Genomic DNA, 71,431 nt, shown 5'->3' on the forward strand with positions numbered 1-71,431 from the left:
AATCTTGGCTATGCAACTCGATTTGATATGATACATGCTATAAGTTGCAAGGAAGTATGAATCTAAAGATTGAGTATGTACTTATATTTTGATCTTGAATATATCATCATTCTTATTTTGAGAAAAATGTTTTATTAAAATTGCTTGATTTTGGAATATTGTTTCTATAAAATTTCCTCATATTTGGTGAAATTGTTTCCATATTATTTCTTTGAGGAAAAATGACTTTTGAGCATAATTTTGAAACTTAAAGGTTCGATAATGTGATGGAAATGTGAGCATACTTGATGACTTACACTCACATTTATTCAAGTAGCCTAAAACAAGGAAAATTGAGTTAAAAAAAATTATTCTTGATTTCCTTGTGCCTAACATAAGTCGACTATTTGAACAATCTTGATTTACATTCTAGAACTTGTTTGAATAGTTCAAAATGGTTGATAATGAGCTTGAAAGTTTTAACTACTTTAATTGGTACTTTTAAAGCAAAATGAGCTTATATGAGAAAAATGTTGCCATCCGTTAAGTTTAGAATGATTTATGAATTGAATGAGTTTGTTTCATAATGAAAACACTTATGACTTGTTCTTAGTGGATGTGCATGCTTGCTTGCAAGCTTGAATGGTCATAAGGGCATTTTTGAAGCATGATTGTGAGATATTTGCAAATGACCATTCACATGCATAAACATGATTCATTATGCTTCTTACACATTTCATAAATCATTTAAAGCATAATTGAACAAAATTGAGTGATATTGAGCTCATGATTTTTCACAAAACATGTCTAATCTTGAATGTTTCAAGTTGAAAAGTTTGCAGAGAAAGAATAAATCTTTATCAACTGATTTTCTTGCAAAATCTTTTTATCCTCCTCGATTGAAAATGATTTATTAATTCTCTATTTTTAATTATATAGCATGGTTGAGCAAACGTGATTTGATATATTTATATAAATTGCACAAATTCAATGTTGCTTGGTATTTCTCTTATGATTTGTGAAGTTGATTGAAAGGGATTTCTTAAGCATGATCTTTAGTGTGATAATTTAACATTGATGGCATTTTTCAAGCAAAAGAACAATTTTATTTGCAATGTTTGACATCCTTGAGATTACAATGATTTCAATGATATATTACTTGAACAAGTATACCTTGTGTTGAAAATGTCATAATATCTTGTTCTTGTTGCAAGTGAATGCTTGAATAACCTCAAGGGCATTTTTGTCCATATGCCGAAAAATTGTTAAAAATGTTAAATTTGATGCTTATTATGCTTAAACATTGTTTAAATGCTTGTTGTATATGTTATAAGTCATAGTCAAGCATCATGATGTCAATTGAATATGTTTGAGCATATTAGAGACACGATTCTTCCAATGAGCATTTCAACTTTTTAGCACTTGTGAACAATGAGCGATGAAAGCCAAAATTTGAGTTCACATGCTTTTCTTGAAGAATCTTTGATCATACGTGTCCAAAATGATGTTCCAAACATGGTTGAAATGAAATTCTAAATTGTTCTCACACAAATCCATGTTTTGAGATCATTATACCTTGGAACATTGCATGTTTTGCACCTTTTTCTGGCTTTTCAATATGCAAGAATCAAGCATAATTGACTTCTTAGCATAGCTAGTCGACTATTATAGAACAAAATGCAAACAATGTTGCTGGAATGATAAAAAGTGAACCCAAGAGATATGTAGTCGACTCTTGAGTGCTCTAAAGCCAAAATGGATAGGTTTTGAGTTCCCAAATGTCTTCTTACTTTACTTCTTGTCCATTGCAATATTTTCTTCCTTGAATTTTCTTTTCAAAAATGATTCTTGACTCTTAAAAACATGTATTATGAATACTTTTATGATCATTTGGTGCAAGTACATGTTCTTGAAATTGCAAAACTTGCTGAAAAATGGGAAATCCTTTTTGATGAGATAAATCTATCCATTCCCAAGCATGACACTTATATTGATTCCATAAATTCTCATGTATTTACAATGACAAAATAGAAATATGAGAAATTGTTCATCAATACTTGAATTTGTTAATCCGATTGGATTTTCATGTGCATATATAGAAAATATCTTCCCATGAAAATTGAAATGTTCAAATGCTAATCTAGGAACAATTCTAGAAATATATTTTACGTTTGTGCTCAAATGATTGTTTCAAAATTAATTTCTTGATTATGCATACTTATTCGATTAGGATGAACTCGTTGAACTTAATGAAAATATTCTTGGTTCATCTACTATATTGGTTAAGACACACGCTGTATGATTTTTCTTTATGCATGACCTTAAAGTTTGAAGTCTAAAACTTGACTTGAGCTATGCATTTGAACATGAATGTAATTGTCAAGTTTCATCATGGCATATATTGTGAGTTGACATAGTTGAAATTTATTTTGAATATGCATTTAAATGTTAACTATGTCTTCATTGAGCCTTAACGTTTACATGATCTAAAGATTTTGTGTGCATCCAACTTTAGCTTATAGGTCACCATAAACAACTTGACATGTCAAAGAAAATATGGCCTCTAGCTTTAGTTAGAAATGAATGCCTAATGTGCTTTGATTAAATATTTCTTTCTTGAATCTTGATAATTTGTATTCATTAATGATTGAATGTTCACTTTGAATATATTCATGAGTTGAGTGCTTTACTTTCAATATTCTATAACAATTGATATCACTCATGAATCATGAATTATTGAGAAATTGCATGTACCTTGAACTTCAATGGTTGCATATTTTTTTAATGGGTATATGTCTCTATTGAACTCATGCTTGCATTTAGATAAACAAAATTGGAGTCATGATTAAGGAAGATAGCCATGTTATTTTTTGTAATCATGTTAGAGCTTACTTGATCACAATATTCTTTGACATGATTGCAATAAATGCAAAATGCTTTGGTCATGCTTCATTAATAATGATATGCCTTTTGTGAAAGTTCTCCTTGAATTGACAATTTCATATATAATTTGGAGAATGACTTTGATGAATGGCCGCTTGAAAATAATTTGGAAGAATACTCATAAAAAATGCTTAATGATGATATTTTTTAATTTCTCCTTGAGTTGCTATTTTCATATATGAATTAGGGAATTTCCTGGAAATGCTTGAGTGATACTTCTTGGCTGATTGATATTGAGAATAAATAATGAATGTTTGATGATGATTGATAATACTTGATGATAATTGAGATGATACTTGAAGACTAATGATACCTCAGAAATTCCTAGGAACTACTTTGCAAATACTTCTTAAAAATATGAGTGTTTGATGCATATGTTGAACATCTATTCAAATGCTCATACTTTTTTAGTTCCATGAATACTTGAGTATTAGGAAAATAAATTGAATATCCATTTGAATGCTCATTTATTCTAGGCTCATGATTTCTCCCTAATGTTTGATCTATTAAGGATCTCTAACAATTTGTGTTAAGTTTATGATTTCTTAAGGGAGAGTCAATCATTGTCATTGATATCATAAGGAATTAAGATCTTCAACAACAAGGTTTGGTGAGAATTCAACATTTGGTGTTCTTCGTTACCGGTAACATCTTTCTAAACACCATAATAGATATTATGCCTTATATTGCTTCTCACTTAAACTTGAATGTTGAAATGCATAATTGGTATCAAGCCTTAAGTTTTCTCAATTAGTATCTAGCTTTAAAATCAGCATCAAGCTTTATAATTTTCTCTTCTCACTTGAGCTTTAAATTGATCATATCTTTCTTAAATGTTTTGAGCCTTGAAGTTGATATGCTTGGAATGTTTAATGATAAAGGAAGTCTTTACTAGTGCTTTACCAATTGATATAATGAGCTTTAAAATGATTCCATCTCCCATAATTGATATTGTGCTTTTACGAAGGGGGAGCTTTTACTTATATTTATCAATTGGTATGTTGAGCTTTAACACTTGGTATTGGAGTTGAAATATGGCTTATGTGCTTATTGAACATCTTTATGCTTATCTTTCTTGAACTTCATAAATGTCATGTCCGCATTTGGCTTATAGATATATATACATGTGGCTTTCTTATTGATGATTCTCTTGATGAATTAATACTTGAGTGTGCTTAATGGGTATATTTCTTAATGACTTAGTTGAGGAAATTAAGTGCATATATATGAAGACTTAGAGACTTTATGGCTACATATTCATGGTCTTAATGCTAATATTCTTGATGGATTTTGCTAACCATTATTTCTTAAGCTTAAGTGTTTAATGCTCACTTTTCTTAACCTTTTTGATAAAACAAAAAAGGGGAGAAGGTTTATGAGCAAATTTAAGTTTATGCATATGTTGAGGGGGTGATTTTAAAATCATTTCAAATGCAAATTATGCTCATAGTTTTGTCATATCAAAAAGGGGGAGATTGTTAGCTTTAAAATTATTATGGTTTTGATTATGACAAATGATCAAATTTGCTTGAACATTATTTGAGTAATCCTTGACAATTTCTTGAAATGATTTAACTCCCATAAAAAACTTGTCAGTTAAAATCCTACTATGCAAGTATACGTATCGAATAGACAGTATATTAGCAAGCAGGGTATCGATCCCAAAGGGAATTGATCTAAAACTTTACTAAGTACTAAAATTAAAACAATTCAATCTTATCCAAACAATCAAAATTTATTAATTAACTAAAACTAATTAACTAAAATTAAAACCAACAATAAAATCAAAATAATAACTTGAAAAAAATATCAAATCAACAAACCTAAGATTACAATATCCCTCACACTTCATCTAAATCTTACCTCTCTTCCTTAACCTATTTCAATGGGTTGAATTGCTAACCTAGAGTCCTCAATTATTTATAAGGGTCTCCCGAATCATTTTATAAAAATATCTATTTTAACTAAAACACTATATCCCTATGTGAATTGAAATTAAAACAGACTCATTAAGTTCAGGCTCTAATCTGGCTACATATGGCCTATAGGTATATCCCTATCCTATACGCAAATCAATTAATATGATCATATGCTATCCTAATTTTAGTCTACACTAAACGCCCTTTCCCAAATTTGTTCAGGTTTCTAGATCAATTTAATTGGTGGTCAGGCAATTAAAAGCATTAAGAACAAATTGGAATAAACAATTCAAATCCCATTGAAAATAAGTAAGATAGAGATTAAAAACTTAGACTACATGTGAGTTCAATTGCAATCCTAGAAAAAGAAATTTAGCTACTCATAATCGCAAAATAAAATAACATTATATAAAATTCAACCATTGAAAGTATCAAAAACAATAAAAGCTAAGGAATAAAACAAAACAATATTTACCGTCTTGATCTCCAAGTTTCAGCCTCAACTTTTAGTTTCTTGAATCTCCCAAAGGTTGTCTACCTAATGTTGTCAAACATATCCTATTTATACTAATAGACTAAACCTAAAGTTCCTTAAGCTGACCTAGGGTTTAATTGGGCTTAAGAGTGTAATAAAAGGCCCAAAAATCAATTATCAGTCTTTACAAATTTTCATTTCCGGCACAGTACATCTAGCCATTTTCCAATGCTATGTTCTCTATCTTCGATGCAGAACTGGGCAAAGTGTTCTTCATAAAAGTTGTAGCTCTGTCTCTTAGCTTTCCAATGATTTAAGAATCACATCATTTGAAGTTCTGTAACTCGAGATACGGCCAAAATACTAAAATATACGCAAGCAGATTCTGGATCTTTCAACACTTTACTTTCCAAAATTAAGCCCAATCACTTTTAATCCTACAAAAAAAAATATAAAAACTAATAAATGATAACCAAATTAAAAAGAATAATATAAAATTAAAATAACTAACTTAAAAGTAGCCTAATTATAAAAACAACTAAAAATAAGTAAATTATAATTGAAAATTGAAGACTTAGCTAATATTTAATAACAAAATTGGAATAAAATAATTCTATAAAATAGAACTATCACTCCCATACATTTGTTTTTATATAGACACAAGCTTGACTCTTGAAGTTATTGAACAATATCTATAAGCTTGTATGAATTAGGTGTTTGAGTGCTTATGATTCTCATTTATTAAAGTCTAATTTGAAGATTAAAGGAAAGTCTAGATGCACTCATTAAGGGGGAGTTTTGAATATCTTATTTAATGATGAAAAAGAAAAAAGAAAGAAGGAAGACTAAGATAAATAGAGTTTAATAGGTCTTCATTTTAATTTATGTGTGTGATGAAATATTTTGGTTTTGTTGAATATTATGTAAAGAAAACTAGATGCATTAACTAAGGGGGAGCAACTTATTACGCACAAAGATTTGAAGCATTCCTATTGAACATAGACATCGCATTCTTAATCTAGGAGTGTTTTGTCATCATCAAAAATAAGAGATAGAGAATGTTGACTCTATATGTTTTTTATGATAACAAAATATTCTCATTCATTGGTATCTAACTATATTGTTTAAGTGTGCAAGAGAAAGCTTAAATTCATTAAAATATTTGGTGTTTGAAAGCAAGTCAAGATGCTTGTTTAGTTGCAAGATGGGTTAATTGGTTAAACAAGTAAAGAGGAAAGAGCTTTAATAAAGATAGATTAGTCTTAACTGATTAACACAAATCCTTAATCAATTAAAGCAATTCTGGGTGCTACACTAAAGACAGACAGAAAGGTCTTAACTAGTTAATACAGGATTCAATCAATTAAGCAGGTGCTGGATACAAACAGAAGCCTCTTAGTTGGTTAATCAAGGGAGTTAGTTAGCTAAAATCCAAAAGTGAAGATCCAAAATGAAGGCAGCCAAATTTGTGAAAAACAATTCAAGAAGTCTTAGATGACTAACATATCTCATGGCTAATTAAGGGAAATGGAATATCAGTGTTACCAAGCTAAGAAAAGAATTAATCAAACAAAAAAAAGTCGGTGAAGCTGGTTACTCTAGAAATAGTAAGCTCTTAATCGATCAAAGTCTTTTTTAACCAATTAATAGAATAAAGCAGATTACAAGACAGAGAATACTTACTTGACTAAAAAGCATGGTTAGTCAACTAAGAGCACACTGTTAGAAAATTTGAATTTAAGCACAAAAGGACAAAATAATTGTGAAACCTAGACTTTCATAGATGCGTAACTTGAGGTGGAACTTATGTTTAAAGGTTTAATTTGAGCTAATGATGCTAGTTTTACATTACTTATAATTATTTTATATCGTTATAGGAGTAGGATTCAAAAATAATTTCAGTTGGTGAAGAAAGGTGTATAATGGGTTGTGGCTTTATTTGCATATGTTTTGGTTTTTTAAGAATATCTTCCACTAAAGAAATCCAAATGACATGATTTTTATACCATTAGAAAGATAAGAGGCAGGGCTACAACTTTTATGTTTACCACTTTGGCCAGTTTTGATGGGAAGGTGGTCAAAATCTTTTCTAAAGTGGAAGTACTGCACTAAGAGAACAAATTCAAACAGAACATTTGAGCACCGCGACGCTGGAAATTGAGAGCTGCAGCCCTCATCGTAATTTCCACAAATAACAAGTTTAGGGGATTTTTGAAGCTAGGACTTTTGGCGGCTACTTAAGGGAACCTTTTCAGATGATTTTGGACCTTTTCCAGTGTCAAAAGAGTAAAAGATTGCACAAGAAAATGAGGAAGACAAGTGGCCTTGTTAAGGGCATTATTGTAATTGCATGAAGATTTAGATAAGCTTTAACTATAAAAATCTCATTCTTCCAGCAACTTCTTCTTCTCTTTCCTCCCATCTCACGTTTCTCTCCTCTTCCATGAAAGCTTCTCTCAAACTTGCATCACTCTCCCAAACTAACCTCAATTTTTGTGCTCTACACACCCTGTTGTAGGGCTTTTCATACTCTTGTTGTAGGGCTTTTCATACTCTTTTACTCCCTCACCTTAAACAACCCTTAAAATTCTTTCTTTAATACTTTCTCTCACCAGCTGAACTTTGTAGAGAGATAAAGAGAGGTTTCATGATAGCTTGAGGACTATTGGGAAGAAATTTGATTACAATCCACCAAGGTGAGTGATAAATTAGGACTGGTTTTAAGTTATTGATAAAGGCTAATAATTAGAGTTATGAATTGTGTATTGCTAAAGTTGTTTAGATATTTCTAGTGTTACTAAAGTAGAGAACTGAATAGCCAATCAAATGGTAATGGAAGATAGATAGGAAGGGCTAGTGAAGCTTGATTTGGGAAAATGGCGTTTGGAGTGATATTAATGTAAATTGGATTGGCTGTGATGTTTTTATGCGTGATAGGTTCCAACGAGGCCCTCAACCCCATTTGAACCATTAGTCAAAGTTAGAGCCCACCGAAACATCAATAAAGACTGGTGAGTGAACTTGCATTTCAAAATGTTTGGGGGAAATGTTTGCGTGTTTCAATGAATCATTTGGGAATTTTATCGATTTTTACTTTAAAATTGCTTGGGAACAAGCCCTTGATAAAATGTTTAATGTTGTGAAATGTGAAATGTGTAAAAAGATGAATCCATATGTTTTTGTATGATGCTGATATATATAAGTATACTATGTCATAAATGGTACCATTGTGTGACAAATGCAACCGGTGCATGTGCGAGGTAAGTGTACACTTGCCGGTGATGACGGTGGTAAGGGAGATGGATGGTGATACGGTCCGGCTATGTGTACGATGTGGTGGGATGCACATGAGCTGGGTGAGATGGAATGATTGCTTGAAATTTCCTCTCTTTCAAATTTCATGCTAAATATAGTTCCTTCATCATTAAATGATTTAATAATCAGGGGTTTAATGGAGGGATTTTAATAAGAACTTGAACTAAGTTGCATTATTTTCAAATAAGTGCATCATGATTATCAACTTTCCTTATTGTTGCTTGTTCCCTTCTTATGTTCACTCACTGAGTTTGTACTCACTGTTTTCAACTTCATGTTTTCAAATTAGGAGGCAGTTGGAACCTAGGCCAAGGTGTCCACGTAGTTTCGTCTCTTTAGTTGGTATATTGGCATTTAGTAGCCGTCCCCTCACCTTAGTCATTCCGCTAAAAGCCCAGAGTCATTTTGTTTGTAAATATGTACATGTGATGCAAAGAACTAAAATGAAAGCCTTAGAGCATATATGTATATTCTGATTGGTAAGCCACCATGAGTGGCAATGGTTAACATTTTTTGGGTTAATGTGAAATGCAGTTTTGATTGCTATAGCATATTAATTAAGTTTTTATAGATTAGAAGTATGAAAGGTGACTTTAAGAATAGTTGATGGAATGATGAGCAAGATTATATAAGTAGGCTTGCTTGGGCTTGGTGGGCTATGCCCATTAGGTCCATGCGCCGGTCATGGCTCTGAAATCGGGTCGTGACAATAACGGCCAGAAACGGCTAGTTTTTGTCTCCAACGACCATAATTGATATTGCAAGTATTTAAAGCCTCTCCAACAGTCAAAAACAAGATAGAGAAGTTATCCAAAGTGAATTTGAGCTTAGAAGACCAAAAACTTTCTCTTTACACTTATATTTCACTTCGATCCTTTGAAAGAGTGTTTGAGCTTAACTTTGTACATCTTAGATCAGCTAAGTGATCAATTGTACTTTATCTTTGCTCTATTTTCTATTTACTTAGAGTGTGAGAGACACTCTAAGGGGTTGATCAAGCTTGGGTTAGCTTGGTTGTTGTGGTAGGTTCTAACTAAGCCTTAGAAAAGTTAGTTTTGGGTTTTGGTTGATCCTTGGAAAAACCATTGTTAAAGGCTCTGGTTAAGCCTTTGAAAAGCCATTTTGGGTTTTGGTTGATCTAGTGAAAAACCATTGTTAAAGGTTGTGGCTGAGATTGTGAAAAGCCATTGTAAAAGCTTGGTGGAAGCTTGGGAATTCCACTGATTTTAGGGAATTGGTTTGAAAATCCTTGTTTATCAAGGTAATGGATGTAGGTCAAGGGGACTGAATCACTATAAATCATTGTGTTTTGTCTACCTTCTTTTTCTTTCTTTTTATTCTTAGCCCTTAAATCATTCCTCCAACAAGCTTTAAACTTCCATTTTCAAATTCCTTTAATTAACTTTTTACTTGGAAGGAATTTTAGTGTCATTTCGAAAGTGCTATTCAACCCCCTTCTAGCACGTTCTTTGGGACCAACACTCGTATGCCCATTTCCACAATAATCACAAGAAACAAATGGACTCTAAACTGAATGAACACCAAAAGAATCAAATTCTTAGTAAAGGTAGCTATTTGTGCTATTAATGCAGTAATAGCGTCTACCTCGTGAACTCCATCTATCCTTTTATGCTTTGATCTCTCAGATGGCTACTAATAGTTGTTCGTTGCCATTTCTTCCAATAAGTCATATGTTTCATCAATGGATTTTCCCATAAAAGCTTCACCAGCAACATGTTAATCCCCGTAGTTTCCATTTACTTGGGTAAAATAGACAATTAACTTGGTAAGCTTAAGAAATACAAAGACTAGCCAAAGAACTTTAATTTCATCCTTGAGAATTCACAACAAAGGATTATGGAGGTTGTGGAATAGAATTAGAATGGAAGTAGGCCGTAAAAGGAATAATTTTTGCAAATCTAGACCTAAGAAGTCAACCCCAATGCATAGAGAGTCGACCTTGTGAAGTAAAAATAGGGGAAGTGCACAAATTCTAGTCCAAAATCGACTATAGACCTTTTATAGTTGACCTTAGACTAACCAGTCAACCTAAAACAAGCTTAAAAGCTGTAAAACCTGAAACTCATCCATTTTTCTCACATCTCTTTGTTCTTCCACCCATTTTCTCTTAAATTTCACATCCTTCAAGACTTTCAAACTCCATCATCAAATCTTGGATTCTAAGTGTTAAAGGTAAGGATTTTCACTCCCAAAACTTGGTTTTGATGATTTTTGTTTTCTCTCTTTAAAAGCTAGAAATGTTTTTAGGTTTTCAAGATTTGGCTAAATTCCTCCACTAAAAGCACACCAAGAAGCAAAAATAGGTAAAATAAGTTGTTTAATTATTTGGTATGAGGTTTGGATGGAAGATTTATGGAAATGATTAGGAATAAGTAAAGATTAGAGTTAAAAATCAGTATTCAAAGTATTCCAAAATTATTATGGGTTTTTAAGAATATTGATAATTAAACCTTATTTTTAGTGCTATTGGAGTAAATTGAGTTTATTGAAGGAGTCGAGCATTTGAAGAAAGGTGCCGAAAGGAAAAGGCATGCTTCAAGAGGTGGGTAGATATGGTATTTTTATGTATTTTAATTTAATTAAGCATGTCTATGCTACAACCTCGCATTAAAACGTATTTTGATTAACCTTCTGACATGAACAATGGTTTCAAGTTTGTTCTATGAAATCTAGGTGTACCACGTAAATATGTAACTATGTATTTAGTTTTAAGTGTGGGGAGCAAGCCTTTCAATTGTTAGATGCCTCAAAAAATGATATTTGTCTATGGAAAATTGCTTGATTAATGATTTAAAAATTTTGAATAAAAAATGATTAGTTTTGCATAAACCCTAGCATCGAATCAGTTTGTCTTTGGGATTGATGATTTTCATTTAGTCTTCACTTCGAACTTCTATTGTGTAGATGATTGGATTCATCCTGTGTTTGGAAATGGACTTTGAACACTTTGACTTCATTTGGTTTTTAACCCTTTGATTTTGGATGGTGAATGGATTCACTTTTTCGTTTAGAAATGAATATTTGGATATCTGGAAACATAACACAAAATGTTTTAATGGAACCTACTTTAGTTATGAACTTGTAACTAATAACAGTAGCCACTAGCCATTGTGCACAATGCTTAATTTTGATTGGGTAGCTAACAGAGTCTTATCTGGTTTGATTTGGTTTTGTTTGGTAGTTGATACGATCCTACCTCCTTTAATATACGATTAATGACTATTATGTATCCAACCACTTTGGTGCTATGACACGCTTTGATTTGATTGTCCATGCTATCTAGCGCTCCACAATCTATTTGTAACTATATTTTACTCTATGGCATTAGGATTCGATATTTGTTTCGACTTTGGACTTTGGAATTGATATTGTTGATTTTGGTTTTGGTAGTTGTTTAGACTTTGGTCCTTAAATTTGGCAATTGTTTCGACCATGGTGCTTGAGTTGCTATTTTTTTTATTCTAGCATTTGGATTTGGTATTTGTCTTGACCTTGATCTTTGGATTGGGTAATTGCCCGACTTTGATGTTAAGACTTGATTTACTCAATGTAATACATATTATGTTATTTTTGAAATTCATTCATTTTCTTCAAGGATTTTCTAGAGATAACAACATTATTTCATTTTCTTTGAAACTAATCCTTTGTTTTCCTCAATATCTTTTACAAAAGATTTAAAGTCTGATACTTATAAATTGTTTTCTTGGAAATACTTAAATGTTTCACAAACCACTATTCTTATTTCGAAGGCTTAAGAATGGCTTTTCAACAAAACCTTATAAAATCCTTTTAAAAAAGTTTGTATCCGTCGAGACAATGGTATTGAAGTTTTTGATACATGATTATACTTGGCACATAACTCGCACCTTGGGATATTTGATTTTGCCTAGGGATTGAATTCCTAAACTCTTTGAACATTTAGTATGGTTGAAAGTTAAACTTTGCTATTGCTTGAAATGCATTACTTGCATTTATTTTAAAAGTATCTAGGACAAACACTCTTCTGTTTAGCTTGTTCCCCTTATCCATATTTGCTCACGAAGTTATTTATAACTCACACATGTAAAATGCATTTGTTTTGCAAATCAGTAGTTGCTTGAGCTTGTTGTCCTTTGGAAGTAGCTATTTCTATAGTTAGCAATGTTAGGTATTCGATAAGGCATCCAGTAGGCATCAACCTTTTCTTTTCTAAGTCGCACTCCGCTGGTCTTATTTGGTTTGGTCATTTATGTTTGACTATCATTGATATTATTTTGCTATGTCTTGTATTAAATGGCATGTATTTTCAAATTGCCACAAGACGGCCTTACTTTGTAATTGCCACAAGATGACTTATATATGTTACTTTAACATATGTTGCTTCCACATTATAAGCTCATGAGTGGGCAAACTAATATGACATATTCCTATATGATATAATATGTTCATGCATGTTTGATATATGGTTCCATGGTGATGAGTCCCATGAGGTAATTCTGCTTATTTGATTTAGTTGTTCATTTTAGGTTTACATGGGTTAAGAGGATCACTCCCATCGATGCTGTTGTGCCGATCATGGTCCCCGAACTTGGGTCTTGACATAGTGGCATCAATAGTAATTCAAACTTGACCACTCAACCCATTGTAAAATGTTTAAACTTGGAGCCACTTCGGAAGACCATGATGAAGGCAACTTCTTAGTAAGTCCTTATATCTCTCCCAAGCCTCGTACAATGACTCAGAATCAAACTATGTGAATGATGTAATATCATTTCTCATTTTCGTTATCTTGGCTAAGGGGAAGAATTTGGCTAAGAATTTCTGAGCAAGGTCATCCCAGTTGTAATGGAGCCTATAGGAAGTGAGTTTAACCATATCTTCGCCTTGTCCCATAATGCGAAAAAGGAAAAGTCTTAGTCTGATGGCATCATCAGTCATCCATTATGCTTGAAAGAATCACATATCTCTAAGAAATTAGAAATTTGGGCGTTTAGATCGTTATTCAATAAACCCCTAAATTAGACTAAAGTTTGAATCATTTAGATGATGGCCAACTTTATCTCAAAATTGTTGGCTTGAATAGCCAACCTTCTAATGGTTAATTGAAGCTCTTGTACTAACGGAACAACATAATCTCTTAACGATCAATTTTCTTCCATTACTCGTTCTTGGACTTGTTACGTTCTTTGTTGTTCAGCCACTGTATCAATATGAGTAGAATTTTCCAGATTTTCCCTACGACGTGTTCTAAATGTCGTCTTAATCTCTGGATCATAACAAATAACTTTATATAATAAAGTTATCACGTTACCTTAATTATTAAATATGAACACAACTACAATAAGGACACAAGCTTGGAAAACATTCTTTAGTATCTATCACAGCCTAAAATCAGGGCCATGACCGGCGTATGGGCCCAATGGGCATAGCCCACTAAGCCCAAGCAAGCCTCTTTATATAATTAAGTTCATCATTTCATCAATCATGCATCACTATTTCTAAACCACAATTCTCAACTATACGCATTTTGGTAATATAACATAGTTACCAAATATTTATATTTGTATTAGCCAAAGTATTGTCATTCATTGCCATCTCATAATGAAGTATTGTCATTCATTGCCATCTCATAATGGCATCATCAATCAAACTATACATATATCGTTTGCAAAATAATCTTAGCACTTAACATCTAATGTACATGTGCACATGCAAAAGACTCTTGACGACAAGCGAAGTGACCTTGGGTGAGGGTACGACTACTGAATGCCAAAATACCTACCAAAGGGTGAATGCACGTGAATGCCTCGATCTAGGTTCTAACTACCTCTGAGTCTGAAAACATGAAGTTTAAAAGAGTGAGTATAAACCCAGTGAGTGAACACAAGAAAGGAACAAGCATTAATATGGGAAGTTTTAGAAAACATGATGCACTTATGTTGAAAACACTGTAATTTAGCTCAATTTCTGGTTAAAAACCCTTAATTCAACTCTGGATCACTTAGTGCCTTAGTATTAAAAAATCCATGATCAATAAAAAAGTTAAAGAGCGAAAGTATAATAAAGTTCAAGCAAGGCAAGCATAACAGAACAAATCTCGCTGCAGCGGAAAGGCATTCTCGCTACAGCGAACTTTAGGGTAAAATTTTGAACCAACAACCTGAGAGTTTCTCGATGCAACGATAATGCATTTTCGCTACAGCGAAAATCCGAGTAGCATTTTTACCCAACCACCCGAGAGTTTCTCGCTATAGTGAGAATGCATTTTCGCTGCAATGAAAACCCGAGCCATGAAATTCCCCAGCACTTGAGAGTTTCTCGCTGCAGCGAGAATGAATTTTGCTGCAACGAGAAACAAGGCAATTAAGTTAAAAGAATTTTTGTCACAATAAAAATCCAGTTTTGCTACAATGCAATTCAATTTGGAAGCATTTAACAATTTCAACATTCAATATTCAATGCAAATACATATTAATTCCAAACCTCTCTATATAGCAAATATATATATATATATATATATATATATACACATATATAAACACATATTCCACCACCGCCTCAACCAGTTCATGTGCACTCCCAAACGCCACATAACCGAAGTCATCGTGTGCACCCCCACATCGTGCACAGCTAATGCCATCGTGTACTCCCCCACATCGCGCACAGCTAATGCCATTGTGTGCTCCCCGACATCGCCCACAAGTAATATCATCATTCACACTCTCGAACCCCATCATCACCGGCATGTGCACTTCCACACCGCACATGCGCAGTTATAATTATCACACAATAGTAACTATCCATACACAACATACATATATATATCCACATAATAGAGGAGCACAAGGATTCATCATATTACACATTCACAACATACAACGTTTCATCAAGGGCTTGTTCCCATGCAATTTTAAAGAAAAACCAATAAAATATTTCAAGTGGTTCAATCAAGCACATAATCATTTATTCCAAAACATTTTTTATGCAAGTTCACTCACATGTCTTTGTTAATGCTTGTGGATCGACTAATGCTCCGTGTAGAGGTGTGAGGCCTTGTTGGAACCTATCACACACAATAACATTACAATCAACTCAATTCACATAACTATAAATTCTAAAGGCTATCTCCTAAATCATGTTCTACTAGTTATTCCTAACTAGCTTTCAATTACCATTAAGTGGCTATTTATTTTCACCATTCTAGTCACACTAAAGATGAATAAACAACCTCAACTACAAAACACTCACAAATCTAGCCACTAGCCATTCTCAGCAACTCAAAAATCAACTCAATTTCATTACTCACCTTGGTAGATTTGTAATTGAATTCCTTTTCAAAATTTCTCAAGCTATTATAGAAAGTCTCTATTTCTCTCTCTAAAACACCTAGCTAGTGAAAGAAAGTGTTAAGGTAAGACTTTTGAGGGTTTTAAGGTGGAAAAGTAAAAGAGCACAAAGGACTTTGTGAAAAGGTGCATAAAAGCATGAAAATTGGGGTTTAACTTGAGAAAGTCATGGAGGTTTTTAAAGAGGCTTCCATGGAAGATAAAGAACGTGAAATGGAGAAAAGAGATGGGAAGAAGAAGAATAAGCTGCTGGAAGTTTGAAGAAGCTATTGGAAATTTTTTATATTTATCTTATAGTTAACTAAAGTTCCTTTTATATACAAAAATGCCATTCAATAGTTGACTTGACTTTGCCTTCTTCTTCCACTTGGCTCAAACTTTTTACTCTTTTGACACTAAGAAAAGGTCCATAATAGATTAGAGGTACTCGGGTTCATGAAAACTTAAAATTTTAGACCCAAAACCCAAAATAACCATTTTACCCTTACCGTGAAAATTATTATTATTTTTATTTTCTTCACTTATTTCATTATTGTATGCATCACTCATTTATTCCTTAGGCTTACTTAGGCCTTAATAATATCAGAAAACCCACTTCTAGGAGCTCACCAAGGAAAATGATAAAATTACTCCTAGTCCGTGTTATCGCATCTACTTCTAGTTACATATCTATAGAGGTCAAGGTTTCACAGTATCTTTATGGTAAAGATGGATGAAGGAAGAACTAAAGATGCTTCCTTGACAAACTTAAAGAAGAAAAAACTTATAGAAGTTTCTACTTTAACCAAGTTTATGATTGAGCTATGAGTTGCTATTATTGTACCAACATCATAAGTATTTAATACTACATGTGGAATGTCATGACCCGGCACTCCCTTCGAGCCCGTGACAACCGCTGCGAAGTCTCGATAGACATTCATTACCCAAAATGTCAACCGAAACCTTGCAAGGCTCTTGCATCAGTTTTCCACTTCCCCTGTGAGCAATAGTTACTAAATATCGAGTTTTAAGAGAATATAAACTATTTTAGATAAAAAAAACAATCAAAATAAAATTTACGCCACATAGGGGTATTTTGGTCATTTTTACCCAAAAATTTCCAAACATGATAAAAATACAACATATGGTAGAAAGATATCCATTTCCAATCAAAAGTAAATTTTTGTAATCTAAATCATCCATTTGGAGTGAAAAGTTGGCTAATTAGACTAAATAAAAATATTCGATAATATATTCTATTTTCTTATAAAACAATATTTATAGAACTATGCATAAATAATTTTTATAGCGTAAGAACAAAATAAATTCAAACACATAGTGATACAGTAAACCAAGTATTCAAAATTATCCTACAGTGGCATATGGACCCCGAGATAACCAAAAGTGTGCAAGAATGTAGACCTATGATTTCCAAGGAAGCAAGTCCCAAAGAGATTCTTGATGAAATCAACTGCCTACAGACTATCTTGAACCTGAAATGGTTAAAAAGAAAGGGTGAGTTTCATAAACTCAGTGAGTAAACAAAGTCCGTCATTCACGTCTAAAGCCGAGTAAATGGAGACAGTTAACTTTTCATCATAGCATAATCCACAACATTTTGTACTTGTTTCAAATCATATAAAACAACACATTTGATTATAATACACATCACGACTTATGATTTTCTTAAAAACTTGGCTCGTGCCAAAAATCATACTCGGTGATACCTTGGCCGAGGCATTCAACCGAGTCCGCCAAGGTTATTAAGTTAACAACTACTCATAAAAACATAGTTTAGCCATCCCTTGGCATTGGCAGAGTTCATCCTCAAGTGGTGGTTCGGCGTGAAGTGAACTCTATCGTACCTTAGGAGATATCCTTTGCGCCTCTCATACTAAGATAAATATAACTGGGTTTACCGTGCCCCTCTAATAGGCTGGTCCATGAAAACCCACCTACTACAGTGGCTAATTAAATAACCTACCAATCAATAAAATTTTGACAGCATAATGTGGCTAACATAATACTACCCAGCCTGTCAAAGGAAAACAAACAATTTATATATTTCACAACCCAAAAACCCAGCCACATATGTCATCACGTATCAGTTCACAAATCATCAATTCCAAACATAGGTACGTAAACTTAAATATATAGGCAACATCAAAGGTTGGTCTCCACATACTCACATTTTCAAAAAACATTATTGAATTGTAAAATAAGTCATAAACCTTATTCCTTAAATCGATTATTAGTCATAAAACATAAAATTCATTTAGGTTCAATATTCTTAAAATCATAAAAACGATTGTAAAAATACTCTAGATAGATAAGATGAATAGTGGTTACTCACTTTGACGGGAATTTACAACACTCATAGTCTTGATCCTCGGGTGCAATACCTTTGCCCTTATTCGAGGGCTCACCACCTATACATAATGTGCAACAAGAAATTTAATATACTTATGCTAAATTGTCACAAAACTATTCTATGTTCTATATGAATGCATGCAATGAAATGGGAGGTGTTCGGCCTATCGCACACTATACACTATTTAATAGGTTTAAACGTCCAATTCGGTTCCAATTAATTTATTGCACTTTCAGTACTCTCTAAAATTCCACACACTTCAATAAAAATCTATTCTAAGTGCAATTACTAAAATATCCCTCATTATTGTGCAAATTGCTAACTAACGGAAGTAAAATTTTTCGGTACCCGTTTTCGATTTTCGGTATTCCTAAGCACCAAATACAATCTAAAGGGCATGAAAAACTACCAAATTCATCATCAAACCTCACCCATAAAATTCGGCCAAGATAGGTTCTATAATGGGCATGTGGATGTCTTGTTTAATTTTCATACTAAATGTTACTAAACACCTAAAAACACTAAGTTACCTTGAAATTCAACTAAATTCATTAACAACTTTCTCTCTCTAAATTTGGCCAGCATATTACCCCTCATGAAAACTTGAATTTAATTCATGGAAAATGGAAAAGAATACATGGGCAAGATGAATTTCAAGCTTAAGATTAAAAATCTTACCTTTAATCACCAATTTCTTGAAAATTCAACAAATTTTCCTTAGTTTTTCCTCCCTAGGGTTTTTCTTTTCTTTTCTTCTCTTTTCTGCAGGTGCTGGTCGGCCTTCAAATTATGAGTGGAAGAGTATGGGCTGGTTTTTAAATGGCAATATAAAAATATTTAATTTTTAACACATGTCACCTTTTTATTGGTCCACTTGTTTTAACTTAATTTTTAAGCCTTTTCTCACCACCATAAATGCTCTAATACTTATCCATAGCATAAAATAATAATAGGTAAAATTCTGGAGCTTGAAAAATGTCATGGTGGTGTAAAATCGTAAAATTCCAATTTTGCCCTTGTGGACCCGAAAAATGACATTTTTGCCCTTATGCTCGAAATTGAAATTTTTCACTTCTCAATCTCAAATTATACTCCAATTGGTCAAACTTGATCAAAATTTTCATCCAACTTTCCAAATTTTCCCTCGAGTGGCAAAATTACCATTTTGCCCCTATGGTATGAAAATTCCTAATTGACTCCAATTTAATTCTCGAACTCCAAATCACCATATTAAGTCATTCTGGGGTTTTAAAATTCTCAATTTCATCTTAAAATTCCTATTTGAACTAGTTTGAGGTTTTAAAATAACTTAGTTGCATAACTAGTTACGATACCTATTATTTAACTATTTCTAAGGCATTCTAACATGCAGATGTGTCATCAAGTATATGGATGTTATGATGAGTATATAATGGAGTAGGGCTTGACATGGAATGCATTTAAGTAATGACTAAAGCACTAAACAATAATAGTAAATCAATGCTCAATATAAATGTCAAGAAAAACTTATATTAGATAATCACATATGATCTCAATTATGGCATTGGAGTCTTGGTCATTAAAGTAAGAATTAAAGTATGAAGATAATTAGATCCTTTTGATTTGGAATCACAAAGGAGCTAGTAACTTTTATTTGCATGACCAATCACTTCTTGTGTAAAAGTGAATTACTTGGTATGTTTTAAAGGTCTTACACATATAGATGTATTTGAACCGTTAAACATAAAATGCTATAGAAAATGTTCCAATTGCATTAAGTTTAAACAAGACCAAATCAAAATTTGGTCTTGTATACTTAAAGAAATATAATTTGGATAGTTTGAAATGTTCATGGAATTGAAATATAAGATCATATGAACTACATAGTATAAAGTACTCTTATTAAGATGTGATCTTAGTGAAGACTGCTCTTACTCGTAGTTTATTGATATATCAAGGATGAATATAGATTCATAATAGATAAAATGTTCTTATCAATTGAACATAAAGATGTTTGCTCAAAGAAGAAAGCCAATTCATATAGAGATATGGTTCAGTCCACACTTCTCCAATACTTAAGGCCTATAATGACATTCCAAACTATCAAGGTTCCTAACATACATTGAGATGTATGTATATAACTTCATGGAATAATCAAAATAGTTTTGAATATTACTTTCACAGAGGATCTAGGATTTAGTGGGAGCATGATGACACTTAGAAAAGAGTTTCTCTAGTATCACTTTGTTACATTGGAATCTAACACTTAAGATTTTTCATAAAGATGCATAATCAATATACTTCAATGTATAAGAACTCCATGGATTTGGTAGGACACATTGAAGATGTGTTGATCATATTAGATGAATCCAGTGAATATGACTTTGTCATCGGAGTTATATACTTCATTCTGTCAAAAGGAATCCAAACGAGTTGGATTTAAAAGAATGTACAAGTGTATTTGTCTCATACACATAAGAAGATTAGTGGGAGTGAATCTAATTCTTTGGTAATACAATTGCATGGAATGTAATGTACATATAAAAAAACTGCCAAAATCTAAAAGGATTAAGTGGCACAATGCAAAGTGACACATGCATATGATGCATATAGCATAGTCCAATTAGAATGGTTCTAAGGTATAAAAAGGACTACACATGTATATAATGTCATATACATCCTATAGCAAAAAGGTTTTAGTAAGAGGATATTTAGATCATTAGTTCTTAAAACTAATAAAAGGTTATAAACATTGTTAATGTAACAATGGACCCAACATACAAGAAACCGAGTCTTATTGGATCTAAATATAGTTATATGACAAGATGATCAAGATCATCTATGACGGATAAAGACAATTGACCACACTACATACCATAAGCAAGTCTCTATAGAGACACAATTGCTAGATGTATTGGATCTACATATGATGAGCTAGTGATTGGCTTTGTTTTAGTGGAAGATGTCAAGAATGAGCCCTTTAGCCAATCAAATTGGTCAAGGCTTAAATCTCAATCATGCAATCATATCATTCATAATGAATGATTAAAGGTTTTCCTTCATTAATAAGATTATGCTTCTTAAGTCTAGTGGATGAAGTCCATGAGAATAACATGCCTTGCAAGGAAATTATAAAGTGTTACAATTATGAGAACCCTATGCATTAAAGCATAAGATCTAAATTGTTCTTAGTAGATGTATCATTGAGATTGGATGATGCTTAGAGATTGATACATTCTATGATTCTTACTTGAGAAGTAAGCAACTGATCTCGTAGCTTAAAGTATAATGATACTTGGAACTAGAATGTAGGTGCTTGTTCTTAAAATAAGTTTACTAAACGTGACCAGTCGTAAGGATTCCATTTGGTATTTCACTCTAGTGTCTATAGAATATATCCTCAAGTGACAATCATGAAAGTGATCCCTCGACTTGTGACACCAAGTTGTCTTGTATGAGGATTACTATACTTTTTTACCATTTTATGGGATGCTAACCACGGATGCCCAAAGTGATGGTCATTGGATATAGCATGAGACATATGAAGGTAAATGAATGGTCTAGAAGGATTCATCACCTTTAATGAAAAGGATATATCCTATATGTGTCTTTGATAGGTAAATCCTTGTGAAGGATTTTCCTAGATCATTAGTGTGGACTTTTGTTAGAGTATGCACAAGAACCTTTTCAATAGTTCTAGTTTGCTACAATCAAGCTCGGTGTGAGGTCAATTAAAGGACTGTTCGAGTGTTTAGATAAATGATACAGCTTCTTTTATCTCTAAGGTAATGATTTATGATCATATGCTTGCTGTAAAATTGTTTAATGACATTCAAAAGGCCATTGAAAGTGACCTTAGGTGGGTGAGGCTGATTTTCTATGTTTCATTTTGTTTCCACTGCATTGTTTTATTTTTTATTGCATTGAGATACATGGCAGACCCTCTCCCTTCATGCTGATCATCTTTATAGGAACTGCTCTTGTCCTTTTTGGCTTTATTTCTTTTCCCTTTGTTGGGTTTTGACTTGTGTTGTTTCTATTTCTTTTGTTGGGTCTTTCATTTTTTCTATAGTGCTTTGAGGAGTTTCATTTTGTTACTCCTCTTTTAATATCAAAAGAAAAAAAAAAGTTTAGCCTGTTGTACGTTTACCTAACTTTGTCCAATGTTCAATAAATTCTATTCACATTAGGCTCATGCTATATTTTGAATCTTTTTAATAAAATTACATATATAAAAAAATTATAATTACAATTGAATATTACATCTCTTATAACAAATTAATAAAATAAACCATCAAATAAAACAAAACTAACCAAATTAGTATAATACTGACCAAATCTACATAAAGACGTTGGACCAAGCAAGACTTGAACTAGAAATCTCAGATTTTAAGAGTTTCCTCCTTACTAATTTAGTAATAACAAAACAATAATATAGTCATGTCGCAGTCAATTAGGCAACTCAGTTGATGAGCTGCCAATCTGAGTTGCCCCACTCTAATCAGTAAATTTCTATACATATATTTAATTACGCTTTAAACTACCCAGTCTCTATTAATGGAATTTAATGAGTAATCTAATTTTTTATATAATTTTTTAAGGGTTTAAGGTTAATAGAAAATTAATCAAACTTTTGGCTTGAATTAGTGGTGTAATTGAAGAAGGACATGCTTACTCTAATTTCTATAAAGTAAAGTTATGTTCAAATAAATAATAATAGTAAATTGTGGAGATCAGGGCTAGCCCTTGGGTAAAGCCACCCAAGCAAGGGCTTTAGGTCCCCAATTTGAAGAGGTCTTATAATTTTATAATATAAATTATTATATTAAAAAATATATAAAATTAAAAAATATATAAAAATAAAAAATAATTAATAAAATTACTTGTTTTCTCACTTCCTTAATTAGGTGTCTAATAAATCTCCATTTTCTATCACTTTCTAATTTCTAGAATACTATATTATTTTCAATCAACTAACGGGTCATATGTATTTAATCATCTCCAATAACTTTTTTTTTCTCACTTATTTCTCCTATTTCCAATCAACATATTTAATGATTTCTAACAACTTTTTTTCTTCTATACATAAAACCAATTATTTCTTTTTCAATGTATAATGTAAAGCCTGATCTTCTAAAATACTTGTCATGACATGCATGTGATGGATAGCATGTTTGCATGCTAGGAAAGCCCTGAAAATCGTTAAAAGCCGGTAATGTACTTAATAGTATAACTAAGTTGAACTAAGCTTCGAACTAAATCAAATAGAGAATTTAAGGTGAAATTGAGAATTTTAAAGTCCCAGAATGACTTAAAATGGTGATTTGGAGTTCGATGATCGAATTGGAGTCAAATTGGAAATTTTGCTATCTAAGGGTAAAATGGTAATTTTGACACTCGAGGATGAAATGGGAACTTTTTTGAAAGATTTTGATCATATTTGACTTATTGGAGTATAATTTGAGGTTGAGAAGTGAAAAATTGTAATCCTGGTATTTTTTGGAGCATAAGGGTAAAATGGTAATTTTGCCACCCTAGGGGAAAAATCGTAATTTTCCACCACCAGGACACTTGTCCAGCACATGGTCTTCCCTTATCCTCATTTTTACCTTTGACTAATCATGTGGTGGAGAATGGAAGTATAATTATTAAAGTATAAAAAAAAAAGAAAAATGGACTAATAAGCATGTGACATGTGTCAAGTAAGGATATTTTATTATTTTCCATAAAAATCAGCCCATATTTATCCCATATTCTCTTTATGTGGCCAGCCATAGTAAGAACAAAGAGAGAAAAGGAAAAACACAAAACCTAGGTGGGAAAATTGAAGAAAAAGTGTGGGATTTCAAGGAATCAAGGAATCAAGCAATCAAAGGTAAAATTTCTTGATTTTGACTTGTGATCTACCTTTCCCATGCATTTCTCCTTATTTTCCATGATTAAATTTCATGTTTTCATGGTGAATTCATGGCTGACCAAACGGGTATGGAGAGAGAATGAAGTTGGATTGATTTGATTCTAAATTATGTTAGTGTTTTTAGTTAGTTTAGCATATTTAGAAACAAAACAACAAGAAAAAAATTCATTTTCTCCCATTACCCATAAGAGGCCGAATTTTCTAGGGAGAATATTGAGGCTGAAATTGATGATATTTCATGATATTTTGGTGATATTTTATGTTTGGTGAGGCTAGAAATTAAATGGGAAATTTTGGTGTGAAAATCTGAATTTTTGCTTAATGTATAGACATGTGTGATTATTGACCCGAGACTGATAAATTGAATCTCATTCATAGTCACTGAGGTAATTTGGGTATAATTGGAGTGTAGAAAGTGAAAAGAATTGATTTGAAGTTAAATTGGAGATTTTAGCCGATTAGACCGAGTATAGTGTGACTTAGGTCGAATAATACATTTAAGCGATTAATCGGACATTTTGCATTCCATATCATGCATTAGTAGTCTAAATTAGTTTAATTTTAATTTAGTACCAATGTGGTGAATTTCTCGATTTTGTATTGTGTCAAGGTGGTGAGTCCTCCAATAAAGGTAAGGGAATTGTACCCGAGGACCAATGGTCTGAGTATTTCGAAAATCCCCACTCTAGACATTGTGAGTAACCTTACCATCATTTTAATTATCTAAAGTATGCTTTTATTCGATTTTGGTGAATTTTATGAAAATGAGTTCAAATGGTAAATTTTTATGTTTTATAAACAAAATGTGTTTAAATGAAAAGACTTTATAAATTGTCTTGAAACGAAATAACGATTTTGAAAATAGAGTAATTGGAGACCACTGGTTTGTTGTAAATTTATGATTGGAAATTGATGGCTTATGTTATATTGTTATTGTGTTTGCATAACTGGTTGGGCTGTATTTTATGAATTATATGAATTGTTTTATTTTACCCTTGCAAGCTAGGTAGTATTATATTAGCCCTGTCATGCTGTTAAAATTTTATTATATGGTGGGTTTAGCTTGCTGTAATTGGCGGATTTTTTGGACCAGCCTATTAGAAGGGCACGGAATCCGGATATAAATATGTACCTCGGTCGGAGAGGCGCGTAGGGTATCTCTTGAGGTATGGTTAGAGTCCACGTCACGCCGAACCACCTCGTGACGATGAACTCTGCTAACACCAAGGAACGGCTATGTTTTTCAAACTAAAAATATGTTTTCGTGTATACGAAATTTTTATAGCCTTGGCGGACTCGGTAAGATGCCTCGGCCAAGGTATCCCCAAGAATGATTTTGGCAGGAGCCAAGTTTTTTTTTAAAATACTCATAAGCCATGTTGACTATTTAAATGAAATGAATACTTATATTATGAAAAACTTATTTGGATGAAATGTTTTAATAGTATCTTTTTACTCGGACTTTAGATCTTTTGAATGATGTTTGTTTACTCACTAGGATTTTATAATCTTACCACCCTCCTTTCCCTCCATTTCAAGCTCAGATTAGACTGTAGATAGCTGATCTCATCGAGGACTACCGTTGGGTTTGCATTCTTCAAACTGTAGGTTTATAGTCCTCTTTACTTTTGTTTATTCGGAGGCCCACTTATTATTGTAAATTAAATTAAATACTTTGGCTTACTGTATTACAGTATGTATGAATTTATTTAACTTTTACGCTACAAAAATTATTTATGCATAAATCTAAAAATATTGTTTTATAAGAAAATAGAATATTTTACTTAACATTTCTTTTATTTTCTTATTACATCCAAATAATCGAAATTTCATTTTCAATGAAGATATTAGACTTTAAAACTCACTTTTGATTATGAATTATATGTTTTGTACTCGTATATTACATTTTAGCTGGTTTCAAAATTTTTAGGAAAAAATGACTAAAATACCCCTGTGAGACGAAAATTATTATTTTATTTGTTTTGAGTTAGAAACAGCTTAAAGTCTTCTAGAACATGATTTTCGGCAACGGTTACTCACGGGGGAAATGAGATACTAATATTAAGCCTTGCGGGGTCTCGGTTGACATTTCGAGAAATGAGTGTCTATCGAGGTATCGCGACGGTTGTCACGGGCTCGAGGGGAGTACCGGGTCATGATATATAATATCTATTTTTAAATTCTTTTTTTCTCATTTGCTCTTCTTCCTTCTTCCTTTAACTTCAATTTTCCTCTAAAGAATACATAAGAAGTCTGTTATGTTATTATCTTTATAAAACCGTGAATCTCATTTGCGGTTTGCAATAAGCATTCAACAATTAAGTATTATTGTTCTAATATTTACAAACTTTTTTACATTAATTTTTAATTTATATTATATTGTTATATTACTTTTATTTTATATGATAGTTTATTTATTTGAATTAAAATTTTGATTGTTGATTTTGTATTAGCCATTTTAAAAATATAAAAATTTTGTATCTCAAAAAAAATAAAAGAATAAAAATTTAATAATTTTTTTAATTTCAATAAAAGAATGCCTCATTGAATATTTCACTGTAAGTCTTTAAACTTATTGAGCCGCCTCTGGTGGAGATCAAAATTAAATATATTAAAAATCAAAATATAATCAGATGTTATATATCATCAACTATTTGCTATTTCAAAGTTCAATTTCTATTTCAACAAGTTGGACCTAGTGATTATTGTCATGAGCTCATGTTTACTACCTAAAAGATATGTCTGATAAGTGGTGGAAAGCTCATATTTATATACTCAAGACCCACCTCATCTCTTACTACAGTTGGATCTGTAACATTGTATCCCACCCAATTATACAACGCCATCATTGCACTAACTCTTTACCTGTAGAGGAGAAGGACTTTTACACTAATTGTCACGACCCGAAACCATCCTTGAGTCCGTGACAACCGCCACGATGTCTCGATAGACACTCATCCCTCGAATACCATATCGAGACCTCGCAAGGTTTTCATATCAGTTTCTTATTTTCCCTGTGGTTAATCGTTGCCAAATGTCATATTTTAGAGGCTTTTAAGCCTTTTTCCGATTTAAAACAGTGGAAAAATAAATTTCACTTCACAAGGGCATTTTGGTCATTTTTTGTCAAATATTTCAAATTCGACCAAAATGTAGTACTTAAGCGAGAAATGCATATTTTGAAATCAAAATTAAATTTGAATGTCTAAAATGTGATTTAAAATGGAATTATAACCATTTAAATAAAATAAAAATATTCGACAAAATATTCTATTTTTTTTTTACAAATTAATATTTATAGAGTATTCTAAAAATGATTTTAGTAACGTAAAAGTTAAATATATTTATACAAACTATAATACGGAAAACCAAAGTATGAAATTTAATTTACAGTGCTACGTGGGTCCACAAATGAACAAAAGTAGTAAAGACAGTAAACCTACAGTTTTTGAAGTAGTATGGCCAACTATAGTTCTCGACGATGTCTGCTATCTACAAGCTAACCCGACCTGAAATGATGGGATAAAAAAAAGGGTGAGATTATAAAATCTCAGAGAGTAAACAAACACCATCTAAATAATCTAAAGGCGAGTAAAGGGAGACAATTAAAAATAATTCATTTTAGCAAATTTCTCACAACACGAATATTCATTTCAACCAAATAATCAATATGGCTCGTGAATTTCTCAAAACTTGGCTCATGCCAAATCCTGTACTCGAGGACACTTGGACCAGACGTATCCAACCGAGTCCGCCAAGACTATGAAAATTTTTATATAATCATAAAACTTGTTTTTATTTTAAAAAAAAAAGCAATCGTTCCTTGGCGTTGACTGAGTCTCACTTCATGTGGTGGTTAACGTGAAGTGCATTAAAAAAGCCCACCTCAGGAGATACCCTACACGCCTCTACGATCGAGGTGAGAATATAAAGGAGTTTACCGTGCCCCTCTAATAGGCTGGTCCACGGAACCCCGCCACTGCAGTAGCTAATCTTTAATCCACCAATTGATCAAATCTCAATGGCATAGCATGGCAATTACATTACTAACCAATTTATCAAGATAAAACAGGCAGTTCATATTTTTCAACATAAGTATAAATTCAGCCAATCATGCTAATTTATCACAAGCCATTTAATTCAAATCATAATTTGCAATAAATCACATGGTCTCCAATTACTCAAATTTTCAAATCCAACATTCTATTTTCAAATCAATTTATAAATGTCATGACCCGAAACTCCCCATCGAGCCCGTGACAACCGCCACGAGGCCTCGACAGACATTCTTCACCCCGAATGCCTATCGAAACCCCGTAAGGCTTAGCATCAACTTTCGCATCTCCCCGGTGAGCAACAATTATTAAATCTCGCATTTAAAAAAATCATAAGTCATTTTCAAATAAGAACAATAAAATATTATTTTCTGGCTCATAGGGGCATTTTCGTAATTTTTCTTCAAAAATCTCAAAACTTGGTAAAAATGTAATAGGTAAGCAGAAAATATATATTTAATGATTTAAAAACAAAATAAGTATCTAAAACGTTCATTTGAAGTGAAAATTTGACCATTTGAATATGATAAAAATATTCAATAAAATAAACTATTTTCTTGTAAAATAATTTTCATAAAACTATCGGTACATAATTCTTATAGCGTAAAAGATAATTATATTCATATATACTATAAAGCAAATAACCAAAGCATAAAATTTCTTTTACAGTGACACGTGGGCCCATATCTATCCAAAATGCATCGGAAGCTGGAAACCTACAGCTTTTACCGATTCGAGTCCAAATGAAGGTCCTTGTTCAAGTCAGCTAACTACGGAATTCCCTGAGCCTGAAATCTGAGGAAATGAGGGTAGTGAGATTATAAAATCCCAGTGAGTAAACAGATACCATCTAAACTATCTAAAGTCGAGTAAATGGAGACAATTAAAATAAATCATCATACTGTAATTTCATTACCATTCAACTCATTTCAACCAAATAAAATCAATCCATAAAAATCGAGTAATCAACTTGGCTTATGAATTTCTTAAAACTTTGGCTCGTGCCAAAACTCATACTCGGTGATACCTTGCGCAGGGCATCTAACCGAGTCCGCCAAGGCTGTTAAAATTTTGTGTACACTTAAAATATATTTTTGTTTGAAAAAAATACAGCCGCTCCTTGGCGTTGGCTGAGTTCCCCTTCACGTGGTGGTTTGGCGTGAAGTGAACCCTAAGCTATACCCCAGGAGATATCCTACGCGCCTCTCCGTTCGAGGTAATAATATAATGGAGTTTACCGTGCCCCTCTAATAGGCTGGTCCACGGAACCCCCTCTGCAGTAAATAATTAATATATAATCCACCAATCAATAAAATTCATTCTAGCATGTCATGGCAATTTATCGCAACCTAGCCTCTCAAGGCTGAATACACAGTATAAATAATTATAACACCAAAATCAGTTTAGCCATTCATGCTCATTTATTGTCATAAGCCATTCAATTCATAACCATAAATTTGCAACACAAACTAGCAGTCTCCAATTACTCTATTTTCAAAACCAATATTCGATTTTTCAGAAAATTTATAAAATCATTTTATAAAATCACAATTTCCCTTAAAACATAACAATTTACCATTTAAACCCATTTTTCATAAAATCACATAGTTGTATAAATCTACTCTAGATAATTAAGACGATAATAAGTTTACTCACAATGTCTAGAATGCAGACTTTCGAAGCACTCTGTCTACTGGTCCTCGGATGCAATTTCCTTGCCTTTATTGGAGGACTCACCACCTTGACACAGTACAAAATCGAGAATTTCACTAAGTTGGTACTAAATCAAAATTAAACTAATTTGGACTACCAATGCATGATATGGAATGCAAAAATGCACTGGTAACTATCTAAATCCGATATTAGCCTAATTCGTCTTATCACCCGATTAAATTCCTAACGGGTTCGTTTAAACTCCAATTTAATTCTTTTCAGTTTCTATACCTCAATTGCACCCAAATTAACTTAATGTCCCTCAGTGTGATGCAAATTATCAGTCCCAACAGCAAATTACGAAAATACCCCTAGTAGGTAAAAATTCGTATTTTTGCTCCGAAAATTCCCATTATTTTTCTAGGCTCATAATTCATTATTCCTTAACCAATTCTCCTAGAATAAAATCAAACTCATCCTCACTCACTACATGGTAAATTCAGCCATTAATGGTTGGGGGAGAAAATAAATTCTTTTCTTGTTGTTTTGTTTCTAAATATGCTAAACTAACTAAAAACACTAACATAAATTAAAATCAAATAAATCCAACAACTTTCTCTCTCCTAACCCATTTTTTCAGAATTGAATTCATCATGAAAACATGTAATTTAATCATGGAAAATAAAGAGAAATGCTTGGGAATAAGAAAACTCAAGCTTAATAGAAAAAATCTCACCTTTTTCACTTAATTTCCTTGAAAATTCACACTTTTTCTTTGATTTTCTCTCTCTAGGGTTTTGTTTTCTCCTTTCTCTCTCTTGTTTCTTGCTTGGCCGAATGTTGAAGAAGAAGAATGGGTGGGCTGATTTTTTTTATGCCTTTTTATTGTTTAATGAAATAATATTATTTTATTCATATTTTAAATATTTTATTAATTCATTTTTTTTTCTAGCCATCCACTTGTCCTATTTTTTCCACCATGCATTCCCTTTGACTTATCCAAGTCTTAAGTGAAATTTCCAGATTTTTCCAAAGTTTTGGTGGAGCAAATTTTTCAAAATTACACTTTTGCCCCTGAACTTTTCAAAAATTACATTTTTACCCCAAAAATTGAAAATTTTCCATAATGCATAATTTTCACTCCTCATACTCATTTCACACTCCAAATAATTAAATTTGATCAAAATCCTTTCAAAAAATTAAATTTTCGATTTCGAATGGTAAAATTACCATTTTACCCTTTTACTCCAAATTATACCGAAATTAAAATTTTTCACTTCTAAACCTCAAATCTTACTCCAATAAGTCAAATGGGGCCAAAAATCTTTTCTGAAAATTTCCATTTTGTCCCCAGGTGGCAAATGACCATTTTGCCCCTGGATAGCGAAAATTCCAGTTTGACTCCAAATTGATCCTCGAACTCCGAATCACCATATTAACCCATTCTGGGACTTTAAAATTCTTAATTTCATTGTAAATTCTCTATTTGATCTAGTTCAAGGCTTAAATCAACTTTGTTGTACCTTTAGGTACAATACCGACTTTTGTAAATTTTTTTTTTTGGACTCTCTTAGCATGTAAACATGCTATCCACCACATGTATGTCATCACAAATATTTTTGTAGAGTCGGGCTTGTCATCTTCTCCCCCACTTGGATCAACCATATGATCTTTCTTCTTGACTGATTTTGACATCCGGCTAAATATTAATATTTTAAAAATTTTATCTTGTCTCCTTAGTACTTGAAATACCTTATTATGCCTCACTTAACTTCTGAATCGCCTTTTATCTCACAAATTCTCCTATGATAAAATTATTATTATTTTCTCACTTGCGAAACATTTTATCCTAAACTACTCCTTTCGTCTTTTATCACTTCTAAACATTTTAATTGACCTCAATTTGCATTCGATCAACTTTATTTATCACCATATCAAAGTACGGGGTATTTCAATCTCCCCCACTTAAATAGAATTCGTCCTCGAATTCCCGTCGATGTTGCGTTATCAATCTCCTTCTATGATCCTACTCCTTGTTCCTTCTATAGGGACATTCAATTTATTTCCCTCGTTCACCTTCAGTTCAATTAAATGCTTTATTTACGGCAATTATCATCCTTTGGAATCGGATCAGTAATACTTTTCACAACCATGATCTCTTATATCTAGACACTAAGCATGCCTTTATCACCATTATTACATTTGAACCATAACTTCATCTCAATTATACCGATTTCGATCACATATCATACTTACTTATGTATACCTATTCATCGTTTTATTAATTTGCTCCATACCAATTTTCTCAACCTTGATTCATCCATCTTATACTGGTCCAAACCCTTCCTTTAATGGAGTTCCATTAAAAACTTAAACAATTTAAGGTTTACTTTCAAAGTCATTCATAACTTTAATCGTTCATTACATGTCTGTTAACACTTTAGCTCACTAACCTCTCTGGACACTATTTCAAAATCTCCCAATTACCGAGAACCATTCTTCACTTCAGTTAGTAAAATTATCAATTTCATATATACATATATACATGCATTTTCAAATGTCAACCTCTCTCTTTATATATAGGAATCCATGTGTTCACATGCCTTGGACTACATTCCCCCATTATTCATCCGTATCCCAATCCTAGTTTCAATATAATAATTCTTATAGTGCATGTCAACCTTCTTATTATACTTGTGTATAACTTCATATCATTCATATCATTTCCAACCATATGTTTGAGTTTCCTTATACTATATATCATTCATCACAATGTCATCTCCATTGAATTATAATCTATTATACGTGTATGCTTTATAATCCTATTGATGCCTCAAAGATTTATCTCAACTTGATCATTGCATCTCATGCAATACCACAATTCCTAAGAGTCATTCTTTTGTCCTTAATCATCTTTCATGCCTCTATATTACCTTGTATCTTTCTTGCATTACGATATTGATTTGTCACTTAAGACTCAAACCCATTTGAATCATGTATGCCTTAAGCATTTTCGAATTCCAATTTCCATAATATATTAGGAAAGTTTCATTATCTGACTTCATTTTCAAGGTCAACTTCTATCATCCTTTGTTCCACTCCTTCATATGAACATAACATCATTCTTCCTTAACTAATTTATAATTTGTACTTGAAATTGTAAAACTTAAAACTAGATTCCCCTCAAGTATTTTTCAATATTAATACTAATATCACTCTCAGCTTACAGCTTCCTTTTTATAATCACATAACTTAGTGCTTGCTTTAACGAGATCCAGAGCAAAACTTCTCTTGAGTATTTCCTTGGGAATATCTATCTTAAACTTATGTCTCACAGCATGTGATCCCTTAACTTGTGATTTAGTCGTTAGGCTTCTCAGCAAGTTTTAAAAATTTTACGTTTCATACTTGCTGTGTATGATTATAATCTCTTCTCAAAGATGTTTATGTATTCCTAAAACACTTAATCTTAAAGATATATAAATACGTACTCATCCATTCAATCCTTAAATCGTCTTCATAGGTTTCCAGGGTGCCACACAATTAGCCTCATGTTGTTACTAACCCTTGTCATTTTACTGTATCAAAACAGATATTACAAATTCTCGTAATGATATTCTATATAAACTGATTTTCTATACCAGTCTCGTAATTCTTCCTTCACACTTTCATTATTTGGTATCTCATCTCAATATAGTCATTTCAAGAATCTTTCAATTTTTTTTTCTTTTAATTATATGCCTATATACAAGGCAATAAAGAAGTTTTTCAATTCATTTGGGTAAACATTCTCCAGAATATTTAAGACTCCCAGATAACAAAACACAATGACCAACAACCAAAATTCAATTTGTAAGCTCAATATCGTGTCACTCCCATCTTACTCATGCATCATAGGCGTGAGATATTCGGAGCATTATAGCGTTGAACAATCAATGTTGAAGTACTGTAGCTATTAGAAATTTTCTCATCAAAGCTATTTGTTTGCATTCAAAGTCACCACATCAATCATTCTCAACCAGTGGTTTCCCTTTTAGATATATATCATGAGTTCCATAAGTTAGGTACCTTCTATTTTCTTGTCATACACACTAAGCTAGATTAATACTTTCATCTCATGTCATCTTTTGACGTTTATCAACATTCATAAAATTCCACCTCAAAACATCCTTTCCATACAGTGTAATAAGTTCATGATAAATATACCACTCCACACATAAGTTGCTTACTATCTACAACTTTCCTCAAATTTATTGTCATCCCTATCCAATTATCTTCTTGACTTTCGGTATAATTAACTACGAAAATAGCCCGGCTTCCTCCTCACTTTATTCTCACAATCCTTACTGAATCAAAATTTTATATTCCCCATATTCCATAATTTAACTTCATTGGGTTATATTTGTGCCCAACTATTATCTCATATTGTCATAACATCACTGAATAATCCCCTTCATGCTTAAATTACAATCATTAAGGTAATCACATTATCCATTCCGAATGTCATTTATAACCTTATTGCTTCCTTCTATAACCTTCCTCAATAATTATATTACCAATTTATCTCTATCATACTAAAGATTCCCATATACCTTCAGTTACTTAAACAACCATTTTATAATACATTCTAGTCTTATACTTTAAAAGCCAAACTATTTTTACTTCTTTGTATAGATAATTATTATCTCTTTTACACAACATCTAGTTAGAGTTAAGGTAGTGTAAAATCCTACGAAAATATTACATGTCCTTGGGATCATCATCTTAATCTGATCTTATCGAAAGATTCTACTCCGAGTCCTCCTAAAGATCCTCTTCCGGGTTTTCCTCCTCTTGAGATTTTTTCCTTTGCTCCTCAATCCAGGCTTGTTGTATTCTCCTATATTCTTCATCACTCACCGATGCAACATTTCTTCCACAACCGGGAGGAAAATGTCGTACACCTGACACTTTTCTAAGAGGTTTACTTGCCACTGTTACTTTCTCCTTATCCTTTTCTGGTTGTCCCTTTACATTTCTCCCACAACCTGGTGGAAAGTGTCGGACTACTGTCACGCTCTTCCTAGAACAAATACCTCCTTCGGCTATCCTTAATTTCCCCCTTTCTTTAACATGTTCCTTAGATTTTCTCAAAAGGGAACCTCTTATGCTTACATTAATATTATTACTATCTGCACTTTTTGGACAACTCGGTTCAGGTTGCCATCGGCTCTTAGCAGTAGAATCTAGCGATCCCTCGCTAATACTATGAGAGGCGTCGGGATTACCGTCTCTCCTAGACATGGTGTATGTATCACCAGCGCACCTCAAAACCTATATGCAATCAAATAGTAATTGTTTAATTATTTATGCATCTCAAAAATAGGTAGATTTCTATATGTAGATGCATACATTCTATTCAATCTAACCTAACTTAACTTAACTTAACTGGACTTGGGGCCACGCAGTGTCAGAGTAGATTTCTTAAAACAACCTTAAAATCAAAAACTTTAAAATCCAAAGCTTTAAAATCAAAATATCTGATCTTTAAACCATGCTCTGATACCAATAAAATTGTCATGACCCGAAACTCCCCATCGAGCCCGTGACAACCGCCACGAGGCCTCGACAGACATTCTTCACCCCGAATGCCTATCGAAACCCCGTAAGGCTTAGCATCAACTTTCGCATCTCCCCGGTGAGCAACAATTATTAAATCTCGTATTTAAAAAAATCATAAGTCATTTTCAAATAAGAACAATAAAATATTATTTTCTGGCTCATAGGGGCATTTTCGTAATTTTTCTTCAAAAATCTCAAAACTTGGTAAAAATGTAATAGGTAAGCAGAAAATATATATTTAATGATTTAAAAACAAAATAAGTATCTAAAACGTTCATTTGAAGTGAAAATTTGACCATTTGAATATGATAAAAATATTCAATAAAATAAACTATTTTCTTGTAAAATAATTTTCATAAAACTATCGGTACATAATTCTTATAGCGTAAAAGATAATTATATTCATATATACTATAAAGCAAATAACCAAAGCATAAAATTTCTTTTACAGTGACACGTGGGCCCATATCTATCCAAAATGCATCGGAAGCTGGAAACCTACAGCTTTTACCGATTCGAGTCCAAATGAAGGTCCTTGTTCAAGTCAGCTAACTACGGAATTCCCTGAGCCTGAAATCTGAGGAAATGAGGGTAGTGAGATTATAAAATCCCAGTGAGTAAACAGATACCATCTAAACTATCTAAAGTCGAGTAAATGGAGACAATTAAAATAAATCATCATACTGTAATTTCATTACCATTCAACTCATTTCAACCAAATAAAATCAATCCATAAAAATCGAGTAATCAACTTGGCTTATGAATTTCTTAAAACTTTGGCTCGTGCCAAAACTCATACTCGGTGATACCTTGCGCAGGGCATCTAACCGAGTCCGCCAAGGCTGTTAAAATTTTGTGTACACTTAAAATATATTTTTGTTTGAAAAAAATACAGCCGCTCCTTGGCGTTGGCTGAGTTCCCCTTCACGTGGTGGTTTGGCGTGAAGTGAACCCTAAGCTATACCCCAGGAGATATCCTACGCGCCTCTCCGTTCGAGGTAATAATATAATGGAGTTTACCGTGCCCCTCTAATAGGCTGGTCCACGGAACCCCCTCTGCAGTAAATAATTAATATATAATCCACCAATCAATAAAATTCATTCTAGCATGTCATGGCAATTTATCGCAACCTAGCCTCTCAAGGCTGAATACACAGTATAAATAATTATAACACCAAAATCAGTTTAGCCATTCATGCTCATTTATTGTCATAAGCCATTCAATTCATAACCATAAATTTGCAACACAAACTAGCAGTCTCCAATTACTCTATTTTCAAAACCAATATTCGATTTTTCAGAAAATTTATAAAATCATTTTATAAAATCACAATTTCCCTTAAAACATAACAATTTACCATTTAAACCCATTTTTCATAAAATCACATAGTTGTATAAATCTACTCTAGATAATTAAGACGATAATAAGTTTACTCACAATGTCTAGAATGCAGACTTTCGAAGCACTCTGTCTACTGGTCCTCGGATGCAATTTCCTTGCCTTTATTGGAGGACTCACCACCTTGACACAGTACAAAATCGAGAATTTCACTAAGTTGGTACTAAATCAAAATTAAACTAATTTGGACTACCAATGCATGATATGGAATGCAAAAATGCACTGGTAACTATCTAAATCCGATATTAGCCTAATTCGTCTTATCACCCGATTAAATTCCTAACGGGTTCGTTTAAACTCCAATTTAATTCTTTTCAGTTTCTATACCTCAATTGCACCCAAATTAACTTAATGTCCCTCAGTGTGATGCAAATTATCAGTCCCAACAGCAAATTACGAAAATACCCCTAGTGGGTAAAAATTCGTATTTTTGCTCCGAAAATTCCCATTATTTTTCTAGGCTCATAATTCATTATTCCTTAACCAATTCTCCTAGAATAAAATCAAACTCATCCTCACTCACTACATGGTAAATTCAGCCATTAATGGTTGGGGGAGAAAATAAATTCTTTTCTTGTTGTTTTGTTTCTAAATATGCTAAACTAACTAAAAACACTAACATAAATTAAAATCAAATAAATCCAACAACTTTCTCTCTCCTAACCCATTTTTTCAGAATTGAATTCATCATGAAAACATGTAATTTAATCATGGAAAATAAAGAGAAATGCTTGGGAATAAGAAAACTCAAGCTTAATAGAAAAAATCTCACCTTTTTCACTTAATTTCCTTGAAAATTCACACTTTTTCTTTGATTTTCTCTCTCTAGGGTTTTGTTTTCTCCTTTCTCTCTCTTGTTTCTTGCTTGGCCGAATGTTGAAGAAGAAGAATGGGTGGGCTGATTTTTTTTATGCCTTTTTATTGTTTAATGAAATAATATTATTTTATTCATATTTTAAATATTTTATTAATTCATTTTTTTTTCTAGCCATCCACTTGTCCTATTTTTTCCACCATGCATTCCCTTTGACTTATCCAAGTCTTAAGTGAAATTTCCAGATTTTTCCAAAGTTTTGGTGGAGCAAATTTTTCAAAATTACACTTTTGCCCCTGAACTTTTCAAAAATTACATTTTTACCCCAAAAATTGAAAATTTTCCATAATGCATAATTTTCACTCCTCATACTCATTTCACACTCCAAATAATTAAATTTGATCAAAATCCTTTCAAAAAATTAAATTTTCGATTTCGAATGGTAAAATTACCATTTTACCCTTTTACTCCAAATTATACCGAAATTAAAATTTTTCACTTCTAAACCTCAAATCTTACTCCAATAAGTCAAATGGGGCCAAAAATCTTTTCTGAAAATTTCCATTTTGTCCCCAGGTGGCAAATGACCATTTTGCCCCTGGATAGCGAAAATTCCAATTTGACTCCAAATTGATCCTCGAACTCCGAATCACCATATTAACCCATTCTGGGACTTTAAAATTCTTAATTTCATTGTAAATTCTCTATTTGATCTAGTTCAAGGCTTAAATCAACTTTGTTGTACCTTTAGGTACAATACCGACTTTTGTAAATTTTTTTTTTTGGACTCTCTTAGCATGTAAACATGCTATCCACCACATGTATGTCATCACAAATATTTTTGTAGAGTCGGGCTTGTCATCTTCTCCCCCACTTGGATCAACCATATGATCTTTCTTCTTGACTGATTTTGACATCCGGCTAAATATTAATATTTTAAAAATTTTATCTTGTCTCCTTAGTACTTGAAATACCTTATTATGCCTCACTTAACTTCTGAATCGCCTTTTATCTCACAAATTCTCCTATGATAAAATTATTATTATTTTCTCACTTGCGAAACATTTTATCCTAAACTACTCCTTTCGTCTTTTATCACTTCTAAACATTTTAATTGACCTCAATTTGCATTCGATCAACTTTATTTATCACCATATCAAAGTACGGGGTATTTCAATCTCCCCCACTTAAATAGAATTCGTCCTCGAATTCCCGTCGATGTTGCGTTATCAATCTCCTTCTATGATCCTACTCCTTGTTCCTTCTATAGGGACATTCAATTTATTTCCCTCGTTCACCTTCAGTTCAATTAAATGCTTTATTTACGGCAATTATCATCCTTTGGAATCGGATCAGTAATACTTTTCACAACCATGATCTCTTATATCTAGACACTAAGCATGCCTTTATCACCATTATTACATTTGAACCATAACTTCATCTCAATTATACCGATTTCGATCACATATCATACTTACTTATGTATACCTATTCATCGTTTTATTAATTTGCTCCATACCAATTTTCTCAACCTTGATTCATCCATCTTATACTGGTCCAAACCCTTCCTTTAATGGAGTTCCATTAAAAACTTAAACAATTTAAGGTTTACTTTTAAAGTCATTCATAACTTTAATCGTTCATTACATGTCTGTTAACACTTTAGCTCACTAACCTCTCTGGACACTATTTCAAAATCTCCCAATTACCGAGAACCATTCTTCACTTCAGTTAGTAAAATTATCAATTTCATATATACATATATACATGCATTTTCAAATGTCAACCTCTCTCTTTATATATAGGAATCCATGTGTTCACATGCCTTGGACTACATTCCCCCATTATTCATCCGTATCCCAATCCTAGTTTCAATATAATAATTCTTATAGTGCATGTCAACCTTCTTATTATACTTGTGTATAACTTCATATCATTCATATCATTTCCAACCATATGTTTGAGTTTCCTTATACTATATATCATTCATCACAATGTCATCTCCATTGAATTATAATCTATTATACGTGTATGCTTTATAATCCTATTGATGCCTCAAAGATTTATCTCAACTTGATCATTGCATCTCATGCAATACCACAATTCCTAAGAGTCATTCTTTTGTCCTTAATCATCTTTCATGCCTCTATATTACCTTGTATCTTTCTTGCATTACGATATTGATTTGTCACTTAAGACTCAAACCCATTTGAATCATGTATGCCTTAAGCATTTTCGAATTCCAATTTCCATAATATATTAGGAAAGTTTCATTATCTGACTTCATTTTCAAGGTCAACTTCTATCATCCTTTGTTCCACTCCTTCATATGAACATAACATCATTCTTCCTTAACTAATTTATAATTTGTACTTGAAATTGTAAAACTTAAAACTAGATTCCCCTCAAGTATTTTTCAATATTAATACTAATATCACTCTCAGCTTACAGCTTCCTTTTTATAATCACATAACTTAGTGCTTGCTTTAACGAGATCCAGAGCAAAACTTCTCTTGAGTATTTCCTTGGGAATATCTATCTTAAACTTATGTCTCACAGCATGTGATCCCTTAACTTGTGATTTAGTCGTTAGGCTTCTCAGCAAGTTTTAAAAATTTTACGTTTCATACTTGCTGTGTATGATTATAATCTCTTCTCAAAGATGTTTATGTATTCCTAAAACACTTAATCTTAAAGATATATAAATACGTACTCATCCATTCAATCCTTAAATCGTCTTCATAGGTTTCCAGGGTGCCACACAATTAGCCTCATGTTGTTACTAACCCTTGTCATTTTACTGTATCAAAACAGATATTACAAATTCTCGTAATGATATTCTATATAAACTGATTTTCTATACCAGTCTCGTAATTCTTCCTTCACACTTTCATTATTTGGTATCTCATCTCAATATAGTCATTTCAAGAATCTTTCAATTTTTTTTTCTTTTAATTATATGCCTATATACAAGGCAATAAAGAAGTTTTTCAATTCATTTGGGTAAACATTCTCCAGAATATTTAAGACTCCCAGATAACAAAACACAATGACCAACAACCAAAATTCAATTTGTAAGCTCAATATCGTGTCACTCCCATCTTACTCATGCATCATAGGCGTGAGATATTCGGAGCATTATAGCGTTGAACAATCAATGTTGAAGTACTGTAGCTATTAGAAATTTTCTCATCAAAGCTATTTGTTTGCATTCAAAGTCACCACATCAATCATTCTCAACCAGTGGTTTCCCTTTTAGATATATATCATGAGTTCCATAAGTTAGGTACCTTCTATTTTCTTGTCATACACACTAAGCTAGATTAATACTTTCATCTCATGTCATCTTTTGACGTTTATCAACATTCATAAAATTCCACCTCAAAACATCCTTTCCATACAGTGTAATAAGTTCATGATAAATATACCACTCCACACATAAGTTGCTTACTATCTACAACTTTCCTCAAATTTATTGTCATCCCTATCCAATTATCTTCTTGACTTTCGGTATAATTAACTACGAAAATAGCCCGGCTTCCTCCTCACTTTATTCTCACAATCCTTACTGAATCAAAATTTTATATTCCCCATATTCCATAATTTAACTTCATTGGGTTATATTTGTGCCCAACTATTATCTCATATTGTCATAACATCACTGAATAATCCCCTTCATGCTTAAATTACAATCATTAAGGTAATCACATTATCCATTCCGAATGTCATTTATAACCTTATTGCTTCCTTCTATAACCTTCCTCAATAATTATATTACCAATTTATCTCTATCATACTAAAGATTCCCATATACCTTCAGTTACTTAAACAACCATTTTATAATACATTCTAGTCTTATACTTTAAAAGCCAAACTATTTTTACTTCTTTGTATAGATAATTATTATCTCTTTTACACAACATCTAGTTAGAGTTAAGGTAGTGTAAAATCCTACGAAAATATTACATGTCCTTGGGATCATCATCTTAATCTGATCTTATCGAAAGATTCTACTCCGAGTCCTCCTAAAGATCCTCTTCCGGGTTTTCCTCCTCTTGAGATTTTTTCCTTTGCTCCTCAATCCAGGTGTCACGACCCAAATTTCGGGTCATGACCGGCGCATGGGTCCAATGGACGTAATCCACTAAACCCAAGCAAGCCTATTATTTATTTTACTTATGATTCTATTTATTATCACTAAGTCGTATTTCATGACTTTGAGTCAAAATAGTGATACACATTGCCAACTCGTACTGGCATTACTCTTTTAAAATTTACATTTAAGTTCATCTATACATAACAAAATAATACTCGACCTCCAGCGGAGTGACTCGGATGGATATACAGCTACCGAATGCCGAGACACCTACCAGAAGATGTACACAGATCTACAAGGACACCTCGTCCTAATTATCGGCTACCTCGTGATCTGAAAACATGAATTTGAAAATGGTGAGTATAAACCCAGTGAGTGAACAAGGAAGGGAACAAGCAACAATTAGGAAAAATTTAAAATCATGATGCACTTGTTTCAAACAATGCAATTTAGTTCATTCCTATTTAAAACCCCTCCAAACCCCAGAGTTTTTTTTTCGCTACAGCGAGCATGAATTTCGATGCAGTGAAAACAAGGCAACAAGATAAACATTTTTCCTCACTCAACAAAAGCCATCCTACTAAACTAATAAAATCAACCTAACATTCATGAAAATTCTCAAAGTATAATGTGTCAAATTTTACGTACATTACAACCATAAATCATTGTCCATCAATTTGCTATATCACACACATTTACATATGTATATATATATACGTATATACCCATCATCATCATCTCACCAACCCATCATCATCATCACCAGCTCATGCGCACTCCCTACTCGCACATGGCTGGGTCATCACCGGATTATGCGCACTCCCTACTCGCACATAACCGGGTCATCCTCGGCTTATGCACACTCCCTACTCGCACATAGCCGAGTCAACATAATTACACAACATTATATTCAAGCACATATGTATATCAACATAATGCAGCCACATAGAAATCCATAATAACCACATTTCATAACATAAACCTTTTCTCAAAAGCTTGTTCCCAAGGCATTCATTTTCATGAAAAATTGCATAAAATCATTCAAACACTTTGTTCAAAACAGTCATATTCCCAAAACAATTTTGATAGGCAGTCCACTCACAGGTGTCGAAAATTCGGATTCCGGGTGAACTCTGACTAATAGTCCTCAAGCGTAATTCCTTTGCCTTTTCCGGACGTCTCACCACCTTGACAAATAACCAAGTCGAGGAATTTACCATATTGTCCCTAAATTGATATAAATTAATTTAAACTACTAATGCTTGATATGTAAATGCACAAATATACCCGATTACCGCTTAATCACGGTATCGATTAAATTCGACCGATCACCCGATTAATCGACGATTGTGTCCAAATCACCTCTAAATTAATTCATTTCTCCTCTAATACCTTAATTTACCACATACATTTAAATAAAGCCAAATTCAGCATTAGAACCCTCACAATTCCTTATAGAAAAAAAATTTGGTCATTTGGTGTACTAGCATCGAATTTTTTCTACATAACTGTTTCACCTTACTTCATCATTTTCCATGCCATTTTCCTTGAAATAAAAACAATCCCCCATTGATATTCAGCCCTCATGGTTCAGCCAACAAGGAACCCTAGAGAAATTAAATATTTCTTTAGTGTTTTTGTTCATAACCATGCTTAACTATCTCTAAACACTAACATAGTCTAAAATCAAATTATTCCAACAACAATTCCTCTTCCATACCCATTTTTCAGAATTGAATTCATCATGATAACTCAATATTCAACCATGGAAATCAAGAACAAAAGCATGGGTAAGCTAGGTATCAAGGAGAATTAAAGAAATTTTAACTTACCTAGCTTGTTTCCTTGATTTCTTCACTTTTTCTTTGAATTTCCACCTAGGTTTTCTTGTTTTTCCTTTTGTTCTTCCTTTTTTCTGGTTGCTGGATGTCTAGGCCGAATATGGTGAGGGAATTGGGGATTTAATGGGCTGATTTCTATAGAAAATAATAAAATAATCAAGCATGCCATGTGTCACATGCTTATTGGCCAAAATTTTAACTTTTTGACTTTTTCTTCTTAATTTTCCACCACAAATATTCTGGTATTTATCCAATCCTACCATAATTAAAATCCCTTGGTCTTGACAAGTGCTGGGCCGAAAATTTTACTGATTTGCCCCCGAGACAAAAAAATTACGATTTTGCCCTTATACTCCGAAATGTACCGGAATCTCATTATTTCTACTTTTCAACCTAAAATAACACTACTATTGATCAATATTAACCAATTGGGGCAAAAATTGTTTAAAAAAAATTTTCGTTTAGTCCACTAGTGGCAAAATTACCATTTTGCCCTTCTACTCTATAAATACCGGGAATCACAATTTTTCACTACTAAACATCATTTTATACTCCAATAATCATAATTATATTTCATATAATTATTCTTGGTCAAATGTGATCAAATCTTGGCTAAAAATCTCCATTTAATCATCAAATGGTAAAATGACCGTTTTGTCCCTAATTGGTCAATTTTCTGATGGACTCCAAACTGGACCTTGAACTCCAAATCACTATTCTAAACCATTCTGTTGGTTTTAAAATTTTCAAATTCCTCTTAGAATTTCTATTTGAACTAGTTCAAGGCTCGATTTAACTTAGTTGTACCACTCGATACAATACCGTCTTTTAATCGAGCTTGACAGGGTCTCACATTCTCCCCCACTAATAAAAATTCGGTCCCCGAATTTAAATTCAATGTAGAGTGGCTTACCTTTACATATCGAAGAGGTGTGGATGCTTTGTCCGCATCTCATCCTCAGCTTCCCACGTTACCTCCTCGCTAGTGTGATTCCGCCACAACACTTTCACTGAGGCTACATCCTTTGAACGGAGCTTTTTAACTTGCCTATCAAGGATAGCTACCGGTTGTTCCTCATAGGTTAGATCATCTTGCAACTGAATTGTTTCATACCGTATTACATGTGATGGATCTGGGTTGTACCTCCTAAGCATGGACACATGAAACACGGGATGAATATTAGAGAGGTCTGGTGGTAATGCCAAACGATAAGCCACCGCTCCAACCTTTTCTAAGATCTCGAATGGCCCTATATACCGAGGACTTAACTTCCCTTTCTTGCCAAACCTCATTACCCCTTTAGTTGGCGAAACTTTCAAAAATACATGATCTCCTACTTGGAACTCCAAGTCTCTCCGTCGGTTATCAGCATATGATTTCTGTCTACTTTGTGCTGTTAACATCTTCTGACGGATCATGTGTATTTTCTCGGTTGCATCCTGCACCAATTCAGGCCCCAAAAGTTTCCTTTCTCCCACCTCTAGCCATCCAATGGGTGACCTACATCTTCGTCCATATAAGGCCTCAAATGGTGCCATTTGGATGCTAGTTTGGAAACTGTTGTTGTAGGCAAATTCCACTAAGGGTAGATATTGTTCCCACCTGACACCAAGGTCTATCACACAAGCCCTCAACATATCCTCCAATGTCTGTATGGTCCGTTCAGATTGTCCATCAGTCTGAGGGTGGAAAGCTGTGCTGAAATCCAACTTAGTGCCCAATGCTTCTTGCAACTTTCCCCAAAACCTACTAGTAAACTGAGCTCCTCTGTCAGATACTATAGAAATGGGAATACCATGTAGTCGCACTATCTCATCCACATAAACTCGAGCATATTGGGCAGCCCCATAAGTAGTCTTAACCGGAAGAAAATGAGCTGACTTTGTTAACCGGTCCACTACTATCCAAATTGAATCATATCCCCCACTGGTTCGAGGCAAACCCGTTACAAAGTCCATAGCAATATGTTCCCACTTCCACTCGGGTACTGGTAATGGCTGTAGTAGCCCTGCAGGCTTTTGATGCTCGGCCTTAACCTGCTGACAAACCAGGCACTTGGAGACAAACTCAGCTACATCTCTCTTAAGTCCTTCCCACCAATACACCTCTTTCAAATCTTGATACATTTTTGTAGCCCCTGGATGTACCACATAAGCTGCCATGTGAGCTTCCTCTAATATTTCTCTCCTCAACCCGTCACCATCAGGCACATAAAGTCTGGTTCCATACCTCAACACTCCATCTGTGCCTTTAGTAAACATTTTTCCTTTCCTACCCTGAGGATCCTCTAAGGCCTTAATCACAAACTCATCTTTACTTTGTGCTTCTTTAATCCTGTCCATTAAAATAGGCCTCACTCTAAAGTGTGCTAGCAAAGCATTTGTCTCCGCAACTTCCAAACGCACACCTATGTCTCCCAAGCTATGGATCTCTCTAACCAAAGATCTCCTACCAATGGAAATATGTGCCAAGCTTCCCATTGATTTTCGACTCAAGGCATCCGCCACTACATTGGCCTTACCGGGATGATAAAGAATAGTACAATCATAATCCTTTAGCAACTCCATCCATCTACGTTGCCGTAAGTTAAGATCCCTCTGCTGAAATATATACTTCAGACTTTTGTGGTCCGTGTATATCTCGCAAGTCTCACCATACAAGTAATGTCTCCAAATCTTTAAGGCAAACACGATTGCTGCCATTTCCAAATCGTGTATGGGGTAATTCTGCTCATGCCTTTTAAGTTGCCTAGATGCATACGCAATCACCTTCCCATGTTGCATCAATACACATCCTAAACCAACCCCCGATGCATCACAAAACACCGTGTAACCCCCTGTGCCTTGCGGCAGGCTTAACACTGGAGCTGTGGTGAGACATGCCTTAAGCTTCTCAAAACTATTCTCACAAGCATCAGACCACTCAAATTTTGTATCTTTACGTGTCAGCTTAGTCAAAGGGGCAACTATTTTGGAGAAGTCTTTCACAAAGCGACGATAATAGCCAGCTAAACCCACAAAGCTTCTAATCTCCGTAACTGATGTTGGCCTTGGCCATTTTTCCACTGCTTCAATTTTCTTTGTATCAACTCGTATCCCCTCCTTAGATACCACATGCCCCAAGAATGCAACACTTTCGAGCCAAAACTCACACTTGGAGAACTTAGCATACAATCGATGTTCTCTCAAAATTTGGAGCACTATCTTAAGATGCTGCTCATGCTCCTCTCGACTCTTTGAATATATCAAAATATCATCAATAAACACCACTACAAACTTATCCAAATAAGGTTTGAACACTCGGTTCATCAAATCCATAAAGGCTGCAGGAGCATTCGTGAGCCCAAATGACATCACTAAGAACTCATAGTGCCCATATCTTGTTCGAAATGCGGTCTTGGGTATATCTTCGTTCCGGATTCTCAACTGATGGTACCCAGATCGCAGATCTATCTTAGAAAAACATTGTGCTCCTTGTAGTTGATCAAATAAATCATCTATCCTTGGGAGAGGATATTTATTCTTCACCGTCACTTTATTAAGCTGTCGATAATCAATGCACAACCTAAGTGACCCATCTTTCTTCTTCACAAATAACACTGGTGCTCCCCATGGGGATACACTAGGTCGTATGAAACCTTTATCCAACAAATCCTCCAACTGATCCTTAAGCTCTTTAAGCTCTGCAAGTGCCATTCTATATGGGGGTATGGATATAGGTCTAGTGTCGGGAATCAAATCTATGCAAAACTCAACCTCCCGTTCAGGAGGCAAACCTGGTAGCTCTTCAGGAAATACATCCACGAACTCCTTCACCACCGACACTTGAGTTACATCTCCAATCTTTGCCTGACTATCCTTTACAACAGCCAAGTAACCTATACAACCCTGTCGTAATAATCTTCTGGCAGATATGACCGATATCAAATTGGTTGGAGCATTACTCCTATCCCCCTGAATACTAAATGATGGTTCACCGGGGAAATCAAATCTAACCAATTTATGATAGCAGTCCACACTAGCATGACAGGGTGATAACCAATTCATCCCCAAGATTACATCAAAGTCTAAGGTGTCTAGCACCACTAGATTCACCGAAGTGTCTTTGTCCTTGACTCGCACTACACATGACTCATATTCCCACTCGGCCACAAATATCTCCTTTAAAGGAGTAGACACCACTAATTGTTCCTCTCTCCTAACACGACCTCTACCCAACCGAGATGCAAAACATGGAGAGATAAAAGAATGGGTAGCACCAGGATCAAATAGTACTCGAGCATTCATATTACAAACGGAGAGAATACCTGAGACCACGGCATTGGATGTTTGAGCCTCCTGCTGTGTTAAAGCAAACACCCTCGCTTGGCCTCTACCAATAGAACTTTGATGTCCGGACCCAGATGGTCTGCCTTGAGAGGAAGTACCCGCACCTCTACCTCTCGATCCACTAACCTCCCGGCCAGATGAGACAGCAACTGACGGAGCAGATGAAGCTGGCTGAGTGGAACCACGAGCAGAATCTGGTGATTGATGTGCCATCGGACAATCCCTCCTAATATGCCCAGGTTGACCGCACCCGTAACAAGTTTTTGTAGTAAGGAAGCACCGTCCACTATGTCGTCTCCCACAAGTATCACAAGAGCGAATGACTTGACTACTCTGTCTAGAATCTTGCTGCCTCCTAGAACTAAAGGTTCTCTGTCCCACCCTAATATTAGCACCAGGTGCGTCACTCCCCTGCTGCGGTAACCGTGAGTCCCTCTGTGGACCCTGACGGCTAGAAGATGAACCACCACTGCTGAAATCTCTACGGCCCTGATAACCCTCTGTCTTGCCCCTTTTTGCTCTATCTCTCGCAGCCCTACTCTCATTGGTCCTCATCTCGATGCGTTGAGCACGATCCACTGCTGCAGAATAGGTAGTGAAATCTCGGGATGCCACAGCCCTAAATAATGGCTCCACTAACCCATCCACAAACCTCTGAATCTTCATCTCCTCAGTAGAAACGAGATAGGGCGCATAACGAGCTAGCTGCGTGAACTTGATGTCATACTCAGACACCGTCATGCTTGAAGTCTGTACCAAAGTCTCAAACTCTCTAGCTCTGGCATTACGCACACTGAGTGGTAAGAATCGATCTAAGAAGGCTACACTGAACTCACTCCAGGCCAACGGTGTTGCATTAGTCGGTCTGCCTCTACATAAAGAGCTATACCATTCCTGCGCCACATCCTCTAATTGGAAGGCGGCTAGCTCAACTGACCGAACACTAGAACATCCCAAGGCTTTACAAATTTTTTCCATCTTATCCAAGAAAACCTGGGGTTTCTCCGATGCATCAGACCCTGTAAATGTTGGAGGCTTAAGCTTGAGAAAGTCAGGAAGAGAAATATCTAGATGTCCCCTTTCCTCCTCATGATGTTGGTGATCGGCCTGTCCTTGGGAGCTAGGGGATTCTTGTACTGTAGGTCTCCCCTCTACTACCCTTTGTATATCTTCCATGCGGGTCGCCATCATCTCTACAACCCGGTTAACTCCCTGTAGGCCTGCCGCCAAATCCTCAATAGTAATACCCCTAGCTGGGTGTCTATCTACATCACCTGAGGACTGTCCCTCTTCTTGCCTACTCACAGGCGTATCCAACCCCACCGGCCTAGTGACCCTGCCACGTCTACCTCGGCCTCTCTGGGTGGATGCCCGTGGTCTATCTGCCATCTCAATGGGAACATCTTGCTCCCTTGCCCGTCTTGAGGCGGCTCGTGTCTTAGGCGGCATTCTTACCTAGACAAAAGCAAACGCCTGTTATTAAACACATATTATAATCATACTTAAAGCAACAGGTGGTTTCTAAGATAGGGAATCTATGCGGTCATTTGGTTGTAAAATGTGCCGCGGTTCACACTTTACAACTGAAGTTCCCACATAAAGACCCGACTCTCCGCTGGACTAACAAAAAGGAAGTTCTAGGACCTAGACAAACCTAGGGCTCTGATACCAATACTGTCACGACCCAAATTTCGGGTCATGACCGGCGCATGGGTCCAATGGACGTAATCCACTAAACCCAAGCAAGCCTATTATTTATTTTACTTATGATTCTATTTATTATCACTAAGTCGTATTTCATGACTTTGAGTCAAAATAGTGATACACATTGCCAACTCGTACTGGCATTACTCTTTTAAAATTTACATTTAAGTTCATCTATACATAACAAAATAATACTCGACCTCCAGCGGAGTGACTCGGATGGATATACAGCTACCGAATGCCGAGACACCTACCAGAAGATGTACACAGATCTACAAGGACACCTCGTCCTAATTATCGGCTACCTCGTGATCTGAAAACATGAATTTGAAAATGGTGAGTATAAACCCAGTGAGTGAACAAGGAAGGGAACAAGCAACAATTAGGAAAAATTTAAAATCATGATGCACTTGTTTCAAACAATGCAATTTAGTTCATTCCTATTTAAAACCCCTCCAAACCCCAGAGTTTTTTTTTCGCTACAGCGAGCATGAATTTCGATGCAGTGAAAACAAGGCAACAAGATAAACATTTTTCCTCACTCAACAAAAGCCATCCTACTAAACTAATAAAATCAACCTAACATTCATGAAAATTCTCAAAGTATAATGTGTCAAATTTTACGTACATTACAACCATAAATCATTGTCCATCAATTTGCTATATCACACACATTTACATATGTATATATATATACGTATATACCCATCATCATCATCTCACCAACCCATCATCAACATCACCAGCTCATGCGCACTCCCTACTCGCACATGGCTGGGTCATCACCGGATTATGCGCACTCCCTACTCGCACATAACCGGGTCATCCTCGGCTTATGCACACTCCCTACTCGCACATAGCCGAGTCAACATAATTACACAACATTATATTCAAGCACATATGTATATCAACATAATGCAGCCACATAGAAATCCATAATAACCACATTTCATAACATAAACCTTTTCTCAAAAGCTTGTTCCCAAGGCATTCATTTTCATGAAAAATTGCATAAAATCATTCAAACACTTTGTTCAAAACAGTCATATTCCCAAAACAATTTTGATAGGCAGTCCACTCACAGGTGTCGAAAATTCGGATTCCGGGTGAACTCTGACTAATAGTCCTCAAGCGTAATTCCTTTGCCTTTTCCGGACGTCTCACCACCTTGACAAATAACCAAGTCGAGGAATTTACCATATTGTCCCTAAATTGATATAAATTAATTTAAACTACTAATGCTTGATATGTAAATGCACAAATATACCCGATTACCGCTTAATCACGGTATCGATTAAATTCGACCGATCACCCGATTAATCGACGATTGTGTCCAAATCACCTCTAAATTAATTCATTTCTCCTCTAATACCTTAATTTACCACATACATTTAAATAAAGCCAAATTCAGCATTAGAACCCTCACAATTCCTTATAGAAAAAAAATTTGGTCATTTGGTGTACTAGCATCGAATTTTTTCTACATAACTGTTTCACCTTACTTCATCATTTTCCATGCCATTTTCCTTGAAATAAAAACAATCCCCCATTGATATTCAGCCCTCATGGTTCAGCCAACAAGGAACCCTAGAGAAATTAAATATTTCTTTAGTGTTTTTGTTCATAACCATGCTTAACTATCTCTAAACACTAACATAGTCTAAAATCAAATTATTCCAACAACAATTCCTCTTCCATACCCATTTTTCAGAATTGAATTCATCATGATAACTCAATATTCAACCATGGAAATCAAGAACAAAAGCATGGGTAAGCTAGGTATCAAGGAGAATTAAAGAAATTTTAACTTACCTAGCTTGTTTCCTTGATTTCTTCACTTTTTCTTTGAATTTCCACCTAGGTTTTCTTGTTTTTCCTTTTGTTCTTCCTTTTTTCTGGTTGCTGGATGTCTAGGCCGAATATGGTGAGGGAATTGGGGATTTAATGGGCTGATTTCTATAGAAAATAATAAAATAATCAAGCATGCCATGTGTCACATGCTTATTGGCCAAAATTTTAACTTTTTGACTTTTTCTTCTTAATTTTCCACCACAAATATTCTGGTATTTATCCAATCCTACCATAATTAAAATCCCTTGGTCTTGACAAGTGCTGGGCCGAAAATTTTACTGATTTGCCCCCGAGACAAAAAAATTACGATTTTGCCCTTATACTCCGAAATGTACCGGAATCTCATTATTTCTACTTTTCAACCTAAAATAACACTACTATTGATCAATATTAACCAATTGGGGCAAAAATTGTTTAAAAAAAATTTTCGTTTAGTCCACTAGTGGCAAAATTACCATTTTGCCCTTCTACTCTATAAATACCGGGAATCACAATTTTTCACTACTAAACATCATTTTATACTCCAATAATCATAATTATATTTCATATAATTATTCTTGGTCAAATGTGATCAAATCTTGGCTAAAAATCTCCATTTAATCATCAAATGGTAAAATGACCGTTTTGTCCCTAATTGGTCAATTTTCTGATGGACTCCAAACTGGACCTTGAACTCCAAATCACTATTCTAAACCATTCTGTTGGTTTTAAAATTTTCAAATTCCTCTTAGAATTTCTATTTGAACTAGTTCAAGGCTCGATTTAACTTAGTTGTACCACTCGATACAATACCGTCTTTTAATCGAGCTTGACAGGGTCTCACACCAGGCTTGTTGTATTCTCCTATATTCTTCATCACTCACCGATGCAACATTTCTTCCACAACCGGGAGGAAAATGTCGTACACCTGACACTTTTCTAAGAGGTTTACTTGCCACTGTTACTTTCTCCTTATCCTTTTCTGGTTGTCCCTTTTTCTCCCACAACCTGGTGGAAAGTGTCGGACTACTGTCACGCTCTTCCTAGAACAAATACCTCCTTCGGCTATCCTTAATTTCCCCCTTTCTTTAACATGTTCCTTAGATTTTCTCAAAAGGGAACCTCTTATGCTTACATTAATATTATTACTATCTGCACTTTTTGGACAACTCGGTTCAGGTTGCCATCGGCTCTTAGCAGTAGAATCTAGCGATCCCTCGCTAATACTATGAGAGGCGTCGGGATTACCGTCTCTCCTAGACATGGTGTATGTATCACCAGCGCACCTCAAAACCTATATGCAATCAAATAGTAATTGTTTAATTATTTATGCATCTCAAAAATAGGTAGATTTCTATATGTAGATGCATACATTCTATTCAATCTAACCTAACTTAACTTAACTTAACTGGACTTGGGGCCACGCAGTGTCAGAGTAGATTTCTTAAAACAACCTTAAAATCAAAAACTTTAAAATCCAAAGCTTTAAAATCAAAATATCTTATCTTTAAACCATGCTCTGATACCAATAAAATTGTCATGACCCGAAACTCCCCATCGAGCCCGTGACAACCGCCACGAGGCCTCGACAGACATTCTTCACCCCGAATGCCTATCGAAACCCCGTAAGGCTTAGCATCAACTTTCGCATCTCCCCGGTGAGCAACAATTATTAAATCTCGCATTTAAAAAAATCATAAGTCATTTTCAAATAAGAACAATAAAATATTATTTTCTGGCTCATAGGGGCATTTTCGTAATTTTTCTTCAAAAATCTCAAAACTTGGTAAAAATGTAATAGGTAAGCAGAAAATATATATTTAATGATTTAAAAACAAAATAAGTATCTAAAACGTTCATTTGAAGTGAAAATTTGACCATTTGAATATGATAAAAATATTCAATAAAATAAACTATTTTCTTGTAAAATAATTTTCATAAAACTATCGGTACATAATTCTTATAGCGTAAAAGATAATTATATTCATATATACTATAAAGCAAATAACCAAAGCATAAAATTTCTTTTACAGTGACACGTGGGCCCATATCTATCCAAAATGCATCGGAAGCTGGAAACCTACAGCTTTTACCGATTCGAGTCCAAATGAAGGTCCTTGTTCAAGTCAGCTAACTACGGAATTCCCTGAGCCTGAAATCTGAGGAAATGAGGGTAGTGAGATTATAAAATCCCAGTGAGTAAACAGATACCATCTAAACTATCTAAAGTCGAGTAAATGGAGACAATTAAAATAAATCATCATACTGTAATTTCATTACCATTCAACTCATTTCAACCAAATAAAATCAATCCATAAAAATCGAGTAATCAACTTGGCTTATGAATTTCTTAAAACTTTGGCTCGTGCCAAAACTCATACTCGGTGATACCTTGCGCAGGGCATCTAACCGAGTCCGCCAAGGCTGTTAAAATTTTGTGTACACTTAAAATATATTTTTGTTTGAAAAAAATACAGCCGCTCCTTGGCGTTGGCTGAGTTCCCCTTCACGTGGTGGTTTGGCGTGAAGTGAACCCTAAGCTATACCCCAGGAGATATCCTACGCGCCTCTCCGTTCGAGGTAATAATATAATGGAGTTTACCGTGCCCCTCTAATAGGCTGGTCCACGGAACCCCCTCTGCAGTAAATAATTAATATATAATCCACCAATCAATAAAATTCATTCTAGCATGTCATGGCAATTTATCGCAACCTAGCCTCTCAAGGCTGAATACACAGTATAAATAATTATAACACCAAAATCAGTTTAGCCATTCATGCTCATTTATTGTCATAAGCCATTCAATTCATAACCATAAATTTGCAACACAAACTAGCAGTCTCCAATTACTCTATTTTCAAAACCAATATTCGATTTTTCAGAAAATTTATAAAATCATTTTATAAAATCACAATTTCCCTTAAAACATAACAATTTACCATTTAAACCCATTTTTCATAAAATCACATAGTTGTATAAATCTACTCTAGATAATTAAGACGATAATAAGTTTACTCACAATGTCTAGAATGCAGACTTTCGAAGCACTCTGTCTACTGGTCCTCGGATGCAATTTCCTTGCCTTTATTGGAGGACTCACCACCTTGACACAGTACAAAATCGAGAATTTCACTAAGTTGGTACTAAATCAAAATTAAACTAATTTGGACTACCAATGCATGATATGGAATGCAAAAATGCACTGGTAACTATCTAAATCCGATATTAGCCTAATTCGTCTTATCACCCGATTAAATTCCTAACGGGTTCGTTTAAACTCCAATTTAATTCTTTTCAGTTTCTATACCTCAATTGCACCCAAATTAACTTAATGTCCCTCAGTGTGATGCAAATTATCAGTCCCAACAGCAAATTACGAAAATACCCCTAGTGGGTAAAAATTCGTATTTTTGCTCCGAAAATTCCCATTATTTTTCTAGGCTCATAATTCATTATTCCTTAACCAATTCTCCTAGAATAAAATCAAACTCATCCTCACTCACTACATGGTAAATTCAGCCATTAATGGTTGGGGGAGAAAATAAATTCTTTTCTTGTTGTTTTGTTTCTAAATATGCTAAACTAACTAAAAACACTAACATAAATTAAAATCAAATAAATCCAACAACTTTCTCTCTCCTAACCCATTTTTTCAGAATTGAATTCATCATGAAAACATGTAATTTAATCATGGAAAATAAAGAGAAATGCTTGGGAATAAGAAAACTCAAGCTTAATAGAAAAAATCTCACCTTTTTCACTTAATTTCCTTGAAAATTCACACTTTTTCTTTGATTTTCTCTCTCTAGGGTTTTGTTTTCTCCTTTCTCTCTCTTGTTTCTTGCTTGGCCGAATGTTGAAGAAGAAGAATGGGTGGGCTGATTTTTTTTATGCCTTTTTATTGTTTAATGAAATAATATTATTTTATTCATATTTTAAATATTTTATTAATTCATTTTTTTTTCTAGCCATCCACTTGTCCTATTTTTTCCACCATGCATTCCCTTTGACTTATCCAAGTCTTAAGTGAAATTTCCAGATTTTTCCAAAGTTTTGGTGGAGCAAATTTTTCAAAATTACACTTTTGCCCCTGAACTTTTCAAAAATTACATTTTTACCCCAAAAATTGAAAATTTTCCATAATGCATAATTTTCACTCCTCATACTCATTTCACACTCCAAATAATTAAATTTGATCAAAATCCTTTCAAAAAATTAAATTTTCGATTTCGAATGGTAAAATTACCATTTTACCCTTTTACTCCAAATTATACCGAAATTAAAATTTTTCACTTCTAAACCTCAAATCTTACTCCAATAAGTCAAATGGGGCCAAAAATCTTTTCTGAAAATTTCCATTTTGTCCCCAGGTGGCAAATGACCATTTTGCCCCTGGATAGCGAAAATTCCAGTTTGACTCCAAATTGATCCTCGAACTCCGAATCACCATATTAACCCATTCTGGGACTTTAAAATTCTTAATTTCATTGTAAATTCTCTATTTGATCTAGTTCAAGGCTTAAATCAACTTTGTTGTACCTTTAGGTACAATACCGACTTTTGTAAATTTTTTTTTTTGGACTCTCTTAGCATGTAAACATGCTATCCACCACATGTATGTCATCACAAATATTTTTGTAGAGTCGGGCTTGTCATCTTCTCCCCCACTTGGATCAACCATATGATCTTTCTTCTTGACTGATTTTGACATCCGGCTAAATATTAATATTTTAAAAATTTTATCTTGTCTCCTTAGTACTTGAAATACCTTATTATGCCTCACTTAACTTCTGAATCGCCTTTTATCTCACAAATTCTCCTATGATAAAATTATTATTATTTTCTCACTTGCGAAACATTTTATCCTAAACTACTCCTTTCGTCTTTTATCACTTCTAAACATTTTAATTGACCTCAATTTGCATTCGATCAACTTTATTTATCACCATATCAAAGTACGGGGTATTTCAATAAAAATTTCAATTTATTTTATAATTCCATTTATTTTATAAATTCATATTTTTCTCATAAAACAAGAAATTCATCATTTAAAATAATTTTCACAAATCACAAAATTGAATAAAAACTACTCTAGATAATTCAGATGATAATAGATTTACTCACAGGTTTCAAAAGTTCAGATTTCGGGTATACTCAGCTTAGTGATCCCCAAGCGTAATTTCCTTGCCTTTGTCGAAGGGCACACCACCTTGACATAGTATAAAATCAAGGAATTTACTACGTTGCCCTTAAATTGAAATAACTAATTTAGATCACTAATGCATGGTATGAAATGCAAAAGGTCTAAATTTTAGCTAAACACCGTATTGACCTATTTCGATCTTTTACCCGATAAATTGAAATACGCATCCAATTTAGCTCCAATTGATCCCATTTCTTTTTCTAATGCTTCAAATCACCAATGTCCAGCCAAATAAACCAAAAATCAGCAAAGCCACATTCATATTCCTTCTTGGAAAAATTCGGCCAAAATGGTGCATCATTGTCACAATTTTTCCTACTTGATTTTCTTTCTATAATTCATTAATTTCAATATCAAAAACCATGATTTCATAATCAAATAACGTAAAATAACATCACATTCTTCCTCACCATTGACTTGAAAATTCAGCTAAGGCTAGGTAATGGGAAAAATGAATGTTTTTCTACATATTTTGTTTACTAACATGCTAAACTAACACTAAACACTAACATATATCAAAATCAAATCAATCCAACAATTTTCTCTCTCTAGACCCATATGACCAGCCATTAAATCACCATGAAAACATGCAATTTAATCATGGAAAATAAGAAGAAATGCTTGGGAATAAGAAAACTCAAGCTTAATAGAAAAAATCTCACCTTTTTCACTTAATTTCCTTGAAAATTCACACTTTTTCTTTGATTTTCTCTCTCTAGGGTTTTGTTTTTGTTTTCTCTCTCTTCTTGCTGGTTTGGCCGGCCATGGGGTGGAAGATGGGCTGATTTTTTTTCCTTTTAAAAAGAAAAATAATAAATTAATAAAGGCATGACACGTGGCATCATGTCATTGGCCCATTTTTAAAACTTTAAAAATTTTAATCCTTTTTATCTCCACCACACAATTAGTCAATGGTCAAAATGAGAATAAGGGAAAACCATGTGCTGGACAAATGTCCTGGTGGTGAAAAATTACTGTTTTACCCCTAGGGTGGTAAAATTACCATTTTACCCCTATGCTCTGAAAAATACCAAGAATAAATTTTTTTCACTTCTTAATCCTCAAATCATACTCCAATAAGTCAAATGGGGCCAAAAATCTTTTCTAAAAATTCTCATTTTGTCCTCAAGTGGCAAATGACCATTTTGCCCTTAGATAGTGAAAATTCTGGTTTGACTCCAAATTGATCCTCGAACTCCAAATCACCATATTAAACCATTCTGAGACTTTAATATTCTTAATTTCATCTTAAATTCTCTATTTGATCTAATTCGAGGCTTAAATCAACTTTGTTGTACCTCTAGGTACAATACCAACTTTTGTAAATTTTTTTCGGGACTCTCCTAGCATGCAAACATGCTATCCATCACATGTATGTCATGACAAGTATTTTATAAAGTCAGGCTTGACATCTTTTCCCCTACTTGGATCAACCATATGATCCTTCTTCATATCTGATTTCGACATCCGGTTAAACATTAATATTGTAATACTATTTCATTAATAAAATATTGTTTTATTCTAAAAATTTTATCTTGTCTCTTTGGTTCCCAAAATACCTTATTATATCTCAATTCACATCCGATAAGCTTTATTTGTCACCATATCAAAGTATGGGGCATTTCACTAATTCAAGTCTACCTCAACCCTTATATCTCTCATGGGAGTCCCATATTAGTGGAGATCCAGATCTGCTCTAATATCACTTGTCACAGACCCATATTTTCAATCCAAAAGACATGTTTTGTAGGTGTTAGAAGGTCCATATTTATATATCCAAGACCTACCCAAGCTCTTACTAATGTGAGATCTATGACATTATTACTCTCCTCAAGATCATCCAGGTTCAGAGTTCCAATCCCTATTTCTCCTCTACGAACCATATGTATTAATAAATAATATATTTAACCATTAATGCATTATCTATTCAATTTTTTATTTATAAAATTTTTTGTGTAGATTTGTGGTGTGATTTCACCATCAAAACAGTATTTTAATTTTTTTTAAAAAAAAAGTTATAGAGGTGTGGTCTGGCATCAAAGCAGCCCAATGAGGCAGGATCTATCGCCAATCAACACAGGTCTGACCTTATAGAAGCTAATCTGGCCTCTTTGGGGCCGAATCGAATTTGGATTGAAAAAGCATCAAATATGTATCATCATATTCTAATTTATCTGTCACGACCCGGAACCTCCCTCAGGCCCATGACAATCGCCGCGACGTCCCGATTGACACTCATTACCCGAAATGCCAACCGAAACCCCGCAAGGCTTACATATCAGTTTCTTTCCTTTCCTATGAGCAATCGTTGTTAAATATCGAGTTTTTAGAGAATATACACTATTTTAGATCAAAAACAATCAAAATAAAATTTTCGCCACACAAGGGTATTTTGGTCATTTTTTCTAAAAAATTTTGAAACTGGCTAAAACGTAATATACAAGTACAAAACACATAATTCATATTCAAAATGAGTTTAAAAGTCTAAAATCTTCATTTAAAACGAAATTACGGTTATTTGAATATAATAAGAAAATAAAGAAAATATTAAGGGAAATATTCTATTTTCTTATAAAACAATATTTATAAAGTTATACGTGAATAATTTTTATAGCGTAAAAACTAAATAAATTTATACATACTGAATACAGTAAGCCAAAATATTTAATTTAATTTACAATAACAAGAGGGCCCCCGAATAAACAAAAGTAAAGAGGACTGTGAACCTACGGTTTGGAAAATGCAGATCCAATGGTAGTCCTCGATGAGATCAGCTATCTACAGTCTATACTGAACCTGAAATGGGTGGACAGGAAGGTAGTGAGATTATAAAATCCCAATGAGTAAATAGACATTATCATAAATATCTAAAGGCGAGTAAAATGGAGGCAAGTTTAAACAACAAATTTCAACCCATTTCATAATGTTTCCAATTTATTTCTTAAACCATAAAATATTTGGAATTTACCAAAACAGTTGTTAAGGCTTATGTCTTTTATTAAAACAAGGCTCAAGCCAAAACTAATCCTCAGGGATACCTTGGCCGAGGCATCTAACCGAGTCCGCCAAGGGTGTTAAAATATTCACACGTGAAACACATTTTTATTTTTAAAACCAGTCGTTCCTTGGCGTTGGCCGAGTTACACATTCACGTGGGGGTTCGACGTGAAGTGAGCTTTAATACTACCCCGGGAGTTACCCTCCTCGCCTCTACAACCGAAATAACTATATAACTGGGTTTATCGTGCCCCTCTAATAGGCAGTCCACGAAAACCCGTCACTACAGTGGCTAACCCACCAATTTTAATAAAATTTCGACAGTATAACGTGGCTTTTATTTATTTATCCAGCCTGCATAGTAAAAACAACTTACATAAATTTCCCAATGCACTCACAAAATATAGCCACATATACTCATTTCTCATAAGCCATTCCTAGGAAAATATATATTTTTCAAGTCAATTTGCAGCCTCCAATTACTCAATTTCATAATCAATACAATATATTTTTATTTGTCACATTTATTCCTAAAACATCAAAAATCTCGTTTTAATCTCGTTCTCATTTCATAAAATACATAAAGGGCATTTAAAAATAAACTTTAGATAATTTACAATAATAATAAGTTTACTCACCGTTTGTACAAACTAAAAGCTTTCTAAGCGCCCCGATCACTACTCGTCGGGTACGACTTCTTTGCCTTTTTCGAAAGGCTCTCCTCCTAGACACATTACAAAAATTTACATAATTCATCACATTGATGCTAAATCACTATATAATTAACTTAAATCCTATACTAATGCATGGTATGAAATGCAATAGCCTAAAACGGCTTAAACGCGGTATTAACCTATTTTTGGCACTTTGCCCGATAAATTGCTGACGCTCTCCATTTTAGCTCTAAATCATCTCATTCTCTCTCCAACATTTTTAACCATTAAATATCAGCCAATAACCTTCTAAAAACAACAAAATCAGCTCACTCCCTTTCTTGGAAAATTCGGCCAAAAATGAGACATTAACTCAGTTAATTTTCTACTTTGTTTTTTTATCACGTTTAATTGTTTTTTTATCATTTTCTCTTCATTTCCCTTAGAATAAAATCATTTCATCATCATTGTACAGCATTGAGCATCCAGCCAAGAGTGGGTATTGTGAAAATTTAATGATTTCTTGCCCAATTTAATTTCTAAATACATTTAACTAACTAAAACTATCAATTTAACTAAAAATCAAAACCTAAAAATTTCAATTTCTCTCCCCTAGAATTTCGTCCAGCCCTTGATATCACTTTTTGATCTCTCTCCTCAAGCATTCTAAATGGAAATAAAGGCATAGGAAAGGTAGAAATAAAGCTAAAATCAAAAAATTTTACCGTTAGACGCGTAAACGGGCGAAAAACGCGAATTCCCCTTTGAATTTTCTTGTTTCTCTTTGGTTTTTCTTTTTTTCTTCCTTTCCTCTCTATTTCCTCTCTTGTTCTTCCTTATGGTCGGCCAGCACTTAAAATGGGGTTTATATGGGCTGACTTTTCATTAAAATAATATTATTTCATTTTTAAAAATGCCACCTGTCACTTTCCCATTGGTCCATTTTTAAAATTTCATCCATTTGTTTCTAAATTTTCACCATACACTTGTCCCACATATCCATAGCTTAGATAAAATTCTCAGACTTATCCAAAGTTTCGGTGGAGTAATTTTTGAAATTTACACTTTTACCCTCGTAAAAGTGAAATTACATTTTTGCCCAAAAAACTGAAAAATTGCCCATAGACATATTTTTCATCCCTTATACTCATACCATTCTCCAATTTGTCAAATTTGATCTAAATTCTCTCAAAATCTCAAATTTTGTCCGTGGGTGGAAAAATTACGATTTTGCCCCTACACTCCAGAAATCACCAGAATTAAACTTTTTCACTTCCTATCATTAAATTATACTCCAAATAGTTAATCTTGGTCAAAAATTTCACTCCATGATCAAATTATTATCTTAGGTGGCAAAATGACGATTTTGCCCCTAAACATCCAAATTTCCAATTTTACCCCAAATGAACCCTCGAACTCCAAACAATCATTTTTAGTCATTCCTTGACTATAAAATATTAAATTTCATCCTACAATTCCTATTTGAACTAGTTCGAGGTTAAATCAACTCAAGTATACCATTAGGTACAATACCGAGTTTCGTCTATTCTTAGGTGCTTTTCCTAGCATAATAACATGCTACTCAGTTCATGTATGTCATGACATGTGTTTATAAGGTCAGGTTTTACAACTCTATCCCTCTAAAAATAAAATTTTGACCTCAAAATTTCACTTACCAGATTTGACGAACAGATGCGGGTATTGGTTCCTCATCTGATGCTCTACTTCCCATGTCATTTCCTCCATTCGAGCACTTTTTCACAACACTTTGACCATTGAAATATTCTTCTTTCTCAGTACTCGATCCTTTCGATCCAAGATACTCACAGGTTGTACCTCGAACTTCAAATCATCATGCAACTCAATTGAAGGTGCTTCGAGGACGTGAAAGAGATCTAGTACATATTTCTTAAGCATGGAGACATGGAAAACGTTGTGGATCCGATCTAACTCCGGAGGTAATTCTAACCAATAAGCCACTGGTCCAATCCTTTCAATGATTCGGAATGGTCCAATATATCTCGGGTTGAGCTTTCCCCTCTTCGCAAATCGAATCACACCTTTCATTATCCAATAAAACACCATAATTTATCATGATAGTATAATCAATAAGATTTAATACTTCAAAGTATTCAAATTATTACCTTTCCAAGGAGAAACCTTAAGAAACACTTTATCATCGATCTCAAACTCCAAGTCTTTTCTCCGTTTATCTGCATAACTCTTCTGCCTATCCTGGGCTACCTTTAGCCTCTCTCGTATAACCTTGATCTTGTGATTAGTTAGCTCGATCAATTCCACACTCACTAACTTCCTTTCACCCACTTCATCCCAACAAAGTGGAGTATGACATTTTCTTCCATATAAAGGTTCGTACGATGCCATACCAATGCTAGACTGAAAGCTATTGTTGTAAGCAAATTCCACCAATGGCAAATGTCTGTCCCAACTCCCAATAAAGTCAATGACACAAGCCCGTAACATATCCTCCAAGGTCTAGATAGTCCTCTCTAACTGACCATCTGTCTGTGGGTGAAAAGTAGTGCTAAATTTTAATTTGGTTCTAAGAGCTTCTTGAAATTTCAGCCAGAATCGAGAAGTGAATCGAGGATCTCGGTCTGACACTATAGAAACGGGAACTCCATGTAGCCTCATAATCTCATCTATATAGAGCTGAGCCAGCTTCTCAATAGAGTATGTACTATGGACAGCTAAAAAGTGAGCGGACTTAGTCAACCGATCTACGATCACCCAGATCGCATCTTTTCCCCTCTGTGTCCGCAGCAATCCCAAAACAAAATCCATAGTTACATGCTCCCATTTCCACTCGAGAATAGGTAAAGACTAAAAGTGTACTTGCTAGCCTCTGATGCTCCGCCTTAACTTGCTGACATACAAGACACTTTGCTACGAATTTTGCTACGTCTCGCTTCATACCCAGCCACCAATAATTCTCCTTGATAGTCCTATACATCTTGGTGCTTCCGAGATGTAATGCATAGGCAGATGAATGGGCTTCTTCCATGATCGCCTGTCTCAACTGGTTTCCCTCAGGAACACAAACTCGATCTCTAAACATCAAGACGTTATCCTCTCTAAATCTGAACTCACTGACTCCCCCATCGGTCAGTTTTTGAATTTCTTTTCTTAACTCATCATCAGACCTCTGAATGTCCTTGATCTAATTAAGTAACGAAGGTCGCACAATGACGTTTGCCAATAAGGATCCATCCTCACCATTTCTCAACTGGACCCCAAGAGATTTCATCTCTATTAATGCTGGAAAGTAACAATTCTGAAGTGCTGCTAAAGACGATGAAGACTTACGACTTAAGGCATCAGCTACAACGTTCGCCTTTCCCGGATGATAGTCTATCACCAAGTCATAATCTTTTATCAACTCCAACCATCGCCTTTGCCTCAAATTAAGCTCCTTTTGGGTGAGCAAATATTTTAAACTCTTGTGATCCTTAAATATCCGACAATGCTCACCATATAAGTAATGCCTCCAGATTTTTAAAGCAAACACCACTGCTGCTAACTCTAAATCATGGGTAGGGTAATTTGCTTCATGCCTCTTTAGCTGTCTAGAAGCATAAGCCACAAATTTTTCATCCTGCATAAATACGCACCCCAACCCCAACTTTGAGGCATCACTATATACTACAAATCCCTTACCATTAACAAGAAGTGTTAAAACGGGAGCGGAGGTTAACCGGTTCTTTAGCTCCTGAAATTGATTCTCACAAACATCATCCCACACAAACTTAACTCCCTTACGAGTTAGATGGGTCAAAGGAGCTACTATTAAGGAAAACCCCTGAACAAACCTCCGATAATAATCGGCTAATCCGAGGAAACTACAAATCTCCATCACTATCTTAGGTTGCTCCCATTGTAAAATTGCCTCTACTTTCTTGGGATCAACATATATTCCAGTTCTCGATACTACGTGTCCCAAGAATACCACTTCCTATAACCAAAACTCACACTTCGAAAACTTTGCATACAACTGTCTTTCCCGCAAAGTTTGTAATACTATACGCAAGTGGGCAGCGTGCTTATCATTATCTCTCGAGTAAATCAGTATGTCATCAATGGACACAATAACAAACTTGTCCAAGTAAGGGTGGAACACCTTGTTCATGAGATCCATAAAAGCTGCCGGTGCGTTAGTTAACCCGAAAGGCATGACCAAGAACTCATAATGACCGTACCGAGTCCTGAACGCTGTCTTGGGTACATCATGTTCTTTAATCCTTAACTGATGATACCCAAACCTTAGATCAACCTTGGAAAACACTGTAGCTCCCTGTAATTGATCGAAAAGATCATCAATCCTCGGTAACAGATACTTGTTCTTAATGGTCATTCTATTAAGCTGTCGGTAATCGATACATAACCGAAGTGTACCGTCTTTCTTTTTCACAAATAAAATTGGTGCTTCCCACGGAGATATACTAGGGTGTATAAAACCCTTGTCCACCAACTCTTGCAATTGTACTTTCAACTCCTTCAACTCTGCCGGAGCCATTCTATATGGAGGGATAGAAATAGGTGCGGTACCCGGAAGTAAATCAATAGGGAACTCAAGCTCTCGATCAGGAGGCAGTTCCGATAAATCATCAGAAAATACATCAGGAAACTCACTTACTATCGGGACATCCTCTAACTTAGGTTCCCCCTTTGAAGTATCAATCACGTATGCCAAATAAGCCGGATACCCTTTCTGCACTAATTTCGAAGCTTTGATGGTCGAGATTACACAGGACGGTAATACTCGACGTTTCCCTACAAACACAATCTTTGCTCCCTCTGAATTTCGAAGAACAACTTCCTTTCAGAAACAATCCACGTTCGCTCGATGTGCAATTAACCAGTCCATGACCAATATTAGATCAAAATCTAGGATCTCTAGAGGAATTAAGTCACCTCTAAATTCTTCCTCGCCTACCCTTACCCCACAGTCTCTATAACAACTGTTTCTAACTAGCTTTTCTCCTAAATGGGTGTGAATTACAATTTCTTCCTCTAATGGTGATAGGTTTCTATCAGCAATTGATGCAAATGCGGTGCTCACATAAGACTTATCTGAGCCAGAATCTATCAAAACATAAGCATCTTTATCAAATAAAGACATAGTACCTGTCACTGCTCCAAGTCAGACCCGTGCCTCATCTTCCGTCACAGCGAAAACTCTTGTTGAGGTACGAGTCTGTGGTCTCGAAGGTGGATGTGCCGGGGTATTACTCTCCACACCGGACCATATGGCCATTCCCTGTCTTAGTGGCAACCTAGAAGAATCTCTCCTCTGCATATCAGTGTGAGCTGATGAAGATGATGCAACTACCGTGGCTCGTCCTAACCGTGGGCAATTACTCCTAATATGACCCGTCTGTCCACATTGGAAACATCTTGTTGACCCTCTACATAGCCCACTATGATAATTCCCACAATTTTTGCATCGATCAGAACCTCCGAAACTCTTCTCAGAACCAATAATAGCTGATCTGCTAAACCTCGAAGGTCTCTGTTGTGATGGTGGAAATGGAGGTCGAGGAGATGTCACGGAAACAGAAGTAGTACTCCCTGAAATCGCTGAGTCCTTGCCTCTTTTTACTGGCTGAGTAGAAGACATACCAGGATTCCTCCTTTTTGCAAACTCAGTCTGAATCCTTCTATTCTCAGTCTCGAGCTTCTCAGCCCGTAAAGCCATCTGTACCACCTCCTTATACGGCTCCCTACCAGTCACTATCATCCGCTCTCTAATCTCATTACAGAGCCTTTCCTCGAAATAACTGGCCTGATCCTACTCAGATTTCACCAGATCTGGCACATATAACATCAACTCGTTAAAACGAGTCTCGTACTCCTCTACAGTTAGATTCCTCTGTTTCAAACTCAAAAATTCTCTCTTCTTTTCTTTCTGATGAAAATAAGTGAAATACTGACCATCGAATTCCCTGAGAAAATTGGACCACGTTTGAGGAGTAGTGGAATGGGACTTCACTGAATTCCACCAAGTACGAGCCCTTTTCTCTAATAATCTCATAGCCACCATTAGCTTCATGTCGTCGTCTAATCTTATATCAGAGAAAGTCTCTGAAACTTGATTAATCCAGTCCTTTGCCATAGTGGCATCCAACTCACCCGTGAAAGACACACAACCGAGCTGTCTAGCCTCCTTTAGCTTCTTGGAAATGGATACATCTTGTACCGGTGGTGGAACTAAAGGAGTAACTGGTGGTACTATAGGTGGAACTTGACTAGTCGGAGCTCCATCAGCCATTGCGGTAAAGAAAGCTGCCAATGCTTGTGCTGCCTCAATAGGCATGGTGAGAATACCCGTAGGTGGCGAAAGAGGTGGAGGATGTGGAGGACTATCGGCCTGCTCAGCAGTAGGTGCTGCCCGAATGGTAGACGCAACTGATTCTTCCCCTACTGCATCTAGCTGACGACGTTGGGAAAGACCTTTTCCCCTCCCAACCGATCTAGTGAGAGGTGGGCGTCTGCGTCGATGAGGCATAATAATCTATTAGAGAAAACGAGAAAGCTTAGGGAACCTTAGGCTCTATATGAAAATGCATGCATTATATTCAACCTAACCTAACTTAATTTTGGGCTGCACTGATACTGTAAATTTTTAAAACCACTTTAAAACCAAAAACTCTTATCTTTAAAACTAAAAGCTCTGATATCAATAGAATTGTCACGACCCGGAACCTCCCTCAAGCCCATGACAATCGCCGCGACGTCCTGATTGACATTCATTATCTAGAATGCCAACCGAAACCCCGCAAGGCTTACATATTAGTTTCTTTCCTTTCCTGTGAGCAATCGTTGTTAAATATCGAGTTTTTAGAGAATATACACTATTTTAGATCATAAACAATGAAAATAAAATTTTCGCCACACAGGGGTATTTTGGTCATTTTTTCTCAAAAATTTTGAAACTGGCTAAAACGTAATATACAAGTACAAAACACATAATTCATATTCAAAATAAGTTTAAAAGTCTAAAATCTTCATTTAAAACGAAATTACGGTTATTTGAATATAATAAGAAAATAAAAGAAATATTAAGGGAAATATTATATTTTTTTATAAAACAATATTTATAGAGTTATATGTGAATAAATTTTATAGCATAAAAACTAAATAAATTTATACATACTGAATACAGTAAGCCAAAATATTTAATTTAATTTACAATAACAAGAGGGCCCCCGAATAAACAAAAGTAAAGAGGACTATGAACCTACGGTTTGGAAAATGCAGATCCAATGGTAATCCTCGATGAGATCAGCTATCTACAGTCTATACTGAACCTGAAATGGGTGGGAAGGAGGGTGGTGAGATTATAAAATCCCAATGAGTAAACAAACATTATCATAAATATCTAAAGGCGAGTAAAATGGAGGCAAGTTTAAATAACAAATTTCAACCCATTTCATAATGTTTCCAATTTATTTCTTAAACCATAAAATATTTGCAATTTACCAAAAAAATTGTTAAGGCTTATGTCTTTTATTAAAACAAGGCTCAAGCCAAAACTAATCCTCGGGGATACCTTGGCCGAGGCATCTAACCGAGTCCGCCAAGGGTGTTAAAATATTCACACGTGAAACACATTTTTATTTTTAAAACCAGCCGTTCCTTGGCGTTGGCCGAGTTACACATTCACGTGGGGGTTCGACGTGAAGTGAGCTCTAATACTACCCCGGGAGTTACCCTCCTAGCCTCTACAACCGGAATAACTATATAACTGGGTTTACTGTGCCCCTCTAATAGGCAGTCCACGGAAACCCGTCACTGCAGTGACTAACCCACCAATTTTAATAAATTTCGACAGTATAATGTGGCTTTTATTTATTTATCCAGCCTGCATAGTAAAAACAACTTACATAAATTTCCCAATGCACTCACAAAATATATCCACATATACTCATTTCTCATAAGCCATTCCTAGGAAAATATATATTTTTCAAGTCAATTTGCAGCCTCCAATTACTCAATTTCATAATCAATACAATATATTTTTATTTGTTACATTTATTCCTAAAACATCAAAAATCCCGTTTTAATCTCGTTCTCATTTCATAAAATACATAAAGGGCATTTAAAAATAAACTTTAGATAATTTACAATAATAATAAGTTTACTCACCGTTTGTACAAACTAAAAGCTTTCTAAGCGCCCCAATCACTACTCGTCAGGTACGACTTCTTTGCCTTTTCCGGAAGGCTCTCCTCCTAGACACATTACAAAAATTTACACAATTCATCACATTGATGCTAAATCACTATATAATTAACTTATATGCTATACTAATGCATGGTATGAAATGCAATAGCCTAAAACGGCTTAAACGCGGTATTAATCTATTTTTGGCATTTTGCCCGATAAATTGCTAACGCGCTCCATTTTAGCTCTAAATCATCTCATTCTCTCTCCAACATTTCTAACCATTAAATATCAGCCAATAACATTCTAAAAACAACAAAATCAGCTCACTCCCTTCCTTGAAAAATTCGACCAAAAATGAGACATTAACTCGGTTAATTTTCTACTTTGTTTTTCTATCATGTTTAATCGTTTTTTTATCATTTTCTCTTCATTTCCCTTAGAATAAAATCAATTCATCATCATTGTACAGCATTGAGCATCCAGCCAAGAGTGGGTATTGTGAAAATTTAATGATTTCTTGCCCAATTTAATTTCTAAACACATTTAACTAACTAAAACTATCAATTTAACTAAAAATCAAAACCTAAAAATTTCAATTTCTCTCCCCTAGAATTTCGTTCAGCCCTTGATATCACTTTTTGATCTCTCTCCTCAAGCATGCTAAATGGAAATAAAGGCATAGAAAAGGTAGAAATCAAGCTAAATCGAAAAATCTTACCGTTAGACGCGTAAACGGGCGAAAAACGCGAATTCCCCTTTGAATTTTCTTGTTTCTCTTTGGTTTTTCTTTTTTTCTTCCTTTCCTCTCTATTTCCTCTCTTGTTCTTCCTTATGGCCGGCCAGCACTTAAAATGGGGTTTAAATGGGCTGACTTTTCATTAAAATAATATTATTTCATTAAAAAAATGCTAGGTGTCACTTTCCCATTTGCCCATTTTTAAAATTTCATCCATTTGTTTCCAAATTTTCACCATACACTTGTCCCACATATCCATAGTTTAGATAAAATTCTCAGACTTATCCAAAGTCTCGGTGGAGTAATTTTTAAAATTTACACTTTTGCCCCCGTAAAAGTGAAAAATTATATTTTTGCCCAAAAAACTGAAAAATTACCCATAGACATATTTTTCATCCCTTATACTCATACCATTCTCCAATTTTTCAAATTTGATCTAAATTCTCTCAAAATCTCAAATTTTGTCTGTGGGTGGAAAAATTACGATTTTGCCCCTACGCTCCAGAAATCACCAGAATTAAACTTTTTCACTTCCTATCATTAAATTATACTCCAAATAGTTAATCTTGGTCAAAAATTTCACTCCATGATCAAATTATTATCTTAGGTGGCAAAATGACGATTTTGCCCCTAAACATCCAAAATTCCAATTTTACCCCAAATGAACCCTCAAACTCCGAAGAATCATTTTTAGTCATTCCTTGGCTATGAAATATTAAATTACATCCTACAATTTCTGTTTGAACTAGTTCGAGGTTAAATCAATCAAGTATACCATTAGGTACAATACCGAGTTTCGTCTATTCTTAGGTACTTTTCCTAGCATAATAACATGCTACTCAGTGCATGTATGTCATGACATGTGTTTATAGGGTCAGGTTTTACATTATCAGTCTATTAATTTGGAATTTTAATTTACTATCTACTTTTTTTTTCTATAAACACAAATGTAAATGTTAATGTTTCAAATCTAAAAATGGTTGTAAATATTTAAAAAAATTTATGATAATATATATATATATATATTAAACATGTGATGGAGGAAGTAAAATCTTTAATGGAAAAAGTTTGTACCTAGCTTTAGGGGCGAAGCTAAGGGTGGTCTTTTCCCTTAAAGAGATAAGGGACAATCTCATTTTGGCCCACCCTAGAATTTATAATTTACATATGATAACTTTGATGAGTTGCTATCCCTTCTATTTTTTGTTTGCAATGGTCTAGGTTTGCTCACAACAATACTAAACAAAATGTTTAGATCTTAAAAGTAATAATCTAATAATAAATGAATTCTAATGTGAATTATAATGTGGATGTATAAATTTTTTGTGATTTTCATGAATTTAGTATATTGTTTGATTATAATTTATGATTATGAGATATTATTTTTAAATTAATTATAAAATTTAATGTCGATCCTAGACTGCATAAGATGGTAATATTAGTTTTTTAAGACCATCTTATGAAGGCATGGACCAATCTACAATTCAAAACTTTTAAGATCAATTCTACATAAATGGTCTATGGTCTTCAACTACAAGATTGACTTAGGGAAGGTAATGGGTACCTTGTTACACGGTACCCACGGATACCCGACTTAGTTAAATATGGTTAGGGTACCCTATAATCGAGTTTGAGATGGGTTCGGGGTAGTGATTTCACTATCCATATCGAGTTCAGGTACCACTCCTTGGATACCCGCTACTTGAACCTAATTACCATCTATAAATATTTTATTATTATTTCAATAATTAAATTAAAAATATACAATTTTTACCAACTTTACAAGCAATTCTTTTTGTTAAAAACTAACAAATATATGAAAAGTACGGTTACTATAATTATTAATGTGATGACATTAATATATTTAAATTAAAAAACTATTAAATTATTAATTATGTTTAAATAATATGAATATCATATCATATTATAACGTAATATAATTACTCTTTTATATATATATATATATATATATATATATATATATATATATATATATATATATACTTTTAACATATATATATTTACTTTCTATTTTGTGTTAACAGTACAAAAATTATAATTTATAAAATTATTAATAATAATATATATACTATTGTTTATATAAACTTA

At 34.2% G+C, this 71,431-nt stretch overlaps 3 long non-coding RNA genes and 1 other non-coding gene across 4 annotated transcripts; 1 reads left to right on the forward strand and 3 right to left on the reverse strand.

Moving 5' to 3' along the window:
- Positions 1-13,306: 13,306 nt before the first annotated feature.
- Positions 13,307-13,413, forward strand: LOC148760335 (small nucleolar RNA R71). Its single transcript, XR_016023312.1, has one exon. It is a non-coding gene; the product is annotated as a small nucleolar RNA R71 (small nucleolar RNA).
- Positions 13,414-28,822: 15,409 nt separating this feature from the next.
- On the reverse strand, positions 28,823-30,767 carry LOC148760336 (uncharacterized). The gene is made up of 3 exons (XR_016023242.1): positions 30,668-30,767; positions 29,935-30,018; positions 28,823-29,066 (listed from the first exon to the last, which is right to left on the reverse strand). It is a non-coding gene; the product is annotated as an uncharacterized LOC148760336 (long non-coding RNA).
- Positions 30,768-35,859: 5,092 nt separating this feature from the next.
- LOC148760337 (uncharacterized) lies at positions 35,860-37,803 on the reverse strand. The gene is made up of 3 exons (XR_016023241.1): positions 37,704-37,803; positions 36,971-37,054; positions 35,860-36,102 (listed from the first exon to the last, which is right to left on the reverse strand). It is a non-coding gene; the product is annotated as an uncharacterized LOC148760337 (long non-coding RNA).
- Positions 37,804-53,454: 15,651 nt separating this feature from the next.
- LOC148760338 (uncharacterized) lies at positions 53,455-55,398 on the reverse strand. Its single transcript, XR_016023240.1, has 3 exons — positions 55,299-55,398; positions 54,566-54,649; positions 53,455-53,697 (listed from the first exon to the last, which is right to left on the reverse strand). It is a non-coding gene; the product is annotated as an uncharacterized LOC148760338 (long non-coding RNA).
- Between the last annotated feature and the right edge of the window lie 16,033 nt (positions 55,399-71,431).

Source organism: Theobroma cacao, chromosome 10 (assembly GCF_053813885.1).
Source record: "Theobroma cacao isolate CCN51 chromosome 10, ASM5381388v1, whole genome shotgun sequence".
Taxonomy (NCBI): Eukaryota; Viridiplantae; Streptophyta; class Magnoliopsida; order Malvales; family Malvaceae; genus Theobroma; species Theobroma cacao.